This window comes from Monodelphis domestica, chromosome 1 (genome assembly GCF_027887165.1).
Source record: "Monodelphis domestica isolate mMonDom1 chromosome 1, mMonDom1.pri, whole genome shotgun sequence".
NCBI lineage: Eukaryota > Metazoa > Chordata > Mammalia > Didelphimorphia > Didelphidae > Monodelphis > Monodelphis domestica.
In genome coordinates, this window is record NC_077227.1 from 155,489,201 (window position 1) to 155,561,289 (window position 72,089).

At 37.1% G+C, this 72,089-nt stretch overlaps 2 protein-coding genes across 3 annotated transcripts; both read right to left on the reverse strand.

Annotated features, from left to right (window-relative positions):
- Positions 1–1,104: 1,104 nt before the first annotated feature.
- Positions 1,105–12,152, reverse strand: PDCD7 (programmed cell death 7). Its single transcript, XM_007479583.3, has 5 exons — positions 11,004–12,152; positions 9,738–9,876; positions 6,352–6,588; positions 5,764–5,851; positions 1,105–2,408 (listed from the first exon to the last, which is right to left on the reverse strand). The coding sequence occupies exons 1-5, from the start codon at positions 11,844–11,846 to the stop codon at positions 2,282–2,284; spliced, it is 1,434 nt and encodes a 477-aa protein (XP_007479645.1). The 5' UTR covers positions 11,847–12,152; the 3' UTR covers positions 1,105–2,281.
- Positions 12,153–12,290: 138 nt separating this feature from the next.
- Positions 12,291–59,479, reverse strand: CLPX (caseinolytic mitochondrial matrix peptidase chaperone subunit X). 2 transcript variants are annotated; one of them, XM_001367006.5, is made up of 14 exons: positions 56,379–59,479; positions 48,265–48,425; positions 44,993–45,110; positions 38,146–38,300; positions 36,025–36,184; positions 33,880–33,921; positions 31,187–31,363; positions 30,249–30,413; positions 29,282–29,370; positions 27,225–27,389; positions 25,106–25,405; positions 18,380–18,472; positions 18,029–18,135; positions 12,291–14,158 (listed from the first exon to the last, which is right to left on the reverse strand). In XM_001367006.5, the coding sequence occupies exons 1-14, from the start codon at positions 56,449–56,451 to the stop codon at positions 14,068–14,070; spliced, it is 1,896 nt and encodes a 631-aa protein (XP_001367043.1). In that variant the 5' UTR covers positions 56,452–59,479; the 3' UTR covers positions 12,291–14,067. The 2 variants fall into 2 exon arrangements, with proteins under 2 accessions (XP_001367043.1, XP_056664519.1); XM_056808541.1 differs by lacking the exons at positions 12,291–14,158; positions 18,029–18,135 and having other exon boundaries at positions 18,379–18,725.
- Between the last annotated feature and the right edge of the window lie 12,610 nt (positions 59,480–72,089).

Sequence of the window (72,089 nt, forward strand, 5' to 3'; positions counted from 1 at the left end):
TGTCTGCCACTCTTTTAATTATCACATCTGTATCCCAGAGATCCAAAAAAGGGGGAAAAGGACCTACAAAAATATTTATAGCAGCATTTTTTTTTTTGTGGTGGCAAAGAATTGGAAGTTGAGGGAATGCCCATCAATTGAGGAATGGTTGAACAAGTTATAGTAAATGATGGTGATGGAATACTATTGTGCTATACAAAATGACAAGCAGGAAGATTTCAGAAAAAGCTAGAAAGAATAACATGAACATCCAATGCAGAGTGAAATAAGCAGAACCAGGAGAACATTGCATATTGTAACAGCAATATTGTACTTGGTTGATCAGCTATGAAAGACTCTGCTACTCTCAACAATACAATACAAAGATCCAGGATGATTCTGAAGGACTTATAGAGAATGCTATCTGCCTTCAATGAAATAACTGTTAAGAGTTAGATGCAGATCAAATCATACTATTTTTTACTTTAGTTTGTGTTTTTATTTTGGGGTTTTGGTTTTGAGTATTCTCTTACAATAACCAATATGGAAGTATATTTTACATAACTACATAAGACTCTGATCAAATCGCTTACCATCTCTAGCAGTGGGAAGGGAAGGGAGGGAGACAATTTGGATCTTATAATTTTAGAAAATTTATATTGAAGAATGTTATTACATGTAGTTGTGAAAATAAAATATCTTGAAGAATTTTTTTTGGCCAGTAGGATCAATTTTTCTGGAGGATTACTGTTGTTTCCACAATTTAAAAACAAATTTAGGTTATCTTTTGCACAGGGGTCTCTCATGCTCTCTCAAACAAAAGCATATATATATATATATATATATATATATATATATATATATATATATATATATATATAAAACCTTATCTTCTGTCTTAGAATTAATACTTGTATTAGTTCCAAGGCAGAAGAACAGTTAGGGCTAGGCAACTGGGGTTAAGTGACTTGCCCCAGGGACACACAGCTAGAAGTTGCCTGAGAATAAATTTGAACCCAGATCTTCCCCTCTCCAGGACCAACTATCTACCGAGTCATTTAGCTGCCCCAGCTATGTATTGTATAATGTCATTTTTCTTTATGTCAAACAACTAAAAAGCCTTGATTTAAAAAATAATATGACATTTATTGGCTTTACAAAAATATAAATTAATTTTACACCATCTGGCATAGTTATGTGTAAACGCTCATTTTACAGTACTGAATATCTTCAAGAACAGAATTTCATTGACAAAAGTAAATTTTACTGTGAATATCTGTCCTGTCAGTCTGTGCTTTAGCAGCTCCCTATGGAACATAAGCAACAACACTTCAACAGATGCCTCATCTACAATGGATGGGCTAGCAAAAGGTAAACAACATAAAACCCAACTTATAATATAGTTGTACATTTCCTCCAATGGGTAACAGATGCAGGCTAGACGTCTGCTCCCAGGGCAAACTAGAATCTTTATCGATGAAAATGCTGAGCCTTCTAACCTCTATACAACTTTCAACCTACAAAAGAGGCATGGCTCTATAGTTAAGGCAGATCCATCCAACCTGTGGAAAGAGGTATTCAAACACCATGTTCAAGTTTTCTGAAGAACAAAGCCCAGGTTTCTAACCAATATCCAAAAGCCACAGCAACCCAACCCAGGCTGGAACCAGCAGTTACCAACACATCTTCTCCTGTAGTATGTGGGCACAAGTTGTACTGACAATGAAGCTACAAAACTATGGTTGAGGGAAAGCTGGTGAGAGGAAGGCAGCTTAAGGACAGTTCTCATTGGTGCTTTGATATTTTTAAAAATGTGTAGCCCTCGGTTCAGCTAAGGACATTAAGACAACACTGCCATTTTTTCTTAAAAAGACTATTAGTACTAACCTAGGATTTATGATGACTTGGAGATTTGGCTTTAACATCCATCCAGAATTATCCATTTTCATGAAAGATTAGCTCCCAACAATATATAGCTGGACTTTCTGATTTTGCCTATGAACATACCCACACACATTGCATAAGAGAAATTACATCTGACCAAGCTCCTGAAAACAGGGGCAAATTAAATTTAAAAGTGCAACACCAAAGGTCATCCTAATCAGCAAGAGCACAGTTTACACCATCTCTCCCCTTTGGTCTTTCCTGAAGTACAATATTAACCTACTGATTCAAAAGCTTCCTTTAGCATAAGGCTATGCATTAGGAAAATGCAATTTTTTCCTTAGTGCTGCCCAAAAGAACTCATTGATTCTGTATGAGCTTTGTCTGTAGAGAGACAAGAGTGTTCAAGAGACCATCTTCACTGATTCAGTCCGAGTGCAGCTGCCCAGGTGTCACTGCTGGGGAATGTAGGAATGACCCATCCTTGGGGGACTGAGGTTGCTTCAGGATGATCTGATGGTGCCAGATACTGATCCCATTCATGCCTGCAGAGGAACATTTTAGTACAAAAGTTTACTTCAGTTGTACTTTAGCAAATCATGATGTAATTGAGCTTTGTTCAATATTGTAGAATCCATTTTGTTCAAAATGTAAAAGACTAAGTTTATCAAAATGTAAACAAAGAGAAACATTCTTCATTCTTTTTTTGCAATTAAAACTGCTATCAATTGATTACACTTGAATTTATGACCAAATGAGTCAGAGAACATTATGAGATATAAAGTGAATAATTTTGATTATATTAAATTAAAAAGGTTTTGTACCAAAAAAAACCCAAAACAAAACAAACAAAAAAAACCCCAATGCAACCAAGATTAGAAGGGAAACAACTGAGAAAAAAATTTATAACAAATTTCTCTGATAAAGGTATCATTTCTCAAAGAACTAAGTAAAATTTATAAAAATCCAAGTCATTCCCCAGTTGATAAATGGTCAAAGGATGTGAACAGGCAGTTTTCAGGTAAAGAAATCAAAGCTATTAATAATCATATGGAAAAATGTTCTAAATCCCCCTTGATAAGAGAAATGCAAATTAAAACAACTTTGAAGTACTATCTCATACTTATCAGATTGGCCAATATGACAGTAAAGGAAAATGATAAATGTTCGAGGGAATGTGGCAAAATTGGGACATTAATGCATTGCTGGTGGAATTGTGAATTGATCCAACCATTTTGGAGGGCAATTTGGAACTATGCCCAAAGGGCACTAAAAGATTGCCCTTTGATCCAGCCATAGCACTCCTGGGTTTGTATCCCAAAGAGATTTTTAAAAAGGGAGGGAAACATTCTGTTTGTACAAAAATACTTATAGCTGCTCTTTTCGTAGTAGCAAAGAATTGGAAATTGAGATGTCTTTCGATTGGGGAATGGCTGAACAAACTGTGGTTTATGATGGTGATGGAATACTCGTGTGCTATAAGGAATGATGAGTAGGAGGATTTCAGAAAAAGCTGGAAAGACCTGCATGGACTAATGCAGAGTGAAATAAGCAGAACCAGGAGATCATTATATACAGTAATTGCAATATTGTGGAACAATCAAATGTAATAGACTTTGCTACTAATAGCAATACAATGATCCAGGACAATTCTGAGGACTTGTGAAAAAGAATGCTCTCCACTTCCAAAGAAAGAACTGTTGGGGAGTAGGAATGCAGAAAAAAAAACATATTATTTATCACTGATTTATTTGGGAATATGTTTTGGGGTTTTAGTTATATAAGATTATTTGCTTACAAAAATGAACAATATGGAAATGTTTTGTGTGACAATACATGTATAACCTAGATTGAATTGTTTGTCAGCTATAGGAGAGGGAAAGGAAGGGGAGAGGGAGACAATATTGATCCTATGACTTTGGAAAATTTATGTGGTAATTTGTTATTAAAATAAAATTTTAATAATATTTCTTTAAAAATTAATTATACTTCTGGCTAAAATAGGGAAAGTTTTTTTTTTTTAATTTTTCAATTGTTTATTTGTGCTTGTGTTTGGGGGTTTGGGTTTTATCAGATTACTTACAAAAATGAACAATATGGAAATATATTTTGTATGCTAATACATGTAAAACCCAGATCAAATTGCTTGCCAACACCAAGAGCAGGAAGAGAAGGGAGGGAGGAAGATAAGTTTGATCATATGACCTAGGAAAACTTGTGTGGAAATTTGATATAACACATAACTGATAATAAATAAATTAAAATAGGGAAAGTTATTTGGAGAAGTTTAGGATTATATCCAAACAAACTTTTTTCTCTTTCAGCAGAATAAGGTGATTTCTACTTAGTATGAAAAACACCATTCTCTTAAGAGAATCATAAAAAATGTGAGAGATGGAAGGGATTTCTGGTTATCTATATAGTTCAACATCCTGATTTTACAAATCAGAACAATGAGACCAAGGTAGACCAAGAGACTTGTCCTAGGTAACAGGGATCAAAATAAAAGATGCAAGATTTAGATTTCCATCCTCTACAATTCCAGTCCTTTATGTCACAATTTAATTTAACTCCTTTATTTCAGAAATGAGGAAAATGAAATTAAGTGATTTGCCTGAGGTCACACAAGATAGAGTGAAAACTACAGGGCTCTACGTCTCAGGACCTGTTTCAAACAAAATCCTAAATCCAGATTGGATTTTACAAGATTATCATGTCAATTCCACAAAGGATTATACTTCTTGTTGATAAGTGTATTTTGCATTAGCATGAAGAATTGTAAAGAAGATGCTAGCACTTCAAATCAATAACCTCTGAGGGTCAACATGGCAAAAAGGAAAAAGACCCTTCCCCTTTTCAGTTAATACATTCCTAGACCCCAGTTACCAGAGGCAGTGCCAGAATAAGGGAGATCATAGGCCTATGTGTCCTCTACAAAACAGACCAGAATTAGGGTGGCATCTTCTTGTGGGGGAGGAGGATGACAAGCTGGTGTTCATCCAGACAAGGCTGACTAGGAAAGTGGAAAGCATGCCACAAAATGGTCTGACTGAACTAGGGCTATCTAACCTAAAGAAGAAAGATTGTGGGAGTGTGAACAGGGAGAAATGATAGAAGGCTTCAATTATTTTATAGGCTATCATGTGGAAAGACTTTTCTTTTTAGAACCTTTACCTTCTCTTAGAATATTGAGATGTTAAGTATCAGTTCTAAGGCAGAAGATCTAGCAAGGGCTTGGTAATGAGGGTTAAGTGACTTGCCCAGGGTCACACAGCTGAGAACTGTTGGGTGCCACATCTAAATATAGGACATCCCATCTCTTGGTCTAGTTCTTTTCTACTGAACCATCTAGTTGCCATACGGACTTTTCTTAATAGTTCTAGAAAGTGAGGCTTGGAGCACCAGGTAGAAATTGCAGAAGTAGGTTTGGCTTGGTGTCAAAAAAACTTCCTAACATAGAGCTATCTAAAAACAGAATGGGTTTCTTTGGAGGATAATGGGTTCTCCTTCACTGGAGGTCTCGTAGAAGAATATGCTATAGAGGGGATTCCTGTTCAGGAACAAGTTGCATTAGGTGGCTCTGTGGGATATCTTCTACCTCTGAACTTTTGTGATAAAAGTCAGGAGGAGGCATAAGGTTCTAAGTCAGGCTCTGCCATTAACTAGCTATGTGACTCAACTCTTTGGATCTATTTTGTATTCTATATAATTAAAGAGTTGAACCACACTATCTCTCAAGTCCCTTCTTAGCACCTAGCCTTACAAAAATAAAACAAAATATATAGGGCTATATACCAATAAGTGACCCACTAACACAACTCTACTATGGCATATTACCAACTTCTTATTTATTTACTGGAAAGGGAGCTTATCATGATTACAAAGAACTAATGCTCTTACCTGATCTGAATGAGAGCTGGTAAGGAGTGTTCTGCTTGTAGATAATACTGCCGGAAAGGTTGTAAGAGATGACTAAGTGGAAACTCATCTGAAAAAGAAAAACCACACACAGCTACAACTTGTGCTTCCTATGTTCAGAGTAACTTATAAAACTATATTTAGCAAACTGCACTGACTTAGCCTATTACTATGGTTCTAACATATTTTTGAATGTTTAATCACTTCATTCCAAATCTTATTATTTAAGACTCTGCAGAAAGAAATAGTTTACCACCAGCTAGAATTCTAACTATTTCAAGTTATCCATAATAAGATGCATTAATGTTCCTCCCATTTTTTTGTGACCTAGATTCCTTTGATAGTCTGGTGAGGCCTATAGACCCTTTCCAGAATTATGTCTTCTGTTTTGTTTTTTAAAACACATAGTCAAAGGAAATTGAAAATAAGGATATGATTTGTGTCCCATTCAAGTTTATAGACCTCTCTTCAAAGTAAACCCAGGGATTACTTCAAAGTCTGTAGACAACTTAAATGAATAATTCCTGCTATAAGAATGCTATTCATTTCTTTTACAGTTACAGAACATACCTGGTTCCCCAAATAACTTAGAATTAATTTCTTGCTTTTGATGTAAAATCTTCTCTTTTTCTTTTTTCTGTTTCCTTTCTAATTCTCTTTTTCTCTCTTCTTCTTGTTCTCCTTCCAACATGACTCGCAATGCCCTTTCTTCAGCTTCATACAATTCAGTACGTTTTTTGATTAATTTTCTCAGTCTCTCTACATGATGTTCAAAAGCTTCATCTGCTGAGGCAGGTGGACAAACACCTGAGAAAAAGAACCCAGTAACAATTTAGATACATGTATCTAAATTTAACTGATTGAAGTAGCAAAACTCATACTTTTATGACATCATCTCAAATTCCTAGCTATGATAGAAAAATGTGCACAGTTTTAACTGTTGGCATCTCTTAAAGTCATCAACACCCAACTGGTTTAGAACAAACATTATGGAGAATATTCTGATGGTATATAGTGAGAATCCCAAAAATGATCACAATTTTTTGAACCAGAAGTTATACTTTTGGACTTTTTCTTTGAAATATCATAAAAATGGAAAAGAATATCTCCGTACAAAAATATTCACAGGTATTTATAACAATAAGAAACTCAAAATACCTTTACATCTAAAGAGATGAAGTCAAAGAAATATGAATAGATCCATATGAAATGATGCAAAGTGAGAGGAGCAAAACCAGAGAGAACGACACACATATTGACAATCATTTGTGTTTGTGTTTATATATAACACAGACTGAAAGAAAACCAAAAATGGACTTGGCAAAAAGATATTACAAATACATTTTTATAAGACTTTAACCTTATTTTCTTCTTTTTACAGTTATTAAGTTTGTATAGTCTTTAAGTTGTGCACATCATGGGGAACCACTGTAGAAAAGGCTGTACTTGCTTGATTGATGTGTTAGGCATTTGTTTTTTTGTTTGTTTCTTTTTGCTGAAGTGCAAAATACCTTTCTGTAGCTCCTTATTAAATCACTGGCTGGCATCCTACAGCTGCCTGATAGCAGGGCAGCTAGGTGGCACAGTATATTAGATCTAGTAGGTCTTGAGTTCAAATCTACGTCCTAGGTGTGTGACCCTGGTCAAGTCACTTAACCCCAACTGCCTAGTCCTTACCACTCTTCTGCCTTGGAACTGATACTTATCTGTTCTAAGGCAGAAAGTAAGGGCTTAAAAAAAAGTGTAAAGTATATCCACATAAAAAAATATACATTCGATTTCTAGCATGATAGGGAATTTTTCGATTCATGAAATTTCAAATGCAACTCTGGGCATAGGATAATGAAGAAGTAAGATTAGATGATCTTTACAGTTTTTTTTCAGCTATAAATTTTTATAATATGAGAAGGCAATAAGAGCTGTGAGGCCTTTCACCAGAAGTACTTGGAAGTTGTCATCAATGTTTATCCTCAAAAGAGGTGGGAACTAGAATCTAAAGGGGTCTATTCCCCAGATCAGATGCTAAAAGGCACATAGTGAGGTTTTTTCCCAGGCCAAACTTCAAAAAAATACATTTATACTCATTTTATACTGTCACTTTAAACTAATGATTTTTTGTTTAATGATTGTTTATGTTTAGTTTCACCCAGGAATTATTTTTTCTTTTTCACTCCAAAGCATCCAGGGTGACACTTCAAAATAGGGGGTGCTATGTTAAAAAAAATTCATAAGTTATAATTATTGAAGTGTTAAAGAGGCCAGGAAGACCAGAATTGAATCCTGATTCTGGCCCTTAACTGTGGTGACTCTAAGTTAGCTCTTTCTGAGCTGGGCTCTAGGGTGTAAACTGATTAAAGAAAATATGGACATACCCAGCATCACATTCCTAATTAGTGGGACAGTCAGAACTACAAACTTGGGTCTTCTAATAATAAAAGTAATTTATACGTGTATTAAGATATAATGATAATAATAGGGGGCATTTATTTAGCATTTGTTATGTTACCAGGTACTATGCTAAATGCTTTACAATTATCATCTCATTTGATCCTGATGACAACCCTGGGTAATAGGTGCTCTTATTATTCCTATTTTACAGATGAGGAAACTAAGTCAAACAGAGGGTAAGTGACTTGCTCACAGATATTAAGTGTCTAAGGCCAGATTTAAACTGAGGTCTTTCTGACTTGGGGCCCTGTGTCTGTGCACTATGAGGCCATCTAGCTGTTGTTCATGACTAACCTGTGAAGTATTTTTTTTAAACCCTTAGAATCCATATTGTTTCCAAGGCATTAGAGCAGTAAGGGGTAGGCCATGGGAGTTAAGTGCCTTGCCCAGGGTCACACAGGTAGGAAGTATCTGAGGCAAGATTTGAACCCAGGATGTCCCATCTCTAGGCCTGGTTCTCTCGCCACTGAGCCACCCACATGCCCTGTGAATTAAGTTTTACAGAAAAGAAGAGAAGCAAAGCAGTTGAACAAGTGTCAGAGTCAGGATCTGAACTCAGTTCTTTTCTATCTCTACATTTCCATGGCAAGTGACTGTTATGGACCATGAAGAGCATTAGGTATTAGTGTTAACAAAGCCGAAAAATAGTTTTTGTCCTTAAGGAAGAAGTTACATTCTATCAAAGCTGATGACAATAGCTACATACACAAGTATAGGGCAGCTAGGTGACACAGTAGATAGAGAGCCAAGCCTGAAGTTTGGAAGACCCGAGTCCAAATCTGGCCTCAGATACTTCAAAGCTTTGTCGATTTGGGAAAGTCACTTAATTCCAATACCTAGCTGTTACCTACCCTTCTTTTTTGGAGTTATTACTAAGAAAGAAAGGGTTAAAAAACAACAACCAAGTATATACAAAATATACACCACATATATTAAAGGGTAATTTAATTTGGGGGGCTAGGAGGAAGAATACACTAGAAGAATATACCTGAAGACCTAGGAAAGGCCACATAGAGAAGGTGATAAGAATTGTAGGAATAGTGTATATAAAGATATAAATGAATATAAAAGGAACGTTATTGGAGAGAAACAGAAGGAAAGATGAATTTAAGAAGAGTAATAAATAATAAGGCTAGAAAGGTAGGCTAGAGCCAAAATATGAGGGGTTTAAAATGCTAAGCAGAGTATTTTGATTTAGATCTTAAGATAATGTAGCAAAGGAATTGAATGAAAAGGGGAGTGCAGAGATTTAAGTAAAGAAATCCTTTTGGCAGCAGGCATGATTGTAAACAACAGATCTTGGGGGGGAGGGGGGAGTTTATAAAGCACAAACTTTAAAGTTTCATTTGCATTATCCCCACCATTTTCTTAAGTCTAGACAATTAACAAACCCTGATGGGTAGCATTTGTTCATTTCCAAAGTGTAAATATTCACATGGAAAAATTTAACAATCAGCTTATATAAGGTGCCCCCCCCCCCAGCACACCCCTAGATGTATGTCAGTTACCTTTCCTAGCTGCAGCCTCTTTTCTCAGTTTCCTCAGTTTTTCTAAGGCTCGAAGAATATCTACCATTCTCTTGGTATCTGCTTGTTTTTTCCTCACTTCTGATAAAACACCATCAGCAGCAACTTTGAGTTCTTGTTCCTGGTGAAAAAAAACACAAATTACCAAGTTCCATCCTTCAAGGACCTCTTAAAGTAAGTAGTTTCCTAAAAAGGGCGATTTTAAGTGTGTCAATAGAATCTTCTTGTCCCAAAATATTTGCCCCAATTAATGAAGCAGTGCCTGAAATATCAGAGGGAATAATATCCTTTGGATAATGGGAGGGAGAAGAAGAATAAATCATTATCAATCAGTACTACTGTGTGCCTATTACATAACTTGACAATCTGAGTTTCCTAATCTGTGAAATGAGGGAGTTGGGGTTAGATGAATTCTAAGGTCCCTTCCAGTACTAGATTTATGAATATTTGAGTTATAGGAAAATTGTGATCATAGCACACTGAGAAAACAGGCCCATGAAATGATGGAAGAGATAACTATCCTGGTATGGAGCTGAAACCTTTGAAGGGAAGGGGGCAGTGCCAAGGCAACCAGGGGACATCTGAACACTAATAAATGTAGCTTAGGCAATGACAGTGCACAGAGTCCTGAGCTTGGAGCCATAAAGATTTGGGTTCAAATCCAGCTACTTACTAATGGAACTCTGAGCAAGTCACTTACATTCCTTTTGCCTCAGTTTCATCCTTTGTAAAATGGGGATATTAAAAGCACCTACCTCCCAGAGTTGAGATAACTGATAAGGTGCCTGGCAGATAGTAAATTCTATATAAATGTTAGCTATTATCCTTCACCTGGCATATAATCAGCATTACATAAACATTCTTGTTCACTATTATTATGGGACAGATGACATGACCATAGAACACTGAAAATAACTGGGCAAGGCCTCTTTCTTTTGGAAGGAAAATTTCCATTCTTGTGTAGGCAGCTAAAACTATACATGGTGGTGTTAAGAATCTGAGAAGCAGGTTTTTGAGAAACTCTGAATGTTTCTCTTCTATGCTTGCCCTGCAAGTAGGGCTATTCCTAGTATTTCTTCCAAGGGGCAATGTGTTGGGGAGTGGAAATTACACCTCTCAGGCTGAGGACCTAAGCTTCGGGCGGAATCCCAAGTTTAGGCCCTTTAGGGCTCTGAACCAGAACCAACGAGGTGCATTTCATTTTACAACTGAGGAGGCTAGATCTAGCTGCCATGCTGCCGGCCTTACCCGGGCCTTCTCCTCCACTTCCTGCACACACTTGTTCCTCCAGCGGTCAATCTCCTCCTCCCGCTCCGCTGCTCGGGCCTGGGCCGCCTCTCGTTCGGCCTCGCGCTCGCGGGCCCTTTCCCGAAGCCGTAGGCGCCTCTTGCGGACCCGCTCCAGCTTCCTCCGCGCCGCGCCCAAGTAGGCGGGCTGGTTCAGAGACTCGAGGTCTAGGCGCAGCTGCTCCCGCAGTGGAACCGCCTGTTGGTGCAGCCGCTCCCAGGCCTCCCCGTCGGCCTCGGCCTCCCGCAGAGCCCGGCAAAGACCGCGCAAGCGGCTCACCAGGCGCAGAGCTCCGCGAAGCCGCCCCCGGAGCTCGCCGAGGCTCGGACCCGTAGGCGCAGCCTCCCCCGCAGCCCCCGGGGATGGCGGACCATTCGCTCGCCGTGGGGCAGCGAAGACGGCCTCCAACCACTGGCGATCCCGCTGGCGTTGCAGGGCCGTGTCCCCAAGCCCGTCCGGCGGCGGGGCATCTGCCCAGCGAGGGGCCCACGGCGGGGCCGGGGAAGGTTGCTGAAGCCGCTCGCCACCCTCAAGCCCCGGAAAGGTCCTACATTGCGGGGGGGGAGGCGGCGGGGGGATGGGGGGCGGCGGGATCGGAGGCGGTAGGAAAGGGGCCGCACTAGGACCTGAGGTCCCCAGGAAGGGGCCCAACCGCGGGGGTAACGGTGGAGGCGGAAAGGCCTGGGGAGGCGGTGGCGGCCCGAAAGGAAGGCAGCGGAATGGAGGAGGGGGAGGATGCGGCGGAGGTGGCGGCGGGACTGGGCAGGCTGGGGCAAAGCGACCAGGGAAGGGTGGCAGAGCCATGAAGATAATGCCCCAACCGCCCAAGCGGGCCTGGAGGAAGTATTAGAAGCACGGAAGAGGGTCCGGAGACTTCTCCGAAAGGATCCTAGGTGACTCTTCCCGGATATGACGTAAACGTGTTGACAGCCCCGAGAGCCAGCGAGCCAATGACGGAGACCGTACTTTCGCTAGCTCCGCCCCGCAAAAGCTGTCCTTTCATTCCGAGTGCAGTAGAAATCCAGCAACTGGCTCGGAAGGGGAAAGAAAGTGGCAAGGGTCCGGAACCTACAGGACAGCCTTAGAACCACAGGAGGATCCAAAGGGAATGCCAGGAGGCCTCTGGTTCTGCAGTAACGCAACGTGTTTTTAAACCACCCCTGCTCTCAGTCCTCAGCTATTCTCAGCCCCACCCTCCAGGCTAGGACAAGCTGGTTGCTCAGTTTCACGGAGATGACAAGATAACTGTTTCATTAATAGCTTTGTTTTATTCAAATGCCAAAACATAAAGTCCCAAGGTACAAATTGTAGTTACACTGCTTTTGTGTTTGATTTAAAAACATCGATCACAATGTTATAAACAACTTCCAAAACTTAAATGCAAGTTGTTTTACTGTCATTACTATGTCTCCCGGTCCATTTCTGGAGGATTATCCTCAAAAGAATTAAAATCTATTTCGATTTTCCCATTCTACAAAAGGGGAAACTACACAGTAAAAGGAAGTAATGAATGAAGTTACAACACAGTATGAAAGACTTCCTGAAAGTAACTTTAACCATTACTGGGGAGACTAAGTAGGAGTCTTGTTCCTGCTCTTTGCTACACAAACCTGACTTGGTGACTGTGCATCTCCTCTATATCCCATCCACAGATAAATATTTCACAACTCTCCTATTATCTAAGTCATGTAAAGCCCAACTGAATTGGCTCTTCAGTAGAAGATATGGGCTTGTTAATTAAAGTGTTAAGAGTTTCATGTTTTTTCTTCCTGACAAAGTGCATGAGGAAAAAATCCTCTAATAAGCAGGCTAAATGATGAAAATAAATGAATGTTTAAATCAATGTTAAATTGACTTTAGTCAATTTGAAAAAGAAGTTAAACTAGATGAATAACAATAAAACCTGCAGCAACATCTTAGCAGGAAGGAAAAAAACTGAAAAGGTATCTGGAGACTGATATTTTAAAAATAAAAAAAAATCTTACTAGTTTCCTAAGTTTTCTTCTAAAAGACTATTTTTTTCATGTGTGTCATCCAAGGGATTGTTTCATTCCCTTTGTTTTTCTCAAAGTCCCAAAAACAATGACCAAGAAAAAGGTGTACAACAAAGGAGTGCAAAATAACTTAGAGTTCATTTTTGTATGAACAAATTCCCTACTGATTACAGAAAAAAATATACATTTTCTTTGATGTTTAAGGAAATAGGAGGTTGGATAAATATCCAGCACCAAAAAACTGATGCACACTAGCTCTTTAGGTAATTGCACAATATTGAGTATTTTACTTAAAATTTAAATATACCTACATGCGGCATTCCTCATTTGTTTTTCCTGTGAGAAATTTACCTAGATTCTAATTCCATCTGCTCTTCCATTGCCCTGGCTCTTCCATTGCCCTGAAGTGCACTGAGAATGGCCAATAAATCAGATTGGCCAACAAATGAACTGCCTTTTATACTGAAATCAATTGTAAGTTGGTGTCACAAATTAGCAAAGAAGCCTAAGAACATAATGAAACATCATCAAAATTCAGTTCTTTAGGGCACTTTTCCATTACTAATAATGCCACCAAATCTATTCTTTTCCATTTTAAATGTGAATAAAAAGTCTGATCTCTTCAGGAAACAATTGTGGATGGAAAAAAGTTAAACTAATGGTATATCAATATTCAGTTAAGGAAATTTATTTTCCCATTTGTAGAGTAACATTATTGTAAAATTCATTATTTACTGGCAACACCTGCATTGCTTAACTTCAGAATTTTGTTAAAGCAGATTTTAAAAAACTGAACCCCAAAAAATGTACATTTTATCTTTGAACATTGTGCCATTAAAATCCACAAGTCCACTGCATAAAATCAATGTGATGTTACAGTAACATACATGATCTGATTCTTATCCTAAAAGCTTCTGACCATGTATAATAATATCCAGAATAGATCCAATGCCTTTAATGTCAGACTGTAAAGCCAGTTACGATCTTAAAACAAAGGGAGAAATTTCTAAGAGATAAAGTTTTAACAGCATTTAACTGTTTGCCGCATCTGCTTGCCGAGGCCATCCTTCCTCTTCAACTCCAGAGTCATACTCCTCTTCAGATGACTCTTTAGTTGGAGCCCTATGATGAAAAACAATCAATTATTTTTCTGAAAAAAAAAAGTCTAAGAAAGAAAAATAAGTATGTTTTTCTAAAGGCAAATTAAAAAATTCAAATCAATGTTAGTGTTTCACAGCTGAAAGAAACAAATTAGCTTCTAATACAACTAGTAATTATCAAATATCCTTGATTAACCTTTGTTGTGGAATTCTGTCAACTGTTTAACAAAATTCTAACTCTAAAATGGCTTGCATTAGAGAGATTTTCAAAGAATATGAAAAACTGCCTGTTTTTGAAACCCTTTCTTTAAGCAGAGATCCTTTAGTTTAGAATTGATAAAACTTTCTTTTGACAGGTTTGTTCTCAAAATGAAGAAGAGTATTTTCTTCTACACTTTTATCATCTGTTTGGACTAGTGGAATAATTTCCTAATTATTCTCTATTTACTCCTCTTTCTAATCCATTCTGTACACAATTGCTGAAGTAATATTCTAGAGTATGTGCCCAGTAATGTAATTTACCCAAGAAGTGTCACTGGTTCTAGTGTCTGTCTGTCTATCTGTCTGTCTCTGCTCTTATATGGCAATTAAAACCATTTCCAGTCTGGCTTCCAAGGTATTTTCTCTGGCCAATTTCCTATTATTTCACTATATTCTCTACATTTCAAACTGGCCCACTTGCAGATTCCCAAATTCAACATTCTGTCTCCTACCTCACCATCTTAAATTCACTCTCTCCTCACTTCTACCTCTTTGAATCTTGAGCTACCTTCAGGGCTGACTTCAAAAGCCTCTCCTACAAAGGGCTTGAACTCCTTCAAATGTTCCACTTCCACTCCTCTACGTCTCATCCCAAATAGAATAAAGACTCTTTGAGGACAGGAACCTATTAATTTTTTTCCTTTGTATCTCCCATAGTGCTTTGGAAACAGAAATTGCTTTAAAAGGTTGCTGAATAATGGCTAACAATCCATGCCACCTCACCCTGTACAACTCTAGTCCATAAAGTCCACTTAATGTGAAAAAGGCTTTCCTTTAGTCTGCTCTATCCATGAATATAGGCTGTCCACTGTTATCCTTTGCTCTCTCACTACACGTTACAGCTGCATCACAGATTTGAGAATCAAAAACAACCTTAAAGAACACCTAATCCAAGTCTATTTTAAATATAAGAAAAAATTTTAATAAATAAATACAAGAAAATTGAGGTCCCTGCCTAGTCATCTCACAGGTAATAAGTAAGATTAATAAAGATATGAACTCAGGTCCTCTGAATCCAATCCAGCACTTGTTTAGCTCTGCATAAACTATTCCAACTTCTTTTCTGATAAAATAGTTTATTGAGATCTTTTATGATGCTTCTTGGCAATATACTGCAGCCTACTCATACTCTCTAGGCATCTTCCTCCACTGCTCTTTGGGTTAACCACAATTTTAATTCTTTGGAAACTATTCATGATTTGCAGCCATATAATACTTCAAGAAAATATTAAAAAGCTATATGGAAGAAGTTTGGGATCATTAAAAGTATTGCTCAAATCCCCAAATGTGGATTCATATTGCTCCTTTCCTCCTTTTTATTCCTGGGCTTATCATTTATCCAAAATGTGTTCAAAACACACACTCTTTGTGTGTTGGTGTTGAACCAGCTCTGTAGGCTATTCATCCAAATGTATATCTTAGACTACAGAACAGGAATTCTTTTAGAAAGAAATTCTGATTATAGATCTCATTAGGAGGTTATGTAATGTTCCATAGTCTACTTCAGTCATCATAATGCAATTCATAAAAAGGAGCATCCAGAGGACTTCATCAACTATAGAGAATCCTCTTCCATTTGAAGATTATACTAGACGGTCTTCATGACAATGGCAATAATTCTTGCCAGCATTTGTTTTCCTCTTATATGTCTCACTTAACATTAATAATCAGATATTTTCAAAGTGCCTGTTTGTTGCATGCTTCAATTAACTTTGCATGATTTAAATACATATATGGGGGAATATCTTGTTAGGGGAGAATGCTAACAAACCCAAACTTTTTTTAAAAATACTCTATGAACTGGGGGCAGCAAGGTGGCTCAGTGGATTGAGAGCCAGGCATAGAGATGGGAGGTCCTGGGTTCAAATCTTGCCTCAGACTTTCTAGCCATGTGACCCTGGACAAGTCACTTAACCCCCATTGCCTAGCATGAAAGATAATTCTTTACTCTATTGTCTATCCTGAGTTAACACTAATTTAAGCACATCACTAGGTTGTGATGACAGGATTAACTAACTCTCTTTTGTCTACCTTTTGATTGAATCGACAAGCTTGAACTAGGTGGAGGAGCTCACAAACCACTTAGTGAATTCACACCCTACCTAGTGCTAGGTGAAAAACCAGAAAGATACTTGGAGAGTTCTACCTTTTTTTTTTAACTCAAACAATCAGAAACTTGTGAATTCTTTTAAGAGTTCACAACCTCAGAAACTGTGAACCCTTTCAATGAGTTATTTACCCCTCCAGAAGGTACAAATTGGTATATATTTTTAGCATCAATCCTCTATATCCATCTTTATGTTGATTTAATTGGGAAGGTTTTAGTGAGTTCTTTGTGGAACCTTCATTCTTTTATCTTCCACAATATATTCTGGCACAGGTGTAAAATTATTGTTATGGTTGGCATTTTAAAAACAACAACTAAATTTGATTAAAACCAGTCAATTCTTTCTATTGCAAATGAACAAAAAAATGGTTTGTTTTTTTTTGTGGTCAACTTGGCCCTTTCTCCTTTATTGTGGTATTCATTAAATATGTGAACAATAATGATAAAATCTGTCCTTTCACTGGAAAACCTAGCTCAATATCCTTCCTTGAAAACTGTTGCCTTTTTTTTAAATTTAAACTCTCACCTTCTATCTTAGTATCAATTCTAAGACAGATGAGTGGCAAGGGCTAGGTAATCAGAGTTAAGTGACTAGCCCAGGGTCACACAGCTAGGAAATGTCTAAGGCCAAATTTGAATCCAGGTCTTCTAGAATCTAGGCCTGGTGCTCTATCCACTGAGTCACCTAGCTGCCCCAGTACTGATGACTTCTGAGAGAACAGTCTCAGTAGAGGTGCTGGGGTAACAGAAGTCATACTGGAAGAATTAAGGAGCGAATGGGTGGTAACAAAGTAGAATCAGCAAGTACAGACTACTAGTTCAAGAAGTTTGATGGTAAAGAGGAGAGACATGAACCCCCAAGACAAGGAAAATAAAATTGTTTTGGAGGAAGGGGTTGAGGTGCCAGAGGAAAGAGAAAGAGAAAAAAAGTAAATAATTGATGGAGTAAGTTCTAAGAGGAGAAAGCAAGGCATAAGATATAAGGATTCAAGTGGAAGAGTTCCTCTGAGATAAGGAGATTATGTGCTTACTTGCTTCCTTCCTTCCTTCCCTTCCCTTCCATCTTGGAATCAATAGTGTGTATTGGTTCCAAAGCAGAAGAGTGGTAAAGGCTAGGCAATGGTGTCAAGTGACTTGCCCAGGGTCACACAGCTGGGAAGTGTCTGAGGCCAGATTTGAACCTAGGACCTCCCGTCTCTAGGCCTGGTTCTCAATCCAGAGTCACCTAGCTGCCCCTATATCTTCACTTTCTTATTCATAAATTCAAACCACATGTGACCTTTATATTTTTAAAAATATTTTCTTTAGTTAGAAAAAAATCAAGTTTTAGATTTTTAAAAAAGGTTAATAAAATGTTTTACCTTATAAGTTCATTTAATGAATTTATCTTTGAGAAAATTCTTGATGGACTAAGCTTTATATCATGTATTAATCACATAACAAAGGTTTTAATGCTATTTTTATGTACATAATAAGGCTGCACTTCAAATGATGAATTTGTTTTGGCATAACAATTCATATTACCTAATGTATCCTGGTTCCTTCTTTCCTTCTACAACTTCTTTGTCAACTTCCACACATACAATGTCAGAATTTGGTACTTCGAACATTGGCTCTAGTAACAGCTTTTCCTAAGAGTAAGAAAAAGATAACACAGAAAATTGAAGTCCAAACCTAGATTCTTGCATTTTGTGTATAGTCACTGAATGATAAAAATATGCAAAAAGCTCTTGTTTTATATTTAGCACAACAAAAAGGAACTCGGGTGTACATAACTACTACACTTTCTGTAAGTATCCCACTTGCACATTTAACACAGATATGCTTTTTCTAAAGCAGGAACCATTGTAGTTCTGTAGGGCAACAAAAACTCACCATGATAGATCGAAGGCCCCTTGCACCAGTCTTCCTATCTAGTGCCAATCTGGCTATAGCCTTCAAAGCATCTTCAGTGACATTAAGCTCACACTATATGTTAAAAAGAAAGAGATATTCAGTTAGATATTTGACAAAGCTTTCCTAAGTGGCCATAAGGTGCTTTACCTTTTAACCAATACTGCCACCACCCTAGTCCAGGCCTTCATTACCTTATGCCTGGTCTATTGCAATAGCCTAAAACTGGTTTCTTTGCCTCCAGTCTCTCCTCCCTGCAATCCATCCTGCAACACCATTTTGATCATGTCATTCCCCTCCTGAAAAATCTTCAATGGATCCCCATTGCCTAGGAAATAAAGTACATACTCCTCAGCTGGTATTCAAGGCTTTCTAGGAGCTGGCCCCCAAACTCTTACCTTTCTAGTCTTATCTCCCACTACTCTTCTATATATTCTCTAAGATTTGACCAAACCTCTTCATTCTCTGAACCTCTCCTGTTTTGCTAATGTGCTCTTCCTTTATGTGAAAATGTGCTCTCCCCCAATGATTAACTATTCCTTTTCCATCCATTCTTCAGTACGGAGTTCACAAGCTATTCCTCCATTAGGCATTCTTCAATCACCATCTGCAGAAGTAATTCCTCCCTTCTCTGAAATAGTACAGCCCTGTGGTTGTACCACTCTTCTGGCACTTATCTATCACATATTCTCCCACAGCATAGTGCTTGGCACATACAATAATGAGTACTTAATAAATGCTTTTATATTTTCTTATGCTTGTACATATCCTGGAATTATGTCTTTAACATATACATCCTACCTTATACAAAGCAGGCACTCAAAATACTTGCTGAATGAAGTAATAACAACTAGCATTTGCACAGTGCTTCAAGGTTTGCAATACAAACACCTTATTTTATGCTGACATAAACTCTGGAAGGTAGGTGCTACCTATATACCAGTTTTACAGATGATGAAACTAAGGTAGCAGAAATTAAGGGTCTTGCTCTTATTAAAGGTCTGAGATTGGATTTAAATTGAGTCATCCTTACTCCAGGTCTAGCAATCTATTCGACATGCCTTTTATTTGCAATATAAAATATTCTAATGTATATATTACATGCATTTGAATTTACTTCAGACATTATCTTATTATGAGAGTTATTAAATCACTTAGAATCAGAATTATCTGAATTAAGAATGCACCCAGTGGGGGCAGTGAGGTAGGTGGCAGTGGATAAAGAGCCAGCCTGAATCAGGAGGATTCAAATCTGGCCTCATTTACTACCTAGATGTGTAACCCTGGGCAAGTCACTCAACCCACCTGGCCTAGTCCTTGCCCTTCTGTCTTAAGTGTTGTAACCAAGATGGATGTAAGGTTAAAAAAAAAAAAGAATGTACCCAATGTATAAGAGGTTAAATATGTATACAACAAAATAAGATCTCTATTGTGATCCAACAACTAAAGTTTCTCTTCTCAGGAACCTCATAATTTATTTGGTATAAAACAAGAGAACCAATCAGTATGACTAACCATATTCTTATTACTATATGAAAAAAAAAACCTAATCAGTATGCATCACCAACTTTATGCTTTGTCTAAAGCCAGGGTTCTGAGTAGAGGGCAGTGTGTAGGGAGGAAGATATCCTCTTTTACATCACTTTTTATAAATGTACATATTTTTATAGCCAAGAAATTTTACTGTCATGCAGTACTTATTTTTATGTGACCCGAGACAAAGAGTATACTGAGGTCTTGATGTCTCTGTCAGACTTTTAAAAGAACCAAACTCAAGAGCATAGTTGTCATGGCTCCTTGAGAGTCCACAAAGGTCTTTTCCCAGTACATGTGTATAGGCATGAAGATACCAGAAAGCAGAAACACATTTTTTTTTAATATACTGGTATGAAAAGATGAAATTCTCCATCATTCTAAGTGATGTAATTAAATATGGAACATACTAAAACTAGTCACAGGAAACCAATTCAGCTAAAGAAAAGTGGTTAACTACATAAAATCTCATTTCATTAAAAAGATTTCAAATAAGAATTCTAAATAGAAGACCAAAAACCACCTTTGAATCTTTTAGGAATGTAATTACAACTATGATTATAAACTAAACTGTAGGTGTCACTTTGTATGCTGGAAAAGGACTAAATTTTGTTAAGTTAAACATGAAGTAGGAGAGCTTACTAAAGGAATTTTAAAACAAATACTCTTATAAAGGCAGAGGTGGCTGGTGGCACAGAGGATAAAAGTGCTAACTCTGGAGTTAAGAAGTTCAAATCCAGCCAACATTTACTAGCTGTGTAATTCTGGTTAAGTCACTGTACCCTCTGTTTGCCTCAGTTTCCTCAACTGTAAAATGAGGATAATAACATTTATCTCACAGGGCTGTTGTGAGGATCAAATAAGATATTTGTAAAAATGCTTAGCACAATGTTTGGCACATAGCAGGCACTACATTGATGCTTATTTCCTTTTCTTTTACACCCTTCCCCTTCTCACTGAGCAAATAATCATCCTCTCCTATTTCCAAATCTGTACTAAAGCAGAACACACACATATTTTTAAAAATCTAAACGATCCTGAAATGCTATTGTGTTATATTCCATGCAAATATCCCATTACCCAATGCTTTCTGAAACACTGTCCAATATCAATCTGTAATTCTGAAGAGGTTGTGGATTCAAAGCTCGTTGAAACTTTAACATAAAATTCATTTTCCCTCTGGACTAGCCCAATAAAGAATATTCCATTAACAAAGCCAAGAATTGAGGTTTTACCTCAAAATTAGTGACCATAAAATGCTCACTAATTTTAGTTACCTTTCCAAATTCATACAAATGGACCAAGCAAAAGAGTATGAATGAATCAATACAAAGCCATCAACATTACTGAGAAAAAAATCCATAAAATCACATATCCTAATGATTGTGGGTCAGTTACATCAAGCAGTTTTTTCCAAAGATCAAAATATCTGCCTTTGCCTCTATGCTACTGAATATTTTATCAGTTATTTGGATGAATGGAATAGATAGAAAAGTTTATCAAAATTTGCAGCCGGAGAATAGTTAAAATATTGACTAACAAGATCTAAAGGTAAGATGGAACTTGGAAGGGATCAAGTATAAAGTCTTGCAGTAGGACACAAAAAGTTAACTTTACCAGATTTTAGATAGGCATGGCATGAATAGGCAAGTTATTATGAAAAAAAATTAAGATACTGTTAGTGGTCATCAAGCTCAATGAATTTACAAGTTATGAGCCAAAAACAGTAGTAAGGAATGGAAAAACATGACTTTTCCACATTATTATGTGCTGGGCATTCTGCTAAGGATTAGAAGACATACAAAAAAAAGCAAGACAGTCTCTGACCTTTTCTTGGATGGGACCTTTTCCTCTAGAGAATAATTTCCCATTTTTGGAAGTTACATTTTAAGTCAGGGCATTTACAAATTGGGTGGGTGGGGTGTGTTGTATTCAATTATTTGAAGAGCCATTTTGTGGAAGACACATTGGACTGGTTGTGTACCAAAGGGCAGCACAGATAGGAAAGAGTAGAAGTTACAGAGATAGCTTTATGAGTGATTTAAGGAAAACTTCCACAAGGGAATAGGTTGTTTCTGGAGGTAGCAAAGTTTCTCATCACTACAGGTCTTTAAACAGAGGCTAGATGATGTGAAGACTGGATTTAGCTATCTCCTGATTGTAACAATGAAGGTACTTAGCTCTTCCTTTATAGTGAAACTAGAATTGTATTTTTAGATTTTAACTACAAAAAGGTGTTAAGTAACTACAAAAGGTGAATTTACCAAAAGAGATGTTAAGTAACCCAAAAAGATAATCTAACCAGAGAAGGTGAGAATGAAAGAATGGGCAGTCCTACAGAAAAGTGTCTGCTGTGGACTATGGAGCAACTGGAATACAGCCAGCCAGATGTCTTTAGACTGCCACCCTTGGTGAGGCCCATCTTCTTGAGTCTCTGTCTCTGTCTCTGTCTCTCTCTGTCTCTCCCTCTCCCTCCCTCCCTCTTTCTATCTCCCTCCTTCTCTCTCTCATATCTTCCTTTTATTGTACATATTGTAAATAAACTACCATAAATTCCATTTACTTTAATAATTCATTTTGGGATTTAGGAATAAAATCCCTGGCGACCACCCTAATTAATATATTATCAGTCCAACCGCAATTAATTTTAACAATGACCACTTATCAGGGATATTTCTAAGAGGAATCCTAATTCAGAGACAGGTTGGACTAGAATTGAAATCCCTTTCAACTTTTGTGATTCTGCAACAACCTATTCAAAATATTCTTCTGGGTTACATTTAGAAAGTATTTGATAATTCAATAAATGAATAAGTATTATGTTAAAAAAATCTAGAAAATTTTTTTGGTTATAGTTTTATTTACCTTTATGTTGTAATGACTATTTTTAAAGTATGGTTTCGTGCATCATTTAGGCTGTGTCAGACAAATATATGCCAGTTGAATTTTTTCCCTGGTCTGAAATGTAAAATTTGTGGACCTTTTTTTTCTGCTGAAATGAAAACCCATATTTACTAACATTACCCAAGTCTCTCTCATCCCTGCCCCACTTCAGCCTTCTGCTCCGTCAGTCTTTATGATTCTCTGTGCTTGTCTTCCACTGTGCCCTCTGCAACTTCTACTGTTATAAATTCTGTTCATCACAGAGCTCTTATACTCTTTCCAATTTTTTTTTTTAACTCAGAGAATCCACGTCCCTCTGCAAAACCCTGTATGACTGTCTTCTAAGTTCTTTCTTGGCTTTTTGACAAACAGATGAGGAGCAGGGAACTCCTTGACTTTTTACTGACACTTCAATTTAAGACTATTTATCTCTCTGACACTCAGCAATCTCCTTGTTTAAAGGGTCACTCCATCTGTTCCTATTTCCCAGTCCAGCTCCCTGAATCAGTTATCTCTTTACCTCAAGATCATTTTCCTTTTTAAAATTCTTGGCTTTCAGTTTTCTTTTCCACCACATACTTTTTCTCACTTGTTGCCTACAACATATATACTGAAATCCCCTTAAACACGTTGGCTCCTCTAGTTCATCAACCTTAATTGTCATTACTGCACCTTTATCCCAACTTAGGCACACACAGGGATGGCCAATATCCTTGAGCTCATCATAACCAGTAACTATTCTATTACCATGATCTAGAATTTCAACTCTGGCTTACTCCACAAAAATCCTTAGCCTTACCACGACCTTCAGTCATTCCTATCCCTCTTTGATCTTCCCAGTCTATAACCTGTGCTCTGGCTCCAACTGTCTCCCTTCAGCCTCAATCCTATTATTGATTACTTCAACTATACTACCCCCACCCCAACTCCTGAATCCCCAACTCTTTTTGTTTACCACTGCCCATATGTTACCAAAACCCTGTATCAATCCCCCCCATGACTTCTATTCCTACTCACAGATTAATTAATGTTCCAAAGAGAACCATTATGACTGGGTCCTCTAAATATTTAAATTTTCTAATCTCAACTGGGCCCTCACACACAGCTGACTACCATACTCCCCACAACAATTATTCCAAACACAGCTCTTTTCCTGGTTCTCCTTATCTGTTTGACCAATCCACATCTTCTTTGCTGGATCAACCATTTCCTATTCATTTGTAATGAATAGCCTCTCTTCTATCTCTATACTCCTCTAGATCTCATCAGTTCCCAGGGATTCAATGATCATCTCTCTATAGAAGATACCAAAATTATATATCTAGCCCTAATCTTTCTCCTGAGCTCCAGGCCCACTTCACCAACTTCCTTTCATTATTACCTGACTCAACTCGAATTCATCATGCTCAAAATGGAACTGATCTTCTCCCTCAGACAATTGTTCCAAACTTTCCAATTTCATGTGAAGGTGCTAGCATGTTCCCAGTCATCTAGGTTTGAAACCTTGGAGTTATCCTCTCTTTCACTCTTCAAATCCAATCAATAATCACATCTTTACCAATCCTACACCTCCAGAACATGTTTCTCTCCCCTTATATGGAAATCTAATTATGCATCTCTTCATATCTCATTTAGACTACAGGAATAGCCTAATTGCTCTCTTTGCTTCTATTCTCTTTCATCAACCTATTCTTTACGCAGCTGTGAAAATAATGGTTCTACACCACAGTTCTGATTGTATTATTACCCCTTCCTCAAAAACTTTCACAGGCTCTCTGTTGTTTGTAGGATCAAATGTAAATATCTAACCCCAGCGTTTAAAGCCTAGATCTCCAGCTTACCTTTCTAGATTTATTTCATGCTACTTCCTCCTTTATATAGATCTCTGGGATGTTATTCTTTCTTGAATAAGAATTTTGTAGTTAAATAATTATTTACTATCTTCTTTCTATAACTTTCTTAAAGTAATAGGTATATAATAGCCCCATGATGAGAAGCTGACATGCTAAAATGGGCATTTATATATTTCAAGGGGGCAGGCTGTGATGTGAGTTGCCTTTCCATGTTTCTGGGTTTTGCATCACCATTACCACTCTATAACAAAGAAGAAGCAAACCACCACCATCATAATTCCAATTGTTTGTCCCTTCTCTTCAATTTCTTTGGCGAGCGATCAGTGGGTGTCATAGTAGTGAGAGTGGCTTTTTTTTTTTATTTTTAGGGCTAGTTTAGAGAATTCCATAAGAGAAAATTTCAAATATCCAGATCAAACAAGAGGAAAAATTATCAAACCTTGTCCATGCTGAATAATGCCTGGTACTGGGGAACGACTGCATTACGCGGTTCAGTGAGAATCTGTACAAGTGTTTTTTCATCTAGGCTATGCAAGGGAACCACCACAGGTAACCGTCCCACAAACTCTGGAATCATGCCAAATTCAATGAGATCTCTAGCTTCCACATGGCGTAATAAGCGATCTTTTTCTTCAATATCTTGGTGAGTATTTGATTCCCCACTTCGGTTGGCAAGATCTGCTGCTGCTGCAGCCCTCCTGCCTTTTCCTAAATTAGATGGTGTCCCAAATCCAAGATACTGTCAAAGAAAAAATATAGTTATGAGAAGTTCTAAGATTAATATTTAGTAGTTTTCTGTTACTGATTTAAAAATAAAAATAATTACAGAATAAACATCTTAGCTTCCATCATAGAAAAGGAAATAAAATCATTACAACTGTTTTTGAAAAATGAAAACAAATATAGATACCAACTAAGAAGTGTGCCCCTTCCTCCTTGAGGTTGCACTTCTTACAGTTTTCTGAAAATCTTATTTTTAAAGACTTTTTCTTACAAAGAAAATTGGAAGAGTACCCATACCCCTATTTCATATGCACTAGTCAAAAAAAAGAAAAGAAAACCAAAAGTAGCAAAATACCATTTAGCATCAGTTAAATATATTAACTGTTGAAAAATAATTCTATTAGAAATGCAAAGTATTTCCCTCTAAATCTATCCAGTAAAAAATTGACAATTATTAACAATTTAACAGATAAGATATTCCTATATTTGAAATAATAGATTTATAATGCATATATAGTACTCCAGTTGGGCTAATTAGAAAAGGAAAGCTTTTGAATGACAGAATATTATTAGATAACCTAATGGAGAAAGATAATCAGTATGAATGAATTAAACCATGACAAACAAGGTAAGGAAATATAATTTTATATCTACATTAATATAGATCTTGCCTTTGAACTGTCAATTTATTAAAAGGTACTTTTTCATATCCTATGAGAGGCCTATACATACTTCTAAAAATTAGTCTGATTAAAATACAGTAGCAGAAAAAAGTAATGAGGTCTATAGCTTTATTTCTGATAAGTTTTTTTAAGTATATAGCTAAGAAAAAAGACATTTTTTATATTAGCTATAGAAGTATGCTTTATAAGAACAAAAAACACATTCTGAAAAATTCTAGAAGGTAAATGCTATTATTACCCCCCCATTTAATAGATGAGGAAACTGAGGTAAACAGAGGTTAAATGATTCATCCAGGATTACACAGCTCTATCTGCTGTGCCACCTACAAATACTAAGTACACACATATTCAAAGGTTCTAATGAAAAAATTACATTTTTAAAGGTCTATGACTTTTAGTTGGCCAGTTATGAGACTTCATACTTTAAGTTTAATATTATAGAAAATCATCAACATTTATTAAGTACCTATTATGGCCAAGTTCTGATGCATTGTTGAGGATACAAAGATGGCATTCAAACTATACCTGCCCTCAAAGATCTTATATTGGGGAGAAAACAAGTATAAATATATTCAAGGTATATGGAAAACAAAAAGCTAATCAGAGATAAGGGAAGGGAGCACAGAAAGCTAGAGGGAATTATTAGGAAAGGTCTCTAAATGTCAGAGATACCTGTATTTGCCTTAAGAAGTGACACAAGGCCCCTATTTTATGAATATCACTTTGGTGGCTATGTGGAGGATGGACTAGAATGAGAGGAGACTTGAGAGACAGATCAGTGAGGAAACTTCTGCAATATTGCTACTGGACAGTAATACTGCAACAGATCAGTGAGGAAGCCACAGAAAGAGGTGATGAAGGCTTGATAGTGATAAGCAAGTTAAGTAGAAAGAAGGAAAAATGGATGAAAGACATGTGGTGGTGGTAACACAAGACTTGGCAACCAAATGGATATATGAAGTGAGGAGGGGTGAAGAATCAAAGATAACTCTGAGGCTGGGAACCTGGGGGATGCTTTCAATAAAAAAGTTCTGAAAAAGGTTTAGATTTCAGGAGGAAAACAATGGTAGTAATAGAGCAAGTAAAATGACATCTCATTTAAATAATAACTTACTAATAATCTCACTGTATTCAAGTCCTTAAAAAACTCACCTTCTCATTTTTCCTCCTGCTGATTATTCTGTCTAAACCATTAAAAGCACCAGATGCAACAAACAGTATGTTTGTTGTATCAACTTGCACTGTTTCTCCACGAAGTTTACGGGAATTCTTTTCTGGAACATTGACTATTGTACCTTCTAACAGTTTTAACAAGCCCTAAAGAAAAAAATGAAAGGTTTATAACATTTATAAGAGTACATTAAAGGAAAGGATAAAAAAGAAACAATTGCTTTTCTTAGTGGAGAAAAGCAGGCAGACGATTCATAAACAACCTCCCCCCAAAACTTTGATATTTAACATAAAGTAAAATAGAAATTGTATTCTGTTGTTTATTTCCTCAAAGCATTGCAAGACCCTGTTACTCAAGAAATCATCAATCTGATTTGACTGATGTGATCAAGTTTTTCAAAATTTGTATTACTATTTCTATAGAGGGTAAAGCAGCCCATAAATAGCCAGAGAATCTTAAGATGAAAAAATTTTAATTTGTCTTTAATATAATTAAAAGTGCTTTTTGTATTCCTAGTGTTAAACACTGAGATACCTTAAGTCCTAGAGGAAACTTTTGCAAAATATGTCTATTTAAAAAACAATTTCACAATATTCAGTACATTTTACAAGTCTGATTATGAGGACAGCAAGGAGGTTAACTGGCTAGAGTGGAGGTGGTGGGTCCTGGGTTCAAATTTGACCTCAGACACTTAGCTAAGTGACTCTGGGCAAGTCACTTAACCTCAATTACTTAGTCCTTCCTATTCTTTTGCCTTGGGACTGAAACTTAGTATCCATTCTAAGACAGAAAGCAAGGGATTAAAAAAAAAAAGTATCATCACATCTCTCACTATGCTTCAGACCTGGAAAGAAGGTCTAGTTACTTAACCCAGAATTTATAAAGTATTTCTGAGGTGCTACTTTTAGCATTAAGAAATCTCCCCAGCCATCAAGAAAAAAAGTACCTAAAGTTAAGTATCCTTTAAATGAAGACCTCTGTTCAAACCAATCAATAATGATTTCAGAAGATTGAAGATAAAAATTCTACCTGTCTCCTAATAGAAAAGTGATACACTAATATGCAGAATGAGATAGACATTTTTAGACATGAACAATATGGGAATTTGTTTTCCTTGTCTGTGCTTATTTGTTACAAGGATTTGGTTCCCTTAATTATTTTCTAAGGGCCTATATTTTCTGAATATTGAATACTTTATTGAAAGAAATCAAAGGATGTTATATTTTAATAATGTTTGACATATAAGAATAAAAACACTACCCTTACCTAAACTAAAATTTGAGACTAATCTTATTTTAAAAAGTTGGCCTCCGGGAAAAAACATCTATTTTGTATTTTCATTATTTATTTCTGTTGTTTATCCCTTGCCTGAAATCACAAAATGAATTATGACAAAGATGATGCAAGGAACACAGAACTAAGTCAAGAGACCTGAACTACAATTTTGATTGCCATTAACTAGAGTCACTTGAGCAAATATTTAACTTCTTTGGAGCTCAATGTCCTTCTCTGTAACATAAGCCGTGACTAAAGAATCTCCAAGGTCCTTTTCCCCTAGAACATCTTAATACCACATAGAAGATTATGATTTTACTTCTTATTCTCCACAAAGGACTCTAAAAATTGCCACCACTATTTTAAAACATGTCTTCTAACTAAGCTTAAGGGCAAAAGAAAAAGACAAATTTATTCATGTGTAGATGTAATAATCAGAACTCTAAAGAAATATAACTTTTGGGAAAGTCCTTTCTCAAATATTACTAAAGCTTAATTTAAGGGCTTTGGGAAAATGATACTGAAAACTAAATTTTATCTTTTCTCTTTTGAAATAACCCAAATTTCCTAAGTCATGATATTTAAGCACTCAAAAATAACTTTCTATAAACTTTGGGATTTTGTAAGATGGCACATGAAGTTTATTGTGGGAACAATATGAATAATATGGATTGTAATTGAATGTCAAACCAAATGTACGTTATCTAGGAAAAGTTGATTCCCTTCTTTTTAGTGGGCTTGAACAAAATATTCAACTGCTTACTTGCTGAACGCCTTCTCCACCTACATCCCGTAACTGATGAATGCCTGGCACACTGCCAATCTTATCTACTTCATCCAGAAAGACAATTCCTATAATTTAAGGAGGATTCTATTTATAATATGAAATATGAAATACATACAATAACCTCATCTTTAAAATATGAAGTAGCTATAAAGTAAGTTATTAAATGGTATACTTAACATATGCATTTGCTTGCTATTTTATAAAAACACTGCTTATCCCATTCATCTTTTTCATGCCCTATATAACTTGCAGTGTTACTAGGGTGTAAGATAACCACACCCAATTCACATTCCATCCTAGGAATATGTGTCTCTCTCTACTTCATGCTAAAGGTTTCAAGTTCTTTATCCTGAAAAAAATCTTAGAAAAGAACCTGCCTTGGCAACCCTTTCTCACTTCTTATCTGCTTGTGCTAATACGCCAAAGAAATGGGAGGCGAGCAAGAAGAGAACTTGTTGGTTGTGTCTGTCTCTAAGACTGGAAGGGAGGAAAACAGGGACATGGAGCAACAGCTACATACAGGACCTTGTACACGAGGCTACTTCTATTGTTCCTGTCTCCAAATACAGAAAAAATATAGACATTAACCAACAAGCTTATTTGTGCCTTTAAGCTGTCTGCTTTAGCCCCATGACATAGGCAGCAATTGAGTTGCAGACAGGGCCTGGCAGTAATAAACAAGGTGCTCCTAGATGGCTGGTTTGTTTTCTGGCCCACTTCCACCTATGCTGTTACCTCACTAATTTCCTATCGGAGCCGACTTCTATAAAGCATGCTGAGTATGGTGGGAGTACATGACAAATATACTTAACACTTGGAGGATTTTATTTCTTAGCCCAAAATAAAGGCCAGTATTCTAATACTCCAACAAGATTACTTCATCAATTTTATTTCTATATGGTGTCAATTAGGGGACATATATGAGAATCCTGGAGAGACATACCTTGTTGTGCTTTCTCCACATTATAATTGGCATCTTGTAGCAATTTGGCAATCACAGATTCAATATCTTCACCTACATATCCCGCCTGAGTCAAAGTAGTACAGTCACAGATGGCAAAAGGTACATCAAGGCATTTTGCTAGAGTTTGGGCCAGCAATGTTTTACCTACAAATGGAAACAGTAACCATGAGTTTTGCCAAATCTATGTTGGCATATGATTTAGAAATACAACAAAAATGAAAAGTGAATTCTGGGTAGAAGACAGTCATCCTGGTGCTTCTCCCACCATTAGATGATGGGCTCCCTGAGGGCAAGGCCTGTCTCTTGCCTCTCTTTGTATTCTTGCTACTTAGTCCAGTGCAGAGGACATAGGAGGTGCTTCATAAATTTGACTGCCTGTCTGTGCTAGCGAATGGCAGCACTTGTCAGACTGCTGAGCTAGTCCTAGTCTTGCTGCTTAAGTCCCAAACCCCTTTCTGGACTCTTTTATTCCTGGGATTCAGTAGCTTTTACAAATCATCCAAGATGCCAACACTTCTGTACAAGCCCCTAAGGAAGCAACACCCGGCCCACTGTTGAGCATGAAGCCTACTGAGAAGCTGACAACTGCATGGTAAGACTGGCCCTTTGGAATTCCTTCTAAAGAAATAACCCTAACCCTGTTCTGGTGATCCTATGACACATGTGCCAGAAGGGGCGGCTCCCCTCCTGTTCTCCACCACACCTGAGGGCATTTCTCATGTCACCCACCCCTCTGTCCAGCAGCCCAGTGGGAGCACTTCCTCTCTCCCCTGTCTGGGGTTAGGGCGGAGGGGGGTGGAGTTGGGGGCCCTTGGGCACTCCATCTCTAAAAGGTTTGCCATCACTGTCCTAACCCAACTTTTTCTGTATAACAGCAATGTTTCCTCAAGAAGCAAGAAACCGTTTGAGTTACTGACCTGACCCAGTTGGTCCCAGTAACAAAATATTACTTTTTTCAAGCTTTATGTCATCATGGGCAGAATCTAGGACTTCACCTCCCCGTTTCTCCTGAGGTATTTGTTGATTTACTTGTTGCTGCATTGATGCTCCTAAAGCATTACCATGTGGACTAATCCCAGCAATCTGAAGCAATTCTGAAAATATATCAAGGACAATTTCACTTAAACTGTTTCATGCCACCCCTTCCCTCCAACACCATAGTCTAAAGACATACTCTAAATAAAGAATTATGCTGGCCTGAGATCTTATCTAATATGAAGGAATGCTTTGTGCTATATTAAGACAACATGGTTAATACTACAAAACCTTTTTATAAGATGTATTTTAAGCCAAGAAAATTAATTTTTAATTATTTTCCTATCATCTCTATTAAATAGTGAAGTAGGGACAGCTAGATGGGTCAATAAACAGAGTGCTAAGTCTGGAGTTGGGAGGTCCTGGGTTCAAATCTGACCTCAGACACTCTTAACTGTGTTACCCTGGGCAAGTCCCTTAACCCCCATTGCCTAGTCTTACTGCTCTTCTGCCTCAGAACTGATTCTTGTATTGATTCTAAGACAGAAGGTAAGAGTTCAAAAAAGTAGAAAAGTGAAAAAAAAAACAGTTACAGATTGGCTGGAAAAATGAAAATACACAGATAAGCAGTCTAGCACAAACTTCAATTCTAGAGGTAGTTCTACTCCTTTTTAAATGCAGGACTGAGCATGGGATAATAACCCTTACCAAAATGTAGATTAGCATTTTCTATGAAATTAACTGTCTAAAGAAGTTGTATGGGTCATTGGAAAGTAAGTGACTTGGCTCAGTCAAATAGTCAGTATGTGTCCAATGCAGGATTTGAACCCAAATTTTCCTGACTGTAACTGATTTTCTAACCACTATGCAACACTGCCCTGCACATGACCATGCATATAAGCCATTTAAACTCACCATGACTTACCTTCCTATGTAAAATCAGAATAATGCCTATCTTACCAATTTAATTGTTTTTTTTTTAATGCTAGGGATGAGCTGGTTTGGGATGGAAATATTTTGCAAAATAAAATGTGCTATAAAAAGCAAGGTATTTTGATAGTTCATATGAAGAGAAGTAACATGATGTAATTAGAAAGAATACTATAGTGGAAGTTAAAAGATATGTTTTGCTTCTGAACTACTTGTGTGACCCTGAATAAAAAAAGGAAAGTAAATGAACCTTTCTGGGCCTCCAGTTTTCTCATCCACAAAATAAGAGGTTAGGAATAGGTGATTTTTAAGTTACTTTTTGGTAATTGACATTTACATGGTAATTTACATATCACTTTTTACCCATTATCTCATTTGATCTTCACTAGTCTTTATGAAATACAGGACAAATATTATCAATTTTTCAGATTGGGAACCTGAGTTAAAGAGTTAGATCTGATTTTAACTGAGTCCTTCTAACTCCAACATTTAGCAGTTTTTCCAGGTAGAAGTAGCTATTCTATTACATAACAAAACAGAATCCAAAAAGATAATTGAGAGGCTAGAACAATGGGAAGAATCTAATAAAATGACATTTAATAGTTTTAAGTAAAAAGTCTATCTATAGTTGGAGTTTTAAAAAATCCAACTTATCAAGCAGATGGATAGGAAAGGACCAGCTAGGTATGAAAAAGACCCAAGTTTTAACTAAAAATGTGTTAATAATGTGACATGGCAGTCAAAAAGGGTAATGTGATTTTTAAGGTCTCAACAAAGGCAGCATAGCATTCAGAACAAGAGAAGCTATAATCCCACCAAACTACAATACTCTTCTCCCTTGATCAGTCTACTCAGGAAACATGTTTAGTCCTGGAAGCTACATTTTAGGAAGGACAACAAGCTGGAGGACCTCAAGAGAAAAGTGACCAGTATGAGGAATTGTGTGAAATGGGAAAATCACTTGAACTTAACCCTCTCTAAGCTAAATTTCTCTTATCTCTAAAATGGGGATAAAAATGCCCGTCATATCTACTTCATGGGGTCACTGTGAGACTAAAATATAATATATGCAGTTTTATACATCTTAAAGCACAATATAAGTATCTACTGTTTTTTTTCCAAGCTCCTGCCACAATGCCCACATACTAGGTATTTAACATTTATTGAATTGAAATTAATTGGAGTGGTTATTTTTCATTTCCAAAGTGTCCTTAGGTAGATCATTAAAGCTGACAGAAGTGCAGCTGACAAAAAGCAACTATGAGAAAATGGGCCCTGTAGTGCTCTTTTGTCACTAATAAGTAGGTGAGCCCTAGCTGTAAACTAATAGTTTATTTTTAATAATCTGACATAGGAAACCCATAGGTAAGAAAATAAGTTATCAATGTGCAACATAATTAACACAGAAATACTATTCTGCATATTATGAAAGATCACAATATAAAAGAACTAATACCACCAGAAATAGCTTGGCAAAGCAAACCACACAAACCAATCCTGAAAAAAACTTCAGATTTTTAATATTTCATATGGGTAAACATATTTAGAAAATAGCAAGTATTCCCAATGACATACAAGCAAATTTCTACATACACACACACACGCACACACGCATACATATATATTTCCCTATCATTATTACGCCAGAGATATTTCACTCAAGCAAAATTCAAAAAGTGTAGATTACAAAGGAGGAGTAACTTACTTGTAAATCTGTACTCATCCTCCCGTCTTCTTATTTCTAATTCTAAGAGAAAAAGAAAACAACCAAATCATCACTGTTACAACATGTGGGCCCTTCTCCAATATAAAAGTGGGTCTGTGCATTTGCAGGGACCCCCTTCCCCCCCCAGATCAGGACTTTACATTTTGCATATATCCTAGAGTTAGTGATTATTATGAAATTGGCAAAAATTAAAAAAAAAAAATTAAAGCTCTAATCAGTTAACTTTTTTCCCCTCAGAGTGTTCCCAAACAAAACAGTTCCCTCCATTGATGTAATTTTGCAACTTTTCATTTCTGGTTCCTTAAGTGTTTTAAGTATTAATACTTCTGACCTATTAGTTATCAAGTCTTGTCATTTCTACCTTCTTGATATCTCTCATGTGTGCCCCCTTCTCTCCTGTGACTTGGGCAGGCCCTCACCAGACTGTTGCAATAGCCTGCTGGATGGTCTCCTTGCTTCAAGTCTCTCCACACTCAGTTGTTGAGCTGATCATGCTGTGCAATCACACCTCTAATTCAGTAAGCTCCATCAACTCCCTATCACCTCAAGGATCAAATATAAAACCCCCTGGTTTTATAGGCCTTTATAACTTTAACCCTTCCTGTCTTCTCAGATTTCTTACAACTTACTCACCCCCACACTCTATGACCCAGTGAAACTGGGTCTTTACTGTTTCTTACACATGCCATTCCTTCTCAGCAGTACAAGTCATTCTCATTGCTTTTCTCTCCTGCCTAAAAGACTCAAGACCTCTCACTTCCCTGGCTGCCTTTGAGTCTCAGCTAAATCCCCATTTTCTATAAGAAGCCATTCCTAGGCTTCCTTAATCTTAGTGCCCTCCCTGTGGGCCCACATCCATTTTATCCTACATATAGCTTGTTTGAACATAGTTGTTTGTATGTTGTCTCCCTCATTAGATAGTGAGCTCAGAGAACAGGGATTCCTGTCTTTTGTCTTTCTTTGTATCCTCAGAATGTAATACAGAGTAGACATTCAATAAAACCTAGCTGTCTTAACATAAAAATATAGGGTATTTTGCTTTTCAGCGTGAGGGTAAAAAAACAAAAACCTACCACCTACTCACCTCTGACTATATTAAAAGAAAATTTTCTCATTAATAAAATTTAATTCAAGTTTTCACCCTTAAAAAACTTAAAATGCATCCTTTTTAATATTTTTAAAATCTCATTTAAAATAGTGACAAAAAACATAAGATATGTGGACACTCACAAGAATCATATAAAAATATATATTGTTTGAATGGCATTACCCAAATGAGTTTACAGTTTAATGCAATACTAACCATAATAATGAGAAATTTCATAGAATCAGAGAAAGGGATGACAAACTATTTATAAAAAACACACATTAAGAATATTAAGGGACATTATGAAGAAGAAAAAAGGAGGACTTGCATTGACAGATCTTGAATTATAAAGTAGTAATTATCAAAACTATTGGAAAAAAAATTGATCAGTGATGAATACATTAACTAATCCAGAATGAGAATCAAATATTTACAACAACCTAGTTATTAGTAGTCTAAAAATCATAAAACACTGGAAATGAAAAAAATTCCCAGAACAGGATTACATCCAAATGACATACTATATATCTCCCAATATATCACAACTGCATATTATCTATTTTTAAATTATTCTTAAAAATAAGAGAAAGACTCACATTGCCTTTTAAAAATAAACTGATCCTACTGAAGTTATTTTGTAGAATGCTCCAAGATGTAATCTTACTTAATCAGTTACATATTATCTTATGGATACTACAATCATGCAAATTTAATTAAAATTTGTAGCAGTCATTAGTTTGTGCTACTTAAAATTATCTTTTAAACTTTTTTTACTATGTCACTATCCATAATACATCAAGATGTTAGCTAACTGGTTTATCACAATCGACATTTACATTGATAGCTCAATGAGTCATGAATGCAAATTCTTCCAATGTATCAGAATAACTGTGTACTAGCTGTAATAAAGTTGAATCTCAAAAAAAAATTCCAAATCTCCGAAGCTAAAACATTTAGACAAGACAAACAGGAAATATAGCTATCATATCTGCTAAATACAGTGAATTGAAATTTTTAAAATTACCAAGAATACTGACCTCTAGGAGTTAATGATGTCTGCTTCTCAACTTCTGCTTGCTGCCTCAGGTTGGCTGGAATATTATTATAAATTCTCTTGTAATGATTATACACAGCAACTGAAAGCACCTTCTTGGCAAACGACTGACCAACAACATATTTGTCGAGGTAGTTATAAATCTAGAGGAAAATGATTAGGAATGAAAAAAATTATTACTTATCAAGTATATCAAATATACTTATCAAAGGTACTGCATAAAGTATCAAGGATTTTTTACTTTAAAATATATCTGAACTAAAATGCTGGCTAAGAAATGAAACCCAGAAGGAAATGATTCCCTTCTTTGTATATGCATCCCTAGTCTGGGGCAGAGCAGACAATAAATGCTGACTGAATGACCGATTAATTCAGAGACACAAAATTCTTAATGAAGAAAAGCTCAACTTTATTTTTAATGCATTTTAATGTATTTTTACTACTAGTGTTTTGCCACTGTCTAGTATAGGAAAGAAAGATAGCATTTAAAAACAAAAAGATTTAAAGACATAAATGAGTATTAAAAAGTGTATTTCTCACTATTGATCAATAAATTGGACTTTACCCAATTTAATAGCATTAACCCATACCTTCTTCATAAGTATACAGGACAAAAACTAGGACCGATATTTACCTTTTCAGGAAAGGTATTATATAACTGTCAAATCATCAGTATGTATACAATATATAATAACCAGAGACATTTAATATCTGATAGATAAGATGAAAAACTTAGATGTGATGGCTCACTAGAATGACAAAAGTACTTCAGTAGGAGATTCAATTTTATATATATACAGCCTTATTTTCTGTCTTAGAATCAATATTCTATATCTTTTCCAAGGCAGAAAAAGTGATAAGGGCCAGGCAATGGGGGTAAGTGACTTGCCCAAAATTATACAGCTAGAAAATGTCTCAGACCAGATCTCCCAGTCTCCCAGGACCTCCCAATCTCTAGGCTTGGCTTTCCATCCACTGAGCCACCTAGATTTCATTATATTTTGACGTCAGTCATTTAGAGGATAGAGGCAAGTTTATTTAGCCCTTTGAGAATAGGACTGACTATATTCTATCTTTAAAAATTTTTATCTACATATTTTCTAAAGTTTCATCTGAAAATAGATGTCTAGATTCCACATAGATAAGCACAAGATAATCTTAAAGGCTACTTTTCCCTTTTTTGTTATTTTACATGGACAGTTCCTAAGTTCACAATATATATTTTAGTATAATTCTTTCCCATACTTTTCATTCATCATAAATCACATCAAATAAATCTCACAACATACCTGAATAGAGGATCCCTAAGCCACTAATGAAAACTGATGGTGGGAGAAGAAGCAATAAAGGAGTGGGGGTAGGAAATGTAGAAGGAAGGGGAAACATACTAAGAAAACAAGCAAGAGATGAAAAAGATCACACTACGGTGGAAGGAAGGCAGATAGATTCTTAGTCTGGGTGCTGCCTACATAAGAGATGGGGAGGAGGTACCCAGTCAATGAGAAGGGCTGTGGGCTCTATTTGAGAAGGCCAGGTCATCCCATGGCCAAAATCACCTACCACAGGGGCTAAAGGAAAATAAAGTGGGACATCTGTAAATCTGGGCACCTTGATCAAGGAGTAGTTTCAGTATATAGTTTAAAATGCAGATTTGTACATATGTGATATATAGTATTTCATTCACACTTTAAAAGAGGAAAACCATAAAATGTTAGTATACTTAGGTATATAGAGGCTAAAATTAACACAAAAAAAATTATAGCTGCTGTTCATTAAGGATCATGTAATTTTAATTTCTGACATACAACTACTTTAATAATCATCGGAATATTTTTTTCATGGTATTTAAAAAGGAAAGAAAATGATAACAAATGAATGGAGCAGCTACAATAGAAGCATAAAAACACTTAATTTCTCTATCCAAATGTTAAATATTAAATATCTACAATAATTCAGATCACTATACCTAGGTTTTAAGGCTTAACTATGCTTTATCACTATTCAAGATTAGAATTCACTGTGGATTATGGATTTATTGGGGGAGGGAGGGGAATGGAATATTTTAAGGAAAGAATGCTTACAAAGATTAAACTAAGACCTATACCTTTTTGGGGGGAGGAGGTGGTTTCTGTTGGAATGCCAATTTTACAGCTTCTGCTGCTGATTCAGGCTCTTTAATTATGCTTTTCTTTGAGTCGGCTTCAGATAGCACAACAAAAAAATGATGACATTTTTCACACTTCACAAATCGGGTGGAAGCTGTGAAAGAAAAAAGGTGAACAGGGGCAAATAAAAGAGAAATTATTCAAGTAGCAATTATTTTACCTTACGAACTCGATATAAATGAAAGTTATACCCCTGACCAAGAGTGCCCTGAAAGCCTACTCACTAGCAGCAAAAGGGCCTAAGATGAAAAATCATTAGTTCAAGGTATCATACATACTAAAGAAACTATTAAAATAGACGAGTTTAGTAAATAAATATGAAGCCATGGTAAATCTGGGCAAATCTTTTCTACAAGAATTATGTCAAATTCATAAATTTTTATGAAATTTGTATCTACATATTTGTGCCTGAGTAATGTAATAAAATGTGTTGTTGGTTTGTTAAAAAGCTGAAAATAAGTCACTAGGACATGGTATTTTGACAAAGTACCATAACAACTCAGATGCTGTTAAAATTCTGAAGTTGTCAAGTTTTGAAAGTAGTAAAGTACAGATGAAGCCCATTTCACATGTAAAAATGCAAAAAGGCATATAATATGATCTAGGAATTCAAATGTGAACATTTATGAATCATCTAACTTTAAATAACCATTATCATTTCAATCCTTATTTCACTATTTAATCCCTTATTCTTTTGACCTAAAATTACAGTTTAAAAGAGGGAGACATGAAATAAAATAACCAGTGACAAGAAGAAATATAAATACCAAGTATGACTAAGACAGTTCAATCTCAATACCAAGTATATCACTCAATTCTATTTGAATTTCAAAAAAATCAAGCTGATGATAATCCAAGACAAGCCTGGAAAGCTGAAAGAAAAGATTTTTTTAGTTCTAAACTGTACTTATTTATATATCATGCCCTCTGCTATGGGACTATACAACCCAGAAAGATAAAATCAACTAAAAATTATGTTCACACTAAAGGAAAACATAGGAATAGATAATCTATAACAATAACTAAATCAATGTGTCTACAAGATTTTAGAACACAGTCAGAAACCCACATGATTTTATCCCTCCCCATGCCCAACATAATCCTCTTCCCTCTCCATTTAACCTTTTTGGTAGTCAGGGACATTAGGATCATCAATCATCTGAAAATAAGAAGTCTACCCTTTCTTGATGTTTTTGTATAACATTGTTAACTGCCAATGCTGATAAATTCTAGATAACTAGAGGGAATCTTTTTTTCCTTTTGGAAAAACTACAAATTTATCTTTAATAATATCTGTATTATGTATTTTAGGAAAAAATAAATTAGCAACACACCTAAATAGTCACATAATAATTCAAATGAAAATAAATGAAAGATTAAGCTTTCAAATTTAGAAAACAAATGTTTGTAGGAATGTAATTTTGGTTTATATTTTCAGTCTTAGATACAGGATCACTTTCAAAAATTCATTTTTTAATATACTTAATAAATTTTCAATGGCAAAATTATAAACTCAAGAAAATGGGTTAGTTATTTTTCAACTTCTTTTTTAAATCCCAAGGTGATAATACAATAATCATTTAATAAAAAGAAAAAGTCAACAAAATATCCATATACATTTTCCAAATTGCTAACAACTTTTCCAAAGGGCAGTTGTCCTCATCTTGAAATGAGGCACTTATTTACAATGAATTTTGAAGGTAACCAATGTGAAGAATTAAAAACTTCTAGAGTTTCTCTTGGTTTCAAACTGTGTGACAAGAAAATCTGCCTGCCCAAGAAAGGCAGAGCAAAATACCCTGTTCTAAGGGAAACTGGGTCAAAGGTAAAGTGCAACACCAGTATGACACAACTGTTTGTTTACTGACCGAGTTTATTTGATTTTTACCTGAACTAAAATTTAACACTGAAATGGATTTTAAAATATATTCCATCTAACAGAGAGAAGATTTTGTGTGTTTCATTTGTGCCTGTTGTTTTCTGGTTCCCCTTCTGATTACCAACACCTATACATCACAGAGATCAATCTTTAAATATCAAAATAAAATATTTTGTTTAACAGAATACTTAAGGGGAAAGGAATTAAATTTTAACATCTCATTTATATTTATTAAAAATTTAAATGAAATTCATTAATGATTTTGTAAAATGTAAAAGTATATTCCTTGAAATGATTTTCCAAGTATCTTATATTCAATAATGTTAAAAAAAGAACAATGAAAACTTTGAATTTCATGCTTATTCAAAGAAGCATTTCTCCACAAACCATCACTGTAAGTTTTCTATAGCATCAAAGACAGAACAAGATTGAACATGCTCGTCAGAGCTTGTGAGATTTCTTTATTGAAATTCCAAACAATCATGAACTTGCTATTGAAGGCCACTAAAGAAAGTTCCACTAAATCAACCAAAAGTTTCAAATGGACTAAAATTTTAAATAAAGAAAAACTCTGAAATTATACATTAATTTAGTCACCTCAGCCTCACCCTCCATGATGTTATTTATAAGCCCCTTGAGTCAAGAGAGAGTGTGTTGGTTGTTCATCTCTGTGATCCAGCAAAAGAATATACAAGTAAGAAACATGTGCCTAGGCCAGAGGCCTAGACAAAATAACCTCACATCACACAAGAGACCGCCTGCTCCAAAATGGAAGTCCAAAAAGAGCCAAGAGAGAGAGCCCTCAAAAGCCTTTGAATCAGCTTAAATACCTTCTCGATCTCGGCCCAGGTGAGATTACAAGGCATTCTGGGGAAGTGGAGCAAAGGCTCGTGGGGATTGTAGTCCTGTATTCGAGTCTATTTTTTACAGCACCTTACATAGAGCAGGTGTTTAGTTAAATGTCTAGAAAACTTTTGAGTCAAGAATTGCTAAGGGAGAGTTTCTTCTGTCTTAAATTTAGGAGTACAACTTCAAAACTTCTAAAACTTTTCTAAAAACACTTACTCCCAAAGAAAACATCTATATTTCAACTTTTTAAATCAAAGTTTGAGGATTTAAATATGCTGTCCACTTCTGGACAGATAAGAGGCAGATTCAGGGTACAGACTAAAATCCATATCTGTTAAAAAGGAGGATATAGGAAGAGAAAATAAGTGAAAAAAAATAATTTCTTTTAAATTCAGAAGATGGAAATTTACTGAAGAATAACAATTTGAAAGGGATGTCATGGGCATAATTATCCCCCTAAAATTCAACATTTTTGCAGATTAAAAAAAGAATTTCAATGCTAGACTAATATTTAAAATTTTAAACAATGTTCTACATAACTGAAAAAAGCTAAAAATTAGTCATAAATTTAAAATAAAAGCAAATTTTATGTATTATTCTTTATGTTCATTTTTATTTACTCTTAGCTTCTCTTTCTGTGCTTCCATGCTATTGCTTATATCCATATTATCTTATTTCTAATTTAAAATAATGATGCATGAGGTATTATGGGTCCACTCATAAGGAATAAATTCTAGAGATCCCTTAAAATTATCTATATTAGGGGGCAACTGGGTAGCTCAGTGGATTGAGAGCCAGGCCTCAAGATGGGAGGTCGTAGGTTCAAATCTGACCTCAGACACTTCCTAGCTGTGTGACCCTGGGCAAGTCATTTACCCTCCACTGCCTAGCCCGTACTACTCTTCTGCCTTGGAACCAATACACAGTATTGATTCTAAGGTGGAAGGTAAGGGTTTAAAAAACAACAACCCTATATTAAAGACAGCTCTTCCCCCTTTCCCCTTCTTCTCCACTGTTCTTTCCCCTTTGATACTAAGACGTGAAAGTCAAAAATGTTAATAAGAAGAACTTATTACCCCAAATGTAGCTAAAACTAGTGGGAATGTAAGGAGATAGTTTTGAGCAAGGGATTTTGCAGTAATTCTTGACTACTCTAGTCAGTCATCCACAAAACACCAACTCTCACTTCAACTAGTCCACCAAAGGGTAATAAACATACATGGAATCTACACTATTTAAATAGTATGTAACTAAACAGTGTGATTCCTCAACTTTTCAAGTTACTGTAGATTCCACAGAACTCAGTAAAAATAGCTGCCATGAAACAAGAGAAAGGATCCCTTCAAAGTGAAATGTTCAAAATCATATTTTTAAAAATTCAAGATGAATCTAAGAATATAGTTTTCTGAATATCTCATTTAACATTCAATGTCCATTCTTTTGTACATATCTCTTTGCAAATGACTTCAGAAAACAGGAGTTATTTTCTAGGTCTATGAAACTTAGAAACTTCTCTTAAGACAAAGGCATTCATACTAAAACAACAAAAAACTACATAAAACCACCATTACAAATAGAATCATTTTGAATCTGATGATCTTAACTTTAATCTATTCATATTGATGCTTTCCCCTATTCCTCCAGGGCACAGCAATATGCCACCAAAATCATAAAAGGGAGAAAACTTTCTGCACCAATTTCAAAAGTAAAGACTTCTTATGCTGATCTCAAAGAGAAGAATTATATGGTAGCAGTTCTAAAAGAGTCCTTACAGATCATTTAAATTTTTACTACCCCACTTTCCAGGTGAAAAGGCTGAAGCACAGGAAGTTTAAGCAAATTATCCAAGAGCACAGATGAAGACTATGTCTCATGACTAAGTTCTGTGCTGATATCACACTGTCTTAAAATTTAATTTTAGGGGCAGCTAGGTGGCTCAGTGGATAGAGAGCCAGGCCTAGAGATGGAAGGTCCTGGGTTCAACTCTAACCTCAGACATTTTCTAGCTCTGCAACCCTAGGCAAATCACTTAACTTCAACTGCCCTTAATGTTCATCTGCCTTGGAACCGCTACTTAGTATTGGTTCTAAGACAGAAGGCAAGAGTTAAAAAAAAAAAAGAATTTTGGGGGTACAGTGGATAGGGCCTGAAGTCAGGAGGACCTGGGTTCAAATCTGACCTCAGATACTTCCTAGCTATGACCATGGGCAAATCACTTAACCTTGATTGCCCAAGATAGAAACTAAGAGTTTATTAAAAAGAAGAATTCTGAGTCTCATTCCCACTGAGGATTTTCCTTTACAGGTTTAGGAAAAAGTAAGCATCAACCTTTTGGTTGTAGTTTTTAATTATCAGGGTCTTTTGAGATTATAAAAACATAATGCATATATATTTCTTCTTTAAATGAGAATTTTATGCTTTTAAAAATAACAATTTTATTTAATTACAAAATATGAATGTTGGAACTAATGGAGATGGTAGTGGTAGTGTTGAGTCTTTAGAATTTTTTTCCTATTAATCATCCTAGACTCAAAAGCTTGACAAGTTCTTCAACATTCTTACACTCGAACAATGAAAAAGGGGAAGGTGAGTATGGTGGTGCCATCTGAATCACTTTTTTGAATTACTGACATTAGCTAAGTACTGCTGGTAAATATGACATCTGGCACAAGAAATAACACTGAGTAACAGCATCTTTGCATTTGGAAAACTAATAGTATTTATAAAAATATGATTTTTTGCTTCTGCTCATTAGCAATAAGTCTCCATTTTCCTATTCTCTATATTACTTTTATGTCACTCATTACAAACTATCTTATATTTCATAGGTGCTTCATATCTTAGTATATTTAAAATTCCTCAGGGACTCCAATCAGTCACTCACATTTGCATCCACCTAACTCCTAGGACATATCAATGCCTTCAATATACATAGAAGGTATTCAATAATTCTTGTTTAATGAATTAACGCCTACTTAAGTGTATTCTTGAATTAAAGGTTAGACTTATGTCACATAAAAAAAATTAAAGACAAAAATAAAGTTAGTAATCAAGGGTCTTAAACTATTCTCTATACTAGTGGTGTAAAACGCAAATAGAATCAGATCTCTGATTACAATATTGTAGCATTCCAAGCATATTCACATCTATGAAATATAAATGATTGTATGGTTACTGTGTCTTCAGACACAAGGTTATACTCTGATGTTTGTGAATGTAATCTTGACCTGGCCATGAGGCCCTTGCCTAGGACAAACTCATTAACATGCTCGGAATCACATTCCTCCAGAAAAGCAGGGTTTGAAATGTACACGCCCAAAAGGTGTTACCTCTACCTTGCCAACCAATCATGACTGTCTATGCTTTGTGAAGTGATTGTTACAGGATTGGAAACACCTCCCTGGTCCCGCAGCAATAAAAGTAGAAGGTGGGCCCCATGAATTTCCTCTTGGAACTTCCTCTCCCCTTTCTTGGATCTCTGCTCTGCTCCTGATCCCTTTTCCTTTTTCTCATTCTCTTTCAAGGCTATGTATTCTCTGCCCTAATCTCCTTCTCAACCTCGTATTCCATTGATCCTCATATTTTCCTTCCAAGGAGAATATCATAGGGGTTTGCCTGCCCTATTCAAACTCTGACTTGTCGGTGTCTGTCATTCTTCACCCTGGTTCCCCGATTCCCTACCTCTCCTCGGGTCCCTATCACAAAGGAGAACCCCTTTCCTGTGTGGGCCCTGCTGGTCAGGTGAAACCCCACATGTGGCATATATTGACTTAGAAAATCACAAATTAATATTATCTATGTTATACTGTATTTTTATTTATTTTGTTAAACATTTTCCAGGTATATTTTCACAGGGTAAATCTGAGATGAATGTGGCACCTGTGCTCTATACTACTATGACGAATATTAAGTATTTATAACACTGATTATTTTAAATGGTGTAATAAGAAAATAGTTCTAGTTTCTATATCACTGCAATTAATTTATAGGAATGGCAATGTTAAAGAAGGAAGAAGAGAGGAAAGGACAGTATAAAAGGTAATTATGTTGATACTTACACACAAAAGTCTCTACATGTGTGCAGAGATCACCACATTTTGGACATCTCAGCTGGTTTCCTCCTTTCCCAGAATTCCCAGAGCTTGATTTTTTACTGCCTCCTTCACTCACTGGTTTCTAATGTTTGAGGAGAAAAAGGAAGTAAATTGTTACATTTCATGCAATTATTTTATATATAGCTTGACACTATGTTTATACAAATAACATTGTTAAATACACTAATATTTTTATTCTAATTTCTAGATCTCAAATGTGTAAAACTGACTTAGGAAGTTTATACAATCTGATGTTAGACTTGTCAATTTCACTTTATTTTTTTTGTGATGCCAGTTAATCACTTTCATTTCTGAATATATCCCTCTCCCTCCTCAATCTCATAAGTCTTCTCTGGTTAAAAAGAAAAAAAAAAGACTCTACAAAACCAACCAATTGTATCTAACAGTATATACAACATTACACAGTCAGAACCCCCACTCCTCCAATAAAATAAAGGAAGTATAATTTCTCAACATTCTTTTAGGGCTTTTCCAGTGTTTTATTTCATTTTCTTCTTCCTGTTTATGTTATAGTCATGGTGTATATTGTTTTCCTGGTTCTTAACTTTATAATTCTGCATTAATTCATGTCTTTCTATGTTTGTTTCATATTCATTGTCTTCTACAAGATAGTAATATTCCATTATATTTATGTGCCACAATTTACTTATATATTCCCAAGCAATGAGCACCTTCATTTCTAGTCTTTTCCTGCCCAAAAAAATGCTTCTGTGAATATTTACTTATTTATTTATAACTTTTTTCTTTCGTTGACCTTATGGAGGCCTACCAGTGAGATCTTAGGGTCAAAGGTACACATAATTTTAGCCACTACTCAATGCAATTTCTGAAATCATGTATTTGAAAGCATCAAATGTTTTTCTATCTGTAAGACATCAAATAGAGATCTTATCTGTCTAAAACGCAAGTCTGCGAACTGTATAATCTGTCTTTGTGATATGTATTTTCTATTTTCAATGTATGCCACTGTATTCAATAAACATTGGGGGAGAATTCAGAAGTATGCCCCCAATGTTATTAAATTGACCCAGTACTAGGCTTATACCCTAAAGAAATCAAATAAATTTTTAAAAGGGCACACGTGTACAAAAACTTTTTGTGATGGCAAATAGAAACTATGTAGGAATAGCTTCCCTATATTATGGTAAATGAATGTATTAGCAGGATATTATAAAACCATAAAAAATTATGAAAGGGATAGTTTCTGAAACCTGGGAAAATCTGTGATGAGCTAATGCAGAATGAAGAGTGAGTGTTCTGTCCGTGTCCTGAAAGAAAAGTAATAGCCTCAGGATGCAAAATAAGACTTTTTTTGACAAAGCCAATGTGGGAATATATATATATATATATATATATATATATATATATATATATATGTTATGAGGGTTCCCACTCCCATGTTGGAGAGGGGAAGAACATAAGAAAAAGCAAATAGCTTTTTGTTAAATGAAAATTTTTAAAAAGATCAAAAAACATGGGAAATAGTTACTATTAGATAATATAGTAGAGCCAAAGTGGTATCATGATAGATTGGAGTCTGTGCTTTTTGCTCTTCAATCTTAGATAAGTCCAATTCCTTACAGAGTCTAACAAAGAATAGCAATGCAACATGTGGGGAAAATGCAATCTGTCAAAAATACAATTAAGTTGTGGGAAATTGAACATTCTGGCATACTGCTGGCAGAGCTATAAAGAAGTTCAACAATTTTGGTAAGTAATTTGGAATTTTGTAAATAAAGTGCCTAAAAAGTCCACTCTTTGACCTAGAGATTCCATTATTAGTTTAAATCCCAAGTACATTCCCATGTACAAGAAGAAAATGACTATATCATGAAAATATTTATAGCAGCATTTCTTGTGATAGCAAAAAATTGCAAGCACAGTAGATACCCATAAAGTGGGTAATGGTTAAATGAATTGTGGTATACATAAATGAAATGGATTATTATTGTTCTATAAGAAACAACTGAATAAAGAAAAATAATGAAAAGGTCTACATGAACTGACAGAAAGTGAAGCAAAGCCCAGAACATTACACATGATGACCACAACAACGTAAATGAAAAGAACTTCCAAAGAAAGTAAAACTGCATATATCATAGAATTACAAAAAATAAGCACAGTTCAAAGTAATAGATACAAAGAAGATGAAGAAATGCCCCTTCTGAGAGAGACAGCTCACAACTATGCAAAATTGCCTATGTTTTCAAACTTTGTATTTGTTGATCAATTTTGCTGATTTTTTTTCCTCTTTAAAAAATATTACTATATGGGGGTGGTTCTTTGAGAGAGGACAGAGTAGGGCCGGAAACTGGGGAAAATTTTGATGATGTTAAAAAAGCAAAGGACAAATAAACTTTTTAAGTACTTAAAGCATTTTGTGATAAAAATAGGAAACAAAGTAGATAATCCCCATTTAGGGAAAACTGAACTAATTATGATAATATGAAGGTCAGGGGGAAAATGAGGAATTCAATGAAACTTGATAAGACTTGAATATAAACAAAATCATAAAAATATGAAGGAAAATAACACTAAAAGACAATGACCACTCTTGATTGAAGAAGACTGATGATGAACTCCCTATCTATCCTCTCAGCCAAAGGCTGTAAGAGATGTGCTATCAGACATTACAGATGCATTCTTTACTTTTTATCTTTGTTACAAGAAAGGGTGGGGCAGTTCAAGTGATAACAATTTCCCCTCCAATGCATCAATGCATGGCCACTGGCAAAATATGCCCCAAAAGGAAGGGAAAAATGCTATCATCCTATTTGGAAACTAAAGAGTAACTCAATATGTTAACAACCAACTAGAAAATATTCATTAACTACAAAAAAGATGAGAGGATTTGTATTTGTAGTGGACTAGCTGGGAGTTGGTTTTAAGTACAGCATAATGTTAAGAACCAGAATGTTAAATAATAACACTGGCTAAAAAGCAGATTTCACCTAGGTCTAAATTTTTGTATCATTCTGCAGTATTATGTCAATGTAGGTTCAAATTCATGCTTATAAAATATAGTATATAGATGAAATACTACATATTTACATAAAAACATTGATCATCTATTTTCTCATCAACAAATTAATTTCAGCTTCAGAAAACTACAAAAGCAAAGCCTACCAAAGAACCAGACTGCCATATACTATCACACATTTTTAAGGGTTTTTTAAAAGTTGTTCTAAGTTCACTATTAAAGATACAATGACTACCTTATTTCCGTCTCCTGAACCATCCTTGCTAGTCCCATCTTTTGAAGCAAAGTATGCTGGTGTTTCTGAAAAAGTCCTAAAAGGAGTCCTTCGAAGAACTTGTGTTTCAAAGGTCCCCAACCTTCCTAAAACTGGGAAGTGACTTCGACCACAAGAAATACCTGGAAATAAAACACAGTTGGTTAGCCCACAGACATGGTATACAAAGTTAATGAATCACCTGAAGATAATAAAGTTGCATTTATTTTTTTAAACAAAGCAGAGGGGCCTTCTAGTCAATTCAGTGATAAAGACATCATTTAGGAACAGGCCTACTGTCAAAAATGGGCTGGGACTCAGCCTAGTTAAAAAGTTCCAGACCTGGCATGACCTCATCACTTGAAAGTAAATAGAGATGCCAGCTTCCTGAGCATGTGTGATCAACCTATTACTGAATAAGCAAAGATTCCAAAAGAGCTGAGATCAAGGAGCTAGGATCTATCTCAACTTTTCCAAGATAAAGAGGCAGAGTACTCTATAAAACTACAATCCTAAAATGTAGTCAAATGTCTCCTATATTATTTCTACCTCCAAAAATGACATTTCTGACAAAGCATCTTTGGAACACATCCCCTTCCTGTAATTCCTAATAATCTAGAAAAGTCAATCTATAACTTGTTAAAAGGTATAGAAAAGGGCAGCTTGGTGGTACAGTGGATAGAATGACAGGTCTGGAGTCAAGAAGAGTTCAAACTTGGCCTCAGACATGTCCTAGCTGTATCAACGCAGGCAAGTCCCTTCCCTCTGTTTGCCAAGCCCTTGTCCTTCTGTCTTAGTGTTCTAAGGAATTTTAAGGTTTACATTGCTAAGACAGAAAGCATGGGTTTAAAAATAAAAGATACAGAATACATCTCAACCTACTAAAACAGTTCCCATTATATTTATATTCACAAAAGTTAGTTAACTGAATAAAATTTTCAGTTCTTCACCTACATAGTTAAGACATAGCTAAAGTTCATCTTTAAACAGCTAAAATCCAGAGGCTATCATCTTTTGACAAAGCAAGATCTAAAACCTGCAAACAATTTCTTATTTTTTCTTCAAAATGTAAAATTTGTGTTTGAGTTTTATTATTTCCCCAGCTGGATCTGGGGCATACAAACAAAATGCTTCCCAGATATATCTATACCCAACAATTGATTTAAAAATAAAGTGTATGAATTCAAACCATCAAATTTTTAAAAACTGGTGGTATTTGCATGAATGAAATAAGTATTTTAACCAAAGTAACTAATTTTTCAGAGCTGTTTGGAATGTGTGTGTGTGTGTGTGTGTGTGTGTGAGAGAGAGAGAGAGAGAGAGAGAGAGAGAGAGAGAGAGAGAGAGAGAGAGCACGTGCACTTGATAGCTATTGAATTGAGGTGAATCAAAGTAGATCATAATATTACAGATTTGGAGCTGGAAGGGCCCTTAAAGTTCATCTAGAACAGAGGTATCAAACAGGTCAATCAAGAGAGGCCTGAACCAGATTAAAATGTAATATTGGATGGGGGCCAGGGGTAGTTGCTCAGTGATCCAGGTCTGGAAACAGGAGGTCCTGGTTCAAATCTAGTCTCAGATACTACCTAGTTGAGTGACCCTGGGCAAGTCACTTAACCCCAATTACTTAGCCTTTACCACTCTTCTATCATTCTAAGGCAGAAGGTAAGGGTTTTAATTTTTTTTTAATGTAATGGGGAAATATTAAATGGAATAAATAAAAATACAATAACATAAATAATGTTAATATGTGGCCCTCAAGGATCTTTATATATGATTGGTAGCCTTATTTCTATTTGAATTTGACAGCCTCTAGAGCAAGCAGCAACTTTTAAAGATGAGGAAACCCATGTGAGGGTCAATGACTTGCCCAAGGTCAAACATAACAAGTAGTACACACAGGATTGAGATACAGAGCCCTTAAACTGAAAAGAATTATTTGTCCAATGCCTAATATAGATAGTTAGATTAAAGAGCATTCTTTTCTATTTAATTTCATTTTTCTCTAATGTAGTGGTTCTATAAGTATGTCTCAAGGAATCCTGAGGTTCCCGAAACCTTCTCAGGGGTTCCCTGCACTAAAAACTATTTTCATAATAAACACTGATGTTTTAATAATAGCTAATATGTAGTGTTACTATGTGCTAAGGATTTTTAAATTTTTTTAAATTTTAGAATATTTTTTCATGTGTGCTAAGAGTTTTACAATTATTATATCTCATTTAATTCTCACAACAACCCTGGTGTTTAGATGCTACTATTATTTCCATTTTACAGGTGGGGAAACCAAGGCACATAGGGATTAAGAAACACCTTGGCCAGGATCACTCACTTAGCTAAGAGGCATCTAAGGCAAGATTTGAAATCGGGTCTTGACTCCAGGCCTAGTACTTTATCAAATGCATAACCTAGCTGCCCCAATTTCAAATTCTAATACTATAAATATCAAAGGGCATAGCCCGAAACCTTATTTTTAAAAAGCAAATTTTGGGGGGAAGAGGATCTTAATAATTTGAGAGTGTAAAGGGGTTTGAAAATCACTGTGCTAATAATTATATTCCTATCTTTGCCCCTAAACAAATACTGCATAAATGTTTCTATTAATGCTGAACAAAAACTTAAGGTAGACAATCTGGATGAACTTTAAGCTAAATATTAACAACTCCTCCCTCCAGTACATAATAGGCCTAGCAAAATAGGTCTAATAAATATCCAAGCTAAAAAGCATTACATAAAATCCTAAAACTTATAAATTACTAATTGTAATTGAGGTTTTGTAATTTAAATGTTTTGAGTGGTTTATTATCTGGACTATTTTTATATATTTTCAATTAATCTTAAAGCAAAATAATTAACAAATTCTAAGATCTTACTAATTTAGAACACAAGTAATTTTCTTCACAGTAAAAAATGAACACACACACATAATTTTTCATGTGCTTAAAAGCAATTAAAAAGGCAATTTCAGAAAGATATAGTAATTAATTTATTAGAAAAAATGGCATAGTATAACTCCTCAAGAGACCCTCACTCAAAGAGATTTAAGAAAAATAATAAATCACATTAATGATCCTTGTAAGTAGAAAAACCCTGTTTTATAAAGAGAAAAGATTGTCCTTTGGGATAAAGAATTTACTGTAGGACCAATTCAACTTTTTTATCCAAAATACTTATCCAAAATATTACCTATGAGATTTTTTTAATTTCAAATTTTAATTTCTCTTCCTCTCCATACCAGTAGCATGTTGTAGTACTGTTTTAACAAGCATGACTACTAACATCTAGTCAAAAACAAGCTGTATCAAACTAACATCCAAATGGCCAGTTCTAAATCAGTAACTCCAATTTAATCAAGCCAGAAGTTAGTCATTTGTTTCATTAGATAGAGCCTCTAAAATTAAATACTCTATAAAATTTCATATTCATAAACACAAGTTTTTGAGAAATTAAAAAATCAATTTCTATCAAAAATGTAAACAAGTATGGCCCAAAATAAGGATATATTTTGTAGTATGTATTTTTGTATTTCCCAAGGCCACTCTTTACATAACTTTTTTAAATAGAGAAAGGCACAATGGAGAAACCATTTATCCCAATAAATTATTTTATTTTGAGAATCAATTTTTAACATTTACTCTCTTGGGTTCAACTGAATTATGTAATTCTCAACTATGGACACATTCTTTTAGATTAAAAGATTATTGTGAGTACATTATAAATTAATCTTTAATCATTCCAGAATTAAAATACTAAGCAAGAAATTCTTAAATGTTCTATAAGCATACAAAAAACAAAACTAAAACTGGATAAAGTTCTTTTATGATCAACACTTTTTAAGTGTACACATTTAGGATGTAAAGTTACCAAATAAACTGCTTAATTAAGCACTTGGTTTCCATATAAAAGCTGCTTGCAAACAATATTCAATAAGGACAAATAATTCTCAATTTTGTAAATAAGTATATGCCTCTTATTTCTACCCCAAAGTAGTTTGGTCTACTTTTATGAGATCTTATTCATTAGATGAACTATGAATACATAACAAAGCTCTGAGCTCTTAAAATCTCTTTCTCTATTTTGATACTTTGAAAGGTCTGTGATTTCAAGATGTCAATCTCACCATGCAGACCACATTATTGTTTCTTCACCAACAGACATGGCCACAAAATCTAATGCATAAACATCTATGGACCAAACTCTTGGTGATTCAATAAAGTTTTGAATGCTTATTGGGTTATCTCTAACTAGTTCAATGGTTTAAAGAGGCAAATGGCAAGAAGATAATAATAACAGCTTGCTATAGTAGAAATGGAGATGATTTAGCATTCTCCATTTTGTTCCACTTTGTTCACTTGTAATCAAGGTAAAACTTATGTTAGCAAAAGTATCCGAACAACTTCACATTTTCATGTAACTTCCTAAGAAGCTACACAGACCACCTTTGATTAGGGAAGAAAGGTCAAACAGAAGAGTTTCAGAAAAATCTGAATTTGACCATTATCATAAAAAGCCTGCCTTAGGGGCAGCTGGGTGACTCAGTGGATTGAGAGCCAGGCCTAGAGATGGGAGGTCCCAGGTTCAAATCTGGCCTCAGACACTTCCTAGCTGTGTGACCCTGGGCAAGTCACTAAACCCCCACTGCCTAGTTCTTATCACTCTTCTACCTTAGAACCAATACACAGTATTGAGTCTAAGATGGAAGGTAAGGGTTTAAAAAAATAAAAATAAAAATAAAGTCTGCCTTAGAGTCAGAAAGATCTGGGTTTATTTTGAATCTTGCTTAATATATGGTTGTGTCCTTGAGCAAGTCACTTTAAATCCATCTAGCACTGATACAACATTCCCTATGCAAATGAAATTACAGAAATTTTTTTTTTTAATGGAGTGGATTACTGGCTTTCAACATTGGGAAGAGAGGGAACTGTATCCTTGGATAACTATATTTTAGAAAGCAAATTACATATTGACTTGTAAAAGTTGAAACCAATTTTTAAAACACAAAACATTAAAATTTTATACATTACTTCAGCTAGAAATAAAATTCTATACCTCTCACTTAGTTGTAGGCTTAATTCTGGACAAGTTAAGGCATGAGAGAAAAAAGACAATAGTGAAACCTGGACTAATAATTCTGTAAAAGCATGACAGATGAAGTAACATTAGGGCAGTTAAGTCAATAGAAATGAAGAACCTTTTAAACCTTTTAGACCTTTTAGAGATGAAGTGCTGGGCCCTGTCCCCAGCCCCCAGACTGAGGGCCATGCTGGTTCCCCTCAGACTGTGTGCCATGACCTTCCTCCTCACCAAGTGCTGGGGTGTACCCACCCCTCCCTTACCCCACACAGGGGAAGGAGGAAATGCTCCATTTGATCTGCTGGGTAGGTGAAGTGAGGAATGTCCTCAGTGAGCATAGAAAGGGAGAGGGGAGCAGCTGGAACACTCTGCTCTCCTCCAGCTCTGCCACTGGTGAGCCACCCATCGTAATTACCCTCTGTGTGCTCCCATTGGGCCTGCTGGGCAGAAGGGTGGGAGATGTGAAAAAATGTTGTCAGGCATGGTGGAGAGGGGGAGGGGGGCAGCTCTGCCCAAGTTCCTCAACCTTTTTAGTAATGGAAGGGAGGGGCAGGAGGGGGCAGCTGTGTGCTCAAAGAAAGTGTTCTGCATGCTGCTTTTGGCACCAATGCCATAGGTTCACCATCACCATCACATAGGAACGAAATTAAAAATCAGTGATCAGCCAAATAACATTATAGCAAGATTCTGAAACATTTTTATTTGATTATAAACATAATCCTATTGGTCTGAGCAACACTATGACTGGCAAGTGTGAACATCGCCTACCTTTCTCAAGAGGGATATATATGAATCATTGTGTTGTCATGGTCATTATTGGCTACCAAATAATCCATTTTTCAAGTTCCCTTCAGAAATCAAAATGGCCTAAAATGACCAACAAAATATATGAAGTATGTTACTACTTCACCGAGTCCACTACTTCATACTCACTTTACTTCCCCCCAAAATAACAAAATTAATACCTGAAGTTTATAAATTCAATCCTATTGGTTATTGAGGACACAATCCCAACTTTAAAGAATCTTTACTATTTTAGAAAACTGAAATGAAGATTAAGCCTAAAAAATTATTTTTGGTAGATATGAATATATTTTGCTTTATCAGAAAATTACAAAGTCTGAACATAATGTGGCCCTATATAACATTTTTAAGACTTTTTGTTTCGTTTCATTTTTACAGCTTTAAGATTCTATATTTCACACAACTACTGGTAAGTAGAATGGCCCAGTGTAAAGAGTGCTGAGCCAGAAGGCAGAAGGACCTGAGTAGAAATCTTGTCTCAGACACTTACTAGGTTTGTGTATGACTAGGCAAGTCACTTAACCTGTTTGCCTGTTTCCTGTTAAAAAATATGCCAGAAGGCAGAAGGACCCGAGTAGAAATCTTGTCTCAGACACTTACTAGGTTTGTGTATGACTAGGCAAGTCACTTAACCTGTTTGCCTGTTTCCTGTTAAAAAATGGGGATAATAATACCCTCTACACCTCCAGAGGTGTGGTGAAGATCAAGAGATATTTGTAGAGTGTCTGGTTATTATTAAGTAAATACTAGTTATTAGTACTAATATTCAGTAATTCCTAAAGATGCTTTTAATTTTCGCTAAGAATCCTAATATCCCCCTTTTCCCCCAGAAATGTTTTTAAAAGGTCCATGAACAAAATTACACTCTCCTCTTACCACCCTCTTTTGAAATTATATTATTTTCAGAGTATTTCCTGAAATGAGTCAAGCAATCTAAATACCAGGCTGTCTCTCAATTACTTGTAGTTACAAAATTGATTCCTGGAACTGGGAATTTTTTACCTGTTGAGATCAATAATCTGTAACCAAATTTAGACACAACAAAATACAGGCCTAAGCCATATTGCATATTATGATTGAGCAACTGTTACTAAAATTTCTATTAAAGTTATTCCACAGAAAACGGAAGAACTTTTTACTTCTCTAGAATTAAAAAAAAAATTAACATGATTACAAATCTATCTTGAAAGGTAGGAAGTGATAATTATTAAGTTGTAGACCTCATTTACTTTGAAGTGAAATGGACAAACTTGTTCAAGAAGCGCTTTTTGGCTGCAGTCCCACCTCTTTTACACAGGAGGGAAAAAAAATCACTTGCTGACCAACCACGTCCCTACTACCGGGGGTGGGGGGAGGAGGGGATGGACACACGGCTGTCTACTTATGAAAACTTGGCCAATATTCAAAAAAGATAATATTCTCTCTTCCTTCCCCCCTCCCCCCGAGGAGAAAATTACAAGGGGAAATTTTCCTGTTCTGTCGGAACTTATTCTTAAAGTCAGCAAAGCTACTTCTTGGATCAGTTTCCCCAAGAGATCACGGGATCAGTAAAGTATTGTGATGCTTGTTTACGTGTACGTATGTGCCAGGATACAACACAATGACAGGGACATGACCTGGGAGGCCCTCAAAGCGGCCTATGCCCCCGAGGTTGCACAGCGACTGCTAGGGAGGAAGCCCAGTCAGGGCAGAAGCCTCCGGATACTGATAAATTACCACCCCCCAACCCCCACCAAGGGATATTAACTCGGGTCCTCACGCTACCAAGCACACACTCCCTCCGCTTCCTCCCTCACGGTCAAGTTCGCTAACATATCCTACGTGGGAACCTCGGGGGTCTTGGGAGAGGAGGCGGTGGAACCTGGCCCAGAATGTTTGCCTTTAAAGCTTTCTCGGTTTCCCCGCCCTAGTGACCCTAAGGTCCCTGTTTTCTTCAGTCGCATTCAAGCAGCCTTAGCCCCAAGAGTCTTCCCGGTAGGGCACGATGGAAAACAAGAAGATTCACTTCAGAGCCCCCTCATCAGAAGGGAGAGCGTCTGCACACCCAGGAGGAGGGAGGACAGGCGAGGGTAAACATCTCCCCACCGTCCAAGGGGGAAAAAGGCCTTGTTCCCTGAATAGGGAAGATCCCACTGTCAGGCGGGCAAACAAGTCCCGGAGCGAGCGAGTCATCTCCCGCCGCAAGGTTGGGAAAGAGGGAAGAGGGACTACTTTGTTACCTCTCTGCGCGGAGCCGAGCGAGGAGGTGATGAGTCGCGCGGCCGCGCAGGTACAAGCGCAGCAGCCGGACATCTCCGCCGGGCCTAGGCCGGGGCTGCCCCGCAGGCCGCCCTCCAGCCGCCGCTTCCCGGCCTTGGCCGCTTTCCCCGCCCGATCGTCCGCTCCGGCTCGGCTCCGGCCACCCTCACCCGCCCCGGGTTCAGTGCAGAGCCTCCTCGCCTAGTCACTAGGCCGCTCAGCTCTTCGCGCCCCACAGCCGCCGGCTCCGCCGGGTAGATATCTAACCACACCCCCCACCCCACTCTTCCCCTCCTCCCCCCACCCCCCTCCCGCCCACCGGGCCCGGGAGCGTGCGCGCGCCTGCGCCCTGGGATGCCAGGGGGGGAAGGGGAAAAGCGTGGGCACGCGCCGACGGAGCGGTGGGATGCGTGAGACCAACGTGAGGGGGAGTAGGAAAGGAGAAGGGGCGGGCACCTGCGCACGTGATCTCGCGTACCCAACACTCGATTTAGGAACTACAAATCCCGCCAGGCCATTCGCCGGAGTAGGCGAATCTCATATCCTGCGATTGGAAAAACGGCGGTGTAGATTCCAGACAGCCTGCTGGGAGTTATAGTCCGACACGTTACTGATTTGCTGGATTGAATCTTCCAGTGGGATCTAATAGAAATTCTTTCCAGTAGAAGGAAGATGGTATCCAGAATAACCCCTAGGAATCCTTTAAAGCGGTCCTGTGAGGACAGTTGTTATAGTTGATGTTGATATTGAAATTTATTCGCTTTTTAAAAAATGAACGAGTATTTTAAAATGTATATATGTTTTTCAGTGCTTTTCAGTACTTTCTAGAATTTTTTTTGATATTCAGTTTTCCTAGGGTTTGAATTGCTAAGTTGGAGATATTTAAGGGTTTTTGTTCATTTTTAAATCATACAGCAAGCAGTGACAGCTTGCAGTTCATTTCAGTGTATCTCTTGCTAAACTGTGGTACAATTTCACGTTCTGATGAGTTTGGGAGAATCATAATTTTAGAGTTGGATTTTATAGGTTATCTAGTCCGACCTCATATAGATGAGTGAAACCCCAAAAGTTAAGTGACATGAGTATATGGCTGAGCCAGGGTTCGACTTGAGGTCTTCTTATTCCAAACGTAGAACTCAACCACGCTGATTCAATCCTTTAAGGAATCCTCTGACTCCAGTTCTTCATGAATGGTTCTTGAATCCCTGTCCAGGAGACCTAAGGATTATCCCTCCAAATCACCCCAGAATCACCTTTTTGCCTGCTCTTATCCAGTTCAGTCTGGTAAAAAAAAAAATAGCTGTCACAGCCAATGAGCCTTGAGGTAACTGGTACTAAACTATTCATTTCTCTAAAATAATTTAATTACAGAAGAATGTTATTGTATTCGTTTGTAACTATTGCGTGATGCTGAAGTTTTGCTAAAATGAACTCTCCTATGTAATTGAATCACATGGAAATGCTCATTTAAACCCTTTCTCTATACTTTCTGAAGCATTTAGTTCTTAATATCCACTTTTCTAGAAGTGAAAACTAGATCAATAAACTGCATTCTAACTGGGTAATATTGGCATTATTCATTTAAATTTAGTTGTAAGTTCACCAGATTTATAAAGATCTTAAAAATAAAGAGGCTCAAGGTAAACTGCTTCCACAATGTGCCTACCACCTCAAGACTCAATGATTGTGACAGTTATCCTTTCCACCAGACTGAACTTTCCTGGAAAGAGACAGATAAAGATCATTCTGAGGTAATTTGGAGTGATGATTGTTAAGTTTCCTAAAAAGGGATTCAAGAACTATTTATGAAGAACTGGGGTCATAACATTTCATGTAGTATACTGAAATAAAGTCAAAATGGGTACATGACTTAGACACAAAGGCTGATATTTATTGATAAAGGAAGAATTTATGACGAGACAACAGAAAGCATTATGGGATATAAAATTTATACTTTCGATTACATCAAACTTAAAAGATTTAGCACAAATAAAATCAATGCAGCTAAGATTAGAAGGAAGGCAGAAAACTGAGTGGGAAATATTTTACAGCCAGTTTTTCTGATAAAGGCCTTATTTCTTAAATTTAGGGAATCAAGTCAAATTTATAAGACTAAAAGTCATTCTCCAATTGATAAATGGTCAAAGGGTATGAACAAGAAATTTACAGAAGAAAGCAAAGCTATCTGTAGTCATGAAAGAATATTCCAAATAACTATTGATTAGAGACAGGCAAATTAAAACAGCTCTGAGGTACCACCTTTCAGATTGACTAATTTGACAAAGAAGGAAAATGATAATTGTTGAAGGGGGTGTGGAAAAATAGAGACCCTTTTACACTCTTGGTGGAATTATGAATTGATCTAACCATTCTGGAAAAAAATATGGAGCCAAGCCTGAAGGGCTATAAAACTGTTATTCTCTTTGATTCAGCAATAATACTACTAGGTCTATACCCCTCAAAAAGGCAAAGAAAAAGGAAAAAGACCTATATGTCCAAACATACTTATAATAGCTCTTTTTGTGGTGGCAAAGAATTGGAAATAGAGGAGTTGTCCATCGGTTGGCTGAAGTTGGCTGAAAAAATAGTGGTATAAGGTTAGGATGGAGTGCTATTGCATTATAAGAAATAATAAGGTATTTTCAGAAAACTTGGAAAGACTTATGTGAAATTAATACAGTGAAATAATCAGAACCAGGAGAACATTGTAAGCAAAAATAGCATTATTTGTACAATGATCAACTGTGAATGACTTAGCTGTTTTCAGCAATACCATGATACAAGACAATTCCAAAGGATTTCTTATGACAAATGCTATCCATCTACTGAGGATTAGTAGAGTCTGAATGCAGATGATTCTTGTTTTTGCTTTTTTGGTCTATGTTTTCTTTTGCAAAATGACTAATATGGACATGTTTTACATAGCTGCACATGTATAATCTATATCAAATTGCTTGCCTTCTTAGGAGTAGGGAAGGGAAAGAGAGAATTTAGAACTCAAAAATGTTTTATAATGTTAAAATTTTTTTGCTTACATGTAATTGATTAAAAAAATTTTTTAAATTAAATGTTGAAAGAGTTAATCGTGATACATTTACAAGTGTATGTGTGTTTGTGAGATATGATGTATATGCATATTTAAAGCTTTCCTTCAAAGATTATTTTATCTCATTAGCAAAATAACTGCCTTAGTATTTATTAAAAAGTTCTTGCCACTTGGAAAAAAAAAGAATTAGGATCAAGGAATTACTTTGTGGATAGAATCAACTTGGTTGAGTTCTGTATTTGGAATAAGACAACCTCTCCTAGTTTGGCCACTTACTGCTTGTGTAACCTACAAGCAAGCCACTGAACTTTTGGGTTCTCACTTAACTTTATTGTTTGTACTAGATAACGCATAAATCCCAGCTCCAAAATTATGGTCCTCCAAACTCATCAAAACATGAAATTATTCCACAGTCTAGGATTTAAGGAAACCTGGTGCTTTTCTTGGCCTTTAAATTCTGGACCGATTAAAAATAATGATAGGTTAAGTACTGTCTAAAATTACCTGGGAGTGACATGCTCTGAAGTCTTATTGGGGTGTGGACATGAAACTAAATTTTTTGTTTGTTTGTTGTTTTTTTAAACCCTTACCTTCCACCTTGGAATTATTACTGTGTATTAGTTCCAAGGCAGAAGAGTGATAAGGGCTGGCAATGGGGGTGAAGTGACTTGCCCAGGGTCACACAGCTAGGAAGTGTCTGAGATCAGCTTTGAACCTAGGACCTCCCATCTCCCCATCCCATCCTATAGAGGCCTAGCTCTCAATCTCAATCCAGCTGTCCCCTTGAAACTACATTTTTTTAATGAGATATTCACCAAGAGTTGGACATGATTATAATGACTGAACAATAATAACGACAATTAAAAAAATGGAGCACAAACTCTTACAAGTCAGCAAAAATTATATGGGTTGGGTAAGATATATCTAGGAAGAACAGTACACAATAAATACTTGATTAAACACAATCTATCTTTACCCACCTATCTCTTGCCAGCTGCCCATTCTATGGCAGTTTTCCAAAACTTGGAGTATTGACCATATGAAACTACTAAACTGATATTTACCTAAACAATTCCTAAGTATAAGCCATGCTAATTAGATATACATATATAATTTAAGTGTGAATATGGCAAATGATAGTGAAATTTTACAAATTTCTCATCATGAATTCCATTATTTATCTATCTCAACAAATATAGCCTGCTTTAACTTCTAAAGATATTTCAATGCTTTTCCTAGGTGATTTAAGTTTTCTTTCAAAGATGATAAACAGAATGAAGCATGATATTTTGACTTTTCTCAGAGATATGAACAAAGCTCATGTCTTTGGAATCAGGCCAGTGAAGTCTTCACATAAGTCACACAATCTTGTTCTGAGGACTCACCACTCAAAAGTTATCTTCACCAGCAATTACATTATAGGAATGTAATTAGTTCCTTATTACCTTTGGCAAGAAGTAGTATGCTTAGTGGATAGAGAGGCAGCCTTGTAGTCTGGAAGACCCAGCCAAATACATTCCCCAAAAGCAGATACAGTGATTGAATACTCTTACCTCCTTACGCTGCTGGCAGGGTTGTGAATAAGAGCAGGATTTCTAGGCATCAGAGGATGTGAAGAAGTGGGCAAGGAAAGAGACATTGTGTACTGAGCCTTAGAGACATAGGGCACATGAGAAAAAAAAGGATTGACAATGGAATATAAACAAAATAATATAGCTGTCACCTGCCCTTTAAAAAAAATGCAATCTTGTCAGTGACCTACAAAGGGCAAACAGCACTTAATGCTCAGTAGTATTCCTGTTCTCTTATGATGTCATCAAAGGATCATAATTTTATAGGTGAGAGAGACCATATAGATTATGAAGTCAGTCAATCAGATATTTATTAAGTTTGGACATTATTTAAGCACTTGGAATATAGAGAATAACAAAAACACCTCCTACTCTTAAGGAGCTCATATTTAAAATGAGTGAGACAACATATAAATAGGTATATCTAGATAGAAGGTCCCAGAGGGAAAGGCACTAAGCAGAGGTCAGAATGCAGGAAACTCCTACCATAGTTAGAATTTAAGCTGAGATAGACCTTCTTCCCTCAAGGCAGAGATTTTCATTTCTTTTGGAGAATACTGCTTACAATCTGCATTTAAACAACCTGTGTGAACATATGTAACCTATAGAGGGGTTCACATTTTGCAGAGGCAAGTCTCAGCCACCAAAAAAAAATTTGATCTCCTACTCTCCAACATCAGCCCAGGCTTACCAACTACCTTGCTGCCCTGAACCCCAAACCCCTTTCCTCTTCCCTCAGTCTTCTTTCAGGTCTAGAAAGATGATCAAATATACTCTTGCCTTTGTTCTTGAAAAGTGTCATTCATTCATTTATTCTTATTTTTCTCAAAGGCAGATTTTTGGGAGAACATTTGGTGCTATATTTGTTATAAAAATATAAGGAATGTCTGCTTCAGAGCCTGCCTTGCCCCAATCACTTTATGGTTATTTTAAAAGAAAATTCATACCTCTTTGAAGTTCCAGGTACTCACTTTTCTTTATCCTATCTAATAAGATACCATGATAGAAGTTTGTAGTAAGCTAATTGACTAACAAAAAAGATTTTATTTTCTTTGGTCTGGTACAAATGGTTATGCCCTTGTCTATTCCTAAAATTATAGTTTTACCTGTCAGTATGCCCTACATGGTCTTATCCAAAACTCTGAGTCAGGTAGCTCAGGAGAGCCTAAATATGTGGTCATCTGCAAAACTGAGAAACATACATGTCCATCATCTACTGATGACATGTGTCACATTACTGAGTAGATTAACTGCAGTCCATCTGTCTGTAATTTGGGTTCACTTCTTTTAAGTATGTCAACTAGAAAAAACGCAGAACTATTAAATGGTCAAAATCACTCTTTAATCAAGGGAAAAAGGGTTAGTGCTACTAAGTGAGACCACAGAACTGCTCCCTGAGACTGCACAGAGTCTGGACGCCCTGGTCACTGACCCCTGGGAGTGCCACCGACTCAGGATGGACTCCGAGGAACAAAAGAATTTGGGGAACCTATATACCACTCTAGATGACCTGAGGACTTGGAGTGAGAGGGACAGTTGACTGACTTTACAATGGTAAGAAAGAAAAATGAGGAGTTCCAGAATAACAGTGAGGGGCTGATGCCCTACAATGGACACAAAATGGAAAGACTCAGCCCAGGGCTGGGCCACCTTGGTAATGGACCTTAGTCTAGGGGGAGAAACCACTGGGACAAAAAGGATTAGCTGCTCCTACCCAAATTACCAGGATGTCCATTGTCTGGTGAAGTGGGACCTTCCCTCAGAGGGAAACCTTTCCCAGTGACAAGGTCAAAACCTGGAGTTTCTACACTCAAACTAAATAAACTGGGGTTCTCTAGATTTCCATGTTGACAAGTACAATGACTAGCAAGGACATTGAAAATTCCTTTCTTCCTTCCTTCCTTCCTTCCTTCCTTCCTTCCTTCCTTTATTCCTTTCTTCCTTCCTTCCTTCCTTCCTTCCTTCCTTCCTTCCTTCCTTCCTTCCTTCCTTCCTTCCTTCCTTCCTTCCTTCCTTCCTTCCTTCCTTCCTTCCTTCCTTCCTTCCTTCCTTCCTTCCTTCCTTCCTTCCTTCCTCTTTCATTCTTTTTCTCTTTTTTTGTTTTTACTGTTACTACTTCCCACCCTTGTGTCTCTCCTCTCTCCTTGCCTCCCCAAAAGCCTCCCTTTATGGCAAATTTAGTCAAATAAAGTAAATATACACTTTGGTCAACTATTGTGTTTCCTGCTTCTTACAATTTAGATCTTGGGTAAGCCTTAATTCAGAGTCTATCTCTCTAAAAGAAAAAGCCTTGGTCCTCAGCATGCAAGTAATACTAGAGCAAATTATGTTCTCTAAATGCAATGGGGCAAAACTCAGTTTGACTTTAAGGTTTTCCATAACTGCCCCACCTTACTTATCCTCCGACTTTATTTCCTCCTGTAATAATCTACATCAAAGGAAGCTGATTGTTTAATGCCTGTGTGAGATGATCTGACTTAAAGACACTGACCATTTAAGTGAACAGGAGCAAGGTTTAATCTTTCTCATGAGAAGAGATCATGCCCTAAAATGGTGATGCCCCACACATGGGTGCAGATTCAAGCATTTTATAGATTCCTGATGCAAACCCCCACCCACTCTGATACCCGTGGTCTGGGGCCGAACTTACAATCTAGACATGAAAGACTACCCAATCAGAAAGCAAGAAGCTACTTAGCATGAGCACTGCTCACACACACACAACATGAGTACTAGCATGAGTTCCACCATGTGGGGTAGCTATGTCTTCAGGAAAGGCTCTTCTGACTTCTAAAGGTCAGAGGAGAAAAGGAGGTAGGATAACCTAATGGTTTGCTTTCTTTGAGATAAGAGATCTCTCAACCCACTGGGCCTATGGCAGTAACAATATGTCCTTAAGATGTTATTCTAAACTCCTAAACAGATTTTCCTCCTTTAATGGAATCCTACCCTGAGAAGAACAAATTAATTCTTTTCTCTTCACACAATGCCCATCCCATTTCCTACTATATACCATTTGATTTCCCTTCTTCATGTTCTTGTTCATGTTTTCTTGGAATGTTGTCCCTTTTTACTTTGTTTGATCTTTATCTTAAACATCTTTCAAAGACCATTTCAAGTCTGTCCTCCTTCATAGATTCTTTCCATCTATTATATTCTATTCCATCCTACTAATCTTTCCCTTCTCTGAATTTATGCATTTATAGTATACTAGGTGAGCAAAGCCCTGGTTCACCAGGGGTCGATGACCCGATGGCTACCCTCACAAGGTTTAGCCGGCCTGTCGAAGCCATTGCCCGGGGTGTGGCCGCTGCCACATGCTAGCAGCTACTGGGAGCCACAAGTGAGAGCTGGGTGTCAGGTGGGGGTCAGAGGCTGGAGAGCTGCCCTAGGAGGGCACGACAAGTGCTCCATACCAGAGATATTACCCCTCCCTGAGCACCCCATACAGCCTGCTTCGGCGGAACAGGCGGAAGAAACCAATAAGAAGGTTCAATGCCTGAGATGGCGACGCAGCAAAGCACTGTGGAGTGCTTAGGGCGTGTTGGAGCACAAAAGACAACACGGCCATCCAATACAGCTGAGGAAGCCTCCAGATGTAACAATTTTTCGTACCACTGGACCAGGCTTCCAATGCCGAGAGAGTGGGACTGTCTCTGTACATCGACTTTTCCACTTAAATCTCTTTCACGCACAAGTATCTTTGTGCACACTCATCTATCCTGACCCCGTCCACCCTCTTCAAGACCTGCGGTGATGGGGGAGTGGCGATGCAACAGGTGGAGGTGACCACTGGCAGTTGTAGTCACGATCCTGCACGTAGGCGGCCCACAGACCAGTGGTCGCTCGGCCCTGTGGGCAACAGGGACGTTCGGCAGCATCCTGGGTGACTGAGCAGTCCTCTCTAGGACAGCACTGCTCACCCTAATCAAGGGAGGGGACTAGAAAAGGTGTCCCAAACATTGCCTGCCCTACAAAAACCCGGTCAGCACACCATGGCTGGCGGGTCATCCCTTTAAGCGGTCGAAATCAAAGAAAAAATACAAAGAAACTCCTACTAGGAGCATGGAACATCAGAACATTACTTGACAGAGAGAATACCCCAAGACCTGAGAGAAGAACAGCTCTAATTGGTAAAGAACTGGCGCAATATAACATCGACATCGAAGCCCTCAGCGAAACACACTTACCAGAAGAGGGATCACTTAGCGAACCCACCACTGGATACACCTTCTTCTGGAAAGGTAGAGACTCAAATGTAGACAGAATCCACGGTGTTGGCCTGGCTATCAAGACCAGTTTGCTCAAACAGCTGCCAGACTTGCCTGTGGGCATCAGCGAGAGGCTCATGAAGATCCATTTGCCTCTCAGCAAAGACCGGTATGCCACAATCATCAGCGCATATGCCCCAACACTGACCAGCACAGAGGAGACCATCGAGCAGTTCTACTCTGACCTGAGTGCCGTCCTGCACTCAGTTCCCACAAATGACAAGCTGATACTACTGGGAGACTTCAACGCCCACGTTGGCCAGGATCATGAAAGATGGAAAGGAGTGCTTGGCAAACACGGTGTGGGCAAAATGAACAACAACGGCCTACTGCTACTCAGCAAATGCTCAGAGTTCGAACTCACCATCACGAACACTGTGTTCAGAATGGTGAACAAATATAAAACAACATGGATGCACCCACGATCAAAACAGTGGCATCTCATTGACTACATCAATGTACGCCGGCGAGACATCCAGGATGTAAAGATCACCAGAGCCATGAGAGGAGCTGAATGCTGGACAGACCACCGATTGGTTAGAGTGACTCTTCAAATGTGCATTGTGCCTTGCCATCCAAAACGCGCCCAGACAGTTCGCGCATTTTACAACGTGAGTCGTCTTAGAGATCCATCTTATTTGTAAACATTCCAGTCCTGCCTGGACGACAAGCTGTCTGCCAAGGGACCACTCACTGGAAGCTCAACCGAGAAATGGAAACAGTTCAGAGACGCAGTGAAGGAAATATCAAAGGCAGTCCTAGGCCCCAAACAACGCAACCACCAGGACTGGTTCGAGGAGAACAACACTGCTATTGAAGACCTGTTGAGCAAGAAGAACAAAACCTTTATGGAGTGGCAAAATAACCCAAACTCTGCTCCTAAAAAGGACAGATTCAAATCTCTCCAAGTCACGGCGCAGCGTGAGATCAGGAAGATGCAAGACCGATGGTGGAAAAAAAAGGCAGAAGAAATCCAGCATTTTGCTGATATGAAAAACTACAAACAATTTTTCAGTGCCCTCAAGACTGTCTATGGGCCATTAAAATCCACCACCACTCCCTTGCTATCCTCTGACGGTGACACTCTCATAAAAGATAAAAAAGGCATCAGCAACAGGTGGAAAGAACACTTCAGTCAGCTTCTCAACCAACCCTCTTCAGTCGACCAAAGCACCCTTGACCAGATCCCCCAAAACCGCACCATTGAACAACTTGACGTCCCTCCTTCAATAAAGGAAGTCCAAAAAGCCATTCAACAAATGAGTGCAGGCAAGGCACCCGGTAAAGACGGGATCCCAACCAAGGTGTACAAGGCCTTAAATGGAAAGGCACTCCAGGCATTCCACATAGTGCTGACCAGCATATGGGAAGAGGAAGACATGCCCCCAGAACTCAGAGATGCCTCCATCGTAGCCCTATACAAGAACAAAGGCTCACGAGCAGCCTGTGACAACTACAGAGGCATCTCACTACTCTCCACTGCTGGAAAGATCCTCGCCCGTGTTATTCTCAACAGACTCCTGTCATCTGTTTCGGAGCAGAACCTGCCTGAATCACAATGTGGCTTCCGACCAGATCGCAGCACCATCGACATGGTCTTCACGGTGAGGCAAATGCAGGAAAAATGCCTTGAGCAGAACCTAAGTCTCTACATTGTCTTCATAGACCTAACAAAGGCGTTTGACACAGTGAACAGGGACGCATTGTGGGTGATCCTCAGCAAGCTCCATTGCCCAGCAAAATTCGTCAAACTGATCCAGCTCTTTCATGTCGACATGACAGGGGAAGTCCTATCTGGTGGAGAGACTTCCGATCGCTTCAACATCTCCTATGGCATGAAACAAGGCTGTGTCCTCGCTCCAGTACTATTCAACCTATTTTTCACCCAAGTATTATGACATGCTGTGATGGATCTAGACCTGGGCGTCTACATCAAATACCGACTAGATGGCTCACTATTCGACCTTCGCTGCCTGACTGCAAAAACAAAGACAACAGAGAGACTCACCCTGGAAGCTCTCTTTGCAGATGACTGTGCTCTCATGGCCCACCAAGAAAATCATCTCCAAACCATTGTGGACAGGTTCTCCATCGCAACAAAACTGTTTGGCCTGACTATCAGCCTCAGCAAAACAGAGGTGCTGTTCCAACCTGCACCAGGGAGGCCAACTAACCAGCCGTGCATTACAATCGATAGCACGCAGCTTTCTAACGTCAACACTTTCAAGTACCTGGGCAGCACCATCGCCAACGACGGGTCCCTAGACCACGAGATCAATGCCAGGATCCAAAAGGCCAGCCAGGCACTTGAGTGGCTGCGCTGCAAAGTCCTCCAACACAGAGGTGTAAGCACTGCGACGAAGCTCAAAGTGTATAACACAGTGGTCCTCAGCTCACTCCTGTATGGTTGCGAGACATGGACACTGTACTGGAAGCACATGAAGCAGTTGGAGCAATTCCACCAACGCTCCCTCCAGTCAACCATGAGGATCCAATGGCAGGACCAAATCACCAATCAGGAAGTCCTCGACAGAGCCAACTCCACCAGCATCAAAGTAATGATCCTCAAAACCCAGCTACAATGGTCTGGACATGTCATCCGCATGGACCCACAGCGAATACCAAGACAGGTATTCTATGGTGAACTGTCAGCTGGACTCAGGAAACAAGGCCGACCAAAGAAAAGATTCAAGGATCAGCTAAAGTCCAACTTGAAGTGGGCTGGCATTACACCAAAGCAACTAGAACTTGCTGCCTCTGACAGAAGCAGCTGGCGAACCCACATTAACCATGCCACCACCTCCTTTGAAGATGAACGACGTTGACATCTTGCCACTGCGCGTGAACGCCGACACCAGGCCACAACCACACCTCCCATAACAACTGGCATTCCATGCCCCATGTGCCACAAACTTTGCGTCTCAGCCTTTGGACTCCAAAGCCACATGAGGGTACACCATAGATGAAACTGCACAAAGACAATAGTCATTCTCGGTCACCGAGAGACTACCACTACTACTACACTACTACTAGTATACTAGGTAAATTAACACAATCTGTTTGGGGCTTTTTTTATGTTTGTTTTGTTTGGCTAGTTAGATTTTCTTGAGCAGCAGATTAATAAAGTAATATTTTAAAACTAAAAATACAGCCTCCAGAGAATTTATTACCTGATAAAGAGATCTGCTTTTTTTTCCTGGGCCATGTGCCTTGGACAGAAGTTTTTATCCTGTTATAAATTTTAAGTTTCATGGATCTAGATGGGAAAAAGTACATCTTTATTTTCATTATAGTTGGTTAATCGTATGTATTTTATTCTATGCATTTAAAAATATAATTCTAAGAAGAGGTCCTTAGACTTTACCAGACTGCTAAAGGTGTCTGTTATGATTAAAAATTATTTGAGATACTGGTTTGGGGGTAACAATATCAATTTATAGATTAGACAGACTTATAAGGAATAAATTGATAGATCAGTGACTCCTTCAATTGACCAAAAACCCTGAAGATTCTCCGGGCAGATCTATAAACAGTTTTAGAAGCTCATTCAGCCCCTCCCTTGAAACATCTCTAATTGGTAAATAGCTAATTATATAGCAAGTAGCTCATTAAATTCTAGATCTCCCCCACACTATAGGTGATGGAGATCCTGCAGTCAGGAAGAGAATCATTGTCCCCCTCATCTTTAACCAAATTTTATTCAAAGAAAAACATTCCTGGGAATTCCTAAGGACAAAGAAAATACAAAAAAACTGACTGACTAGAGTCTCTGACTCAAAACCCAAACACAGGAAATACCCAGGAATTCTCTACTCCACGACTATAATATCGAAATTAACGTGGTATCTGAAAAATAAACTCTCACAGGTCCATGACTCAAAAAAAAGATTAAGTACCTTGGGTTTGTGATATAATAGTGTCTCCCCAAACTTGTCAGATCTGATGGTCACTCTTGGTGATTCATATGGGTAGAAGTTATAATGCCACAAGGAATTTAGAAACTATAGCCAATCCTCAACTTTCAAAGGAGTCAGGTTCCTAGAAAATAGTGGAAAAGTAAAAAATGTTAATGTTGGTACATTAAACTTATGGGAAATAGGGAGTTAAGTTTTCATGGCCATCAAAAACTGTAATCTTTTGCTAGAGATGGCTGAAAATACTCATCTGCATACAATTCTTTATAACAAAACATTAATTCTTAAAAATATATTTTCCTAACACAGTAACCATGAAATAATAACCCATAAAATGCCATACACAAAATAAAATTGGTACCTTGCAAAACATTTTTTCTCACCAGTAATTCTGTAAAATTATGTCACCTTTTCTCCTAACATCTCAATTTTTTAAAATATCTTCAAAAAATATTAACTTTCCATCACACATGAAATCTATAGTACCATATATACGATATAGCAAATAAAATTCTTGAAACAAAGGCGTTTTTTAAACTGAATCTTAACTTTCTATTGTGTCGGATGGCAGTGTAAAGCTGCTGTATGGGGTACTATACAGCTATAAAAACTGTCTTTACTGTGCCAGCCATGAATGTACACTGTTGCCAACATGAAAGTAAAAATGAAGTTACTAATAAAATTCCATAGATGCTTAAAGTAGCAAAAAGGTAAAACATGGGAATGTTGAAGATCAACTATATTCCTAAGAATGATGAAGACCTGGTCAAGAAGATGAAAATGTTAGGGGCAGAGACAATGTTTCCATAGCTATTGCTTGTTGAAGGTGTAAAAAATGGATTTGAACTCTGGACTTCAATCCCCAGAAGCCCTTGCTCCACTTCCCCAGAATGCTTTGTAACCTCACCTGGGCCAAGAACGAGATGGGGTATTTAACCTGATTGAAAACCTTTTAAAGTCTCTTTTTCTTCCCTGTTTTCCACTTGCAAGCAGACGTGGCTCTTTTAATAATGTAGGTGAGGTTGTGTCTAGGCCTCTCTCTGGCCTAGTCACATGCTTTCTGATCCTGTATTTTCTTTAATCCTTAATCTTTAATAAACCTCATAAAAATATAATACTCCTTGCAGAGAGAAACTAATTTCTACCTGCCTCAGTTTCCCTAATTTTTAATCTTTACAAAGGTAAGGGCTTTGGAAGAGAAAGGCAGATTTAGGAAGTAAACATTTATATTTCTGGTCTTAAAATTTAGGAATGATGGTTTCTTGGCCAGTAATAAGGCTGGTATATATACATAGACATATACATATATAATGTATGTATATATATATGTACATATATATATCTGTACATATATATGGATGTATATGTGTGCATGTGTGTATATATGTATGTATATATATGTTTGTCTGGAGTGTTATTAATCTAATCAAGAGGGCTTTAAATATGAAATGGAAGGGAAGGAGGCATATTTCTCATATATTTCTGTCAAGTCAGATATCATGGAAAGTAAAATATAGAAAGAAGACTAACAATAGAGAGAGCCTATAATTCATATGAGGCAATATCCAAGAGAACCAGCCACAAAACTGATAGCCTGACCTGTCTATATATCAATGCATGAAATATGGGCAATAAACTGAATGAACTGGGAGGCCTAATAAAAGAGTGCGAATCCAGACTTATGGATATTATCTAGATTTAGTGAATAAAACTAATGAATGGATAATACATGTGAAAATGGGTAAAGATAAACCTTATTCAAAAGGAACATGTAAAATGAAAAGGGAAGTAGAATTATTGGAGGGCAGCTGTGTGGCTCAGTGGATTGAGAGCCAGGCCTAGAAATGGGGGGTGGGGGGGTGGGGGAGTCCTGGGTTCAAATCTGGCCTCAGACATTTCCTGACTATGTGACTCTGGGCAAGTCATTTAACCCTATGGCCTAGCTTTTACTACTCTTCTGCCTTGGAACCAATACATAATATTGATTCCAAGACAAAAGGTAAGGGTTTAAAAAAATAATAATAAACTTATTGAAGGGAATTCCAAGATTGGGAAGAATTAAGAGAACTAAATTTTGGAAACCCTTAAATGTCTACTTGAAGAACATCTCTAGTGGAATATTCCATGTTGATTTACATTTTTATCGAGTTGGGATAAGATAAAGGTCAATGGAAAATGTAAGCAGTATTTTATTTTTAAACCCTTACCTTCTGTCTTAGAATCAATACTGTCCAAGGCAGAAGAGTGGTAAGAGCTAGGCCCACCTGTCTAGGCCTGGCTATCAATCCACTGAGCCAACCAGCTGCCTCCAAAGCAATATTTTCTAAGGTGTAAACTATATGCCATCTGGAAAGAAAGGAGAAATAGATGAAGAAATTTGGTAAATCAATCAGAATCAGTCTTGGAAGCATAAACATTGTTGTGTTGGGAGACTTCCAACTATCTTGTCATCAGCTATGCCCCATGAAGGCAGAAAGGATTTCACTTTTCTCTCTAATGTCCTCATTGCTTAACGTAGTATTGAGCATATAGAAAGGGCCTAATAAATGCTTTTATGATTAATATATATATATATATATATATATTCATTCCTTTAAAAGTCCCCTAAATCCTGTGGTACAATCAAATGTAATGGACTTCTCCATTAGTGGCAATGCAGTGATCCTGAACAACTCAGAGGAATTTACGAGAAAGAACACTATCCACATTCAGAGGAAAAACTGGGAACAGAAACACCGAAGAAAAACAACTGCTTGATTACCTGAGTTGAGGGGGATATGATTGGGGATGTAGACTCTAAATGGTCATCCTAGTGCAAACATCAACAACATGGAAATAGGTTCTGATCAAGGACACATGTAAAACCCAGTGGGATTGTGTGTCGGCTACA

Coding starts and splice junctions, on each gene's coding strand:
- PDCD7 (XM_007479583.3), bottom strand. CDS start 11,846: ATGGCTCTGCCACCCTTCCCTGGTCGCTTTGCCCCAGCCTGCCCAGTC. Junction 6,589..9,737: donor AGAGGCTGCAGCTAGGAAAG/GTAACTGACATA, acceptor TCTTTTTCTCAG/GTGTTTGTCCACCTGCCTCA. Junction 5,852..6,351: donor TAAGTTATTTGGGGAACCAG/GTATGTTCTGTA, acceptor TTTCTTTTTCAG/ATGAGTTTCCACTTAGTCAT.
- CLPX (XM_001367006.5), bottom strand. CDS start 56,451: ATGTCCGGCTGCTGCGCTTGTACCTGCGCGGCCGCGCGACTCATCACC. Junction 30,414..31,186: donor ACTGGGACCAACTGGGTCAG/GTCAGTAACTCA, acceptor TTCCATTTGTAG/GTAAAACATTGCTGGCCCAA. Junction 14,159..18,028: donor AAGGAACCAGGATACATTAG/GTAATATGAATT, acceptor TTTTCATCATAG/GGCTCCAACTAAAGAGTCAT.